At 36.0% G+C, this 72,089-nt stretch overlaps 1 protein-coding gene across 1 annotated transcript; it reads left to right on the top strand.

The window, feature by feature from the left end:
* The first annotated feature begins 42,895 nt into the window (after positions 1–42,895).
* LOC113306025 (indole-3-acetic acid-amido synthetase GH3.10) lies at positions 42,896–45,999 on the top strand. The gene is made up of 4 exons (XM_026555015.1): positions 42,896–43,575; positions 43,873–43,974; positions 44,237–45,072; positions 45,354–45,999. Exons 1-4 carry the CDS (start codon positions 43,247–43,249, stop codon positions 45,890–45,892), a joined length of 1,806 nt encoding a protein of 601 aa, XP_026410800.1. The 5' UTR covers positions 42,896–43,246; the 3' UTR covers positions 45,893–45,999.
* Positions 46,000–72,089: the final 26,090 nt, after the last annotated feature.

Raw genomic sequence — 72,089 nt, 5'->3', positions numbered from 1 at the left:
AGTCAAAAATATGATCATGTGAAAATCGCCTGGTAACATATTACATGATTTGTGTGAGACAGTCATTTGATGTAGACTCGGAATGTTTCGTATTGATCACTTGAAAATTGCTTTGAAGTTAATAGTTTGTGTGAGACAACTATTCCCGTCTTCTAAGAATGTTTCAATGATTAAAATGGAATTTAGAACAATTAAACATTGATTGGATATAACACAGTATGTGTACTTGTATGCTAACTGTTGCATGTTACTCCAAGTACGAGAACCGTAGTATGCATACCCGTATGCGTACTGGTTTAACATTTGAAGACAAGGAACTTTGTATGCATACCCGTATGCATACTGGCTTAACAGTTCAAGTCCAGGAATTTGATATGCGTACCCGTTTGCATACTAATTCAACTGAGTTCGGTCGTGAATGACAGTATGCGTACCCGTTTCGATACTGGCGGACAGACCAAGTCCGGAACTCTAAGTATACGTACCCGTTTGCATACTTGAGTGGGCTAAGTTCAAAAATCGGTTTATTCGTGAACAAATACATTTATATAATAAGGAATGCAATATTTTGCAAATCGTGGCTATAATGTTGATGAATTGATTCGAGTGAATCAAAATCGATTTTGCTTCAATTGTGTCTTGTATACTTTTATGAGAATACAAACAATTGAGCAACTCTATAACTAGTTTCATTGGGTCATTTGAACTAGTTGTGATAAAGATGAACAAGGTTGATATGAAAGTTTTCATATGGCTAACTTCGGTTAACTATTGTTGAGCTAACCAAGTGTACACGTTTAGGTACGGTTACCCATATCTAAATGAAGGAACATGTCATTTGTGTGTAACAAGCTAAGTTCAATATAATGGTTGAAAGACTATATAAGATAATCTAAGTTCATCTAACGGTGAATATTGAATGCTTTGTTACTAAGGTAACATTGATTGTGAACCCTGATTTGAAGACTATATAAGGGAGAACTCTAGCAACTGGAAAACCTAATCCACAAACCTCATGTGTGATACTAGTTGCGACTAGATTCGATTCTCCTTTAACCTATGTTTTTCTAAAACCATTATAGGTTAATGACTTAAAGACTTTATTGGGAATCTGAAGCCAGACCCAACTATTTTCTATGTAGTTGTGTTTTCTTATCTTACTTTGTTCCATCGTATTGAGTACTATCTTCTCCAAGATTTGCTCGAGATTTAATCTCCGATAGGTAAGATAAAAAGTAGTCACAAACATCTTCGTATCATCGTTTGTGCTTCCACAATATCTTGTTCCGCTACCATACAATTAGGATCATTGTGAGGATTGATATTACTAGGTTTTTCTTCGGGAATATAAGTCCGGTATATCAATTGGTTCCTGTTCACCTTGATTTATCAAAAGAAGGAACAAAAACTCATAGGTATTTCTGTGGGAGACAAATTATTTATTCAATAGACTTTTCTGTGTGAGACAAATTTGCTTATCAAGTCTTTGACTTTGGGTCGTAGCATTGTGGGTGAGATCAGCAAAGGTAATCAAGTGCGTAGATTCCTGTTGGGATTCAAAGGCGTAAGGAACGCATCTATACCTTAATCAGTGTGAGATTGGTTAGGGCTCAACTACATTCCAGTCCGAAGTTAACTTGTAGTAGGCTAGAGTCTGTAGCGGCTTAATACAGTGTGGTGTTCAAATCTGGACTAGGTCCTGGGGTTTTCTGCATTTTCGGTTTCCTCGTTAACAAAATTTCTGGCGTCCGTGTTATTTCTTTTCCGCATTATATTTTTATATAATTGAAATATCACAGGTTGTGCATAGTTCAATCAATTAGTGAATCCAACCTTTGGTTGTTGATTGAAATTGATTGACGCTTGGATATTGGTCTTTGGTACCATCCAAGTTATTTCTCATATTAATCTGGCTCACAGATTTCTATCTGTTCGATTGCAGATTGATTTGAGAAATTGAGATATAACTCTTGGATGTATTTTCCTTAATTGAGTCTGAATGTCTGGTTGATTCTCTTGGAAATATATTGGAGTTAGTCCATACAGATTGCCTAAACGAAATATTGGGTGTGGTTGTTAGACCCCTGCCTTTTCAATTTGGTATCAGATCCGGAAAACATGTTTAATACCTTATAAGTCTGTGTTTGTAGCAATCTGACTCTATGGACAGTAGTGTTATCTCTGAAAAATGCATCGCTAGAGAAAAAAGTTTTGTTTCTATGAAATCTATTAAAGAGAAAGACATGTCTACCTCACACATAGATGAACATTCAGTTCCTACGAAACAAACAAGTATTGATATGTGTTACCCTGATTATCTTATTGACAAATCTGATTTTGAAGTAGAAAGGGAAGCAGCCCGAGAGAGTGCAACGATTTTAAAACTTGTTGGAATCCAAGCAGTTGAAATCAATAGGCTGAAACACAAGGTCAATACAATGGTTGGTATGGTAAAAGATCGTGATTCCCAACTAAGGATTCTTCGTGAGGAAAATGTTGTAGTTGGTTCATCCCAGACCTTACTCGAGTCTAAACTCAAGGAAGATACCCGTGAAATTGAACGACCATTGAGTAATCTCTCTATTCAAGATAAAGGACGTTCTGGGGAGTGTCATACCAACTACTTCTGACTTTGTTGTGATATTAGAAAACGTGACTAATACTAATCATGTTTCTCTAATGAAAACAACTTCAGAAACTAAACTGCAAGCCCTTCCTATTGCTAAACAAGTGCTTGGTTCTTCCATTGATCATGGATTTACCACGTTTCATGGAAGGAAGAAATCTTCTAACGATGATGATAATGCTACACACTCTAATCACTCTGGTGATCAGAAAGTATGTCTCTTTTGTGATTCAAAAGGACATGTTCAACGGAAGAGCAAACTGGAGCTGGATGACAATTATTTTGGTCGACTTCAGCACACCTTAGATTTAATACTCAAAGGTGTAACTGACATTCGGATTCCTAAACCTATTGGTTTTAGTACTTTCCCTGTGAATCAAACCATTTAAACTCCTAAGCCATGCGTCACGCGGTGAGAATACCCACCCTTGGGTGAGCGTCCCCGCCCCCTCGAAAATCCTCCATTCCACTCAGTTCAATATGCTCATCGAACGTTCAAACCAATTGTAGCATTAATACAAATCATTCAAGGAGATTTCAAAAAGGTTCTTCTCAACCTAATGTGAAGAATAATGTTCAAGATATGAAAAAGGTACCAGTAGGTGGAAACAACAATGGAGATATGAAGGATAACCTTAATCTGATAATTGAAGGATACAAGGATCTTATCAACAGGTTATCAAAACCCTCCATGCAAACTTCTTCTGGTAAGGATTCGAACTTAGTCTCATACTTTGATGATAATAAGTTTTATGATACTTTTCACATCACAAAGGGTTTCCTCCAAAAATTAGAAGGAAAAAGAGGATCACCATGGATAATATTCATTTGATGAGCGTAAAGCTCATACTTGTGTTAATAATCACAAGGGTTGATTTCTTACTGTCAAAAATCCTGTTGAGTAAGATTTACTAATAATCAGGTATACTTATCGGTAAAATGCTTTCTGCTTAGTTGAGTTAATTTCTTATCGTCCATAGCTAAACTATTGTCTACAGATAAGCTTTGCCTAAGTATTGTTTGTGTCTCGAGAATCTCTTCGATTGCCTTTATTTTATTTTGAATTTTTTTTTTTGTTGCAACTAAGTTGCCTGCTACTCTTGTGCTCTAAATTTTTCTCTTTGTGGAAATATAAAATTTATTGACCCAAAAATAATGAAAGAAAATCTTCAAGTAGCAAAATTTTGTTGTATTCGTTTTACCTTGTAAAGGGGTACATTACGGTTTTAGTTTTGTTTCTCTTTTGGGTTCGAGTTCTATTCGTGCGGGTACCCATGGTTTACTTGTCACGAATTGTGACGAACCGGAAAATTACTCCTGGCGCGCAGGCCATAACTCCCTCTATGCGCCATGATGAAGCTACTGTCCGAGCCTTAGAGCTTGGCAAATGCACGTTCATTTGACCTTGCAAGCATGCTCGTGGAGCATGATGCAGCTAAATTAGCTTCCACACCGTTCCAATTTACCCTTGTTCCGCTAAAGGGTGTAAGGTCGAGGCCAATGCATATTGCATCCATCACTAGCTCTTCCTCAACGTAGGGAATTCATCATTGAATTTCCTATCTAGCTGAGTAACTGACATACTGCCGAGTCTTGTCCATGCATAAGGCATAAGCCTTAGACTTTGCATAGGCTGCTCCAATCCTATTACCATTTCCCTACCGTGCTTACCAACTCCGTGCAGCTTGATAGGAAGTATGAGCATCCCTTTGCTGGTATGCAACTAAGCCTCATCAAGCTTGACCGCAATCATTTCTTGCATCGAGCTACTGAGCTTAGATGATATGAGGGGCCAACGTGCTGGACCGGTAATGCTGCAACTCATTGCGGCTGCCTACGTACCCTTCCCTACTCTAAAGTGATCAAGCACAGACCGTAGTTCATCCTCGAAGGTACAAAAATTTAAGCCAAACTCGTTTTCAAGGCCGTGGCCTAGCAATAATGGTAATGCCCTAGTCCGTATAGGCCGTTTCGTCAAAATGCACAATGATTATGCATTATCAGGTCCGCGACATGGCATAGTGATGCCCAAGCATCAAATGCTCTCTTCGCAAGGAAACACAACTATAAATGAGGTTTACGCATCATTTATACTCTTTCGGCTAAGCTATGAATCTTACTTGGTGCATGGTCCGCATATGCACCTTCAACCCACTACCCGTCCCTATATATGTTAACTTACAATTTCTACAACTTTGGAAAATGGAGCATATTGACATGCTTGATTAACTATTTATGTACAATGATTACGCACAATGATTGCGTATAATGATTGCGCATAATGATTACGCAACATTCTCTGATCCTGCTCCGTCCTGATGCATAATGACTGTGCCATATTGGCTCTAGAACAATCGTCTGCATTATTCGCAATGATTGCGCTGCAACGCTCAAGGCCATCTACCCAACTGGCCTAATGCATCATGATGATGCAACCTTGGCTCTGGGCCAATATTCCTCTTAACGCGACAGAAACTTGAGATGATGCTTCATTTCATGCCATGACGCATCTTTTAGCATGCGCCATGCTAAAAACACGGGGTGTTACACGAACCTTTTTTTTAGAAACCCTAAAATTCACCGTCCCTAAGAAACCATTTAAATACCAAACCTATCGAGTCACGTGCACGTACTCTAGGTTATTTTCTTTTTGTCAAGAATGTTTTCACCTTCTCGCACTTGTGATTTTGCAAGAGGTTTTCTTGATAAAGGTATTGGTTTCGAGTCCGAAGGGAGGAAGAAAAGAACCCTAGTAGAAGTTGATTGTCAAAATACTGAGGCCTTATGCTACTATGCCTATTCTCATCAGGATGTTGAGAATGATGTGATGGTTTCGGCCGAAGTGGTTCATGATTTTCTTAAATACTTTGAGGAAGAAAAACTGCAGCTCGTTGATACTATGAAGGGTCTTGATGTGTTAAGAACTGAGTTGAAAACACATGTTAAAGATCTTCTGAATGAGGATACCTTCTCTGAAGATGCTGTCAATCACAAGCTCAAAGGTCTCAAGACTCGTGAAGGTTCCAAAAAAAACCCTTTGATTTCAGTTCATGATCGGTTTTGATGGTTTATGAGTCTTTTGATTTTTAGCTTGTTGGTTTTATTTTTGTCTAGGAAACCTCTTATGAGAATTTATTCTTGTGTTTTAAGAAGGATAACTAGGGTTTGGAATAGCCTATATTTTGATTACACATTGCTATTGCCAATGATTTTCATCTTGCAATGTTTTTAGATTTATTTATTTAAATTCTAAAGTTTATTTGGAAAATGATTTTGCAGTATTAATATTTATTGGTTTTATATATTGCAGATAATGTTATGGGATATGTGTGTTTGCGTCTGTGAACTATGATTGTCCGTACATGTCAAAAGTTAAGTCTATTATGTCATTATGCAAATATTGGTGGAGAATAGAATGAACTTTTGATGATAAAGATTAAGTCTATGGTATCATTATGCAAATATTGATGAAAAATAGAATGAATCTTTGTATATTCTGCATTATTGATCTTTCCCTAATCCACTTCTATGTGAAAGTACTGTATGGCTCTGTAAGTTCTCTTATGTTGAGCATTTCCGGTTAAATTAATCATGGGATATCTTGTGGTTAATTTAATTGAGTATTCTGGATAAAAATTCATGTTTCATGTAATTTGTTAATGTTCAAAGAAATCCTTATTTTATTGTAAAAGTAAGGTCGCTCTTGATGTCCTTTCGGGAGCGACATTTTATGGGGGAGACTTCTTAACTGAACTTGTGCTTAATTGCCAAATCTTTGTGGGGAGTGCGGATGTGGAATATTGTAGGAGTTTTCTTGTATCTTTATAAACACCTTGATGAATACACTAAGTTTCGACTATGTGAAATCATCGAAACAAAGTTGATATGTTCTCTTTTAGTCATGAAGTATCTCTTTGAGAATTTCATTATGATCCCGCTAGTTTTCGTACCTTTGCCAATTTATATTGACAAAAAGGGGGAGAATTATTGTGTAGTTCACACTACAAATACATACGGTTTACGGATCATTATGTAAGGGAGAGTGGTTTTCATTGTGAGATGAAGTATTGACTAAGGGGGAGTGATACATATCACCGTAGTATTATTGTCAAAGTTGTGATACAATTGAACTTTGATGCTGTATAATAATACTATGAAACTGTATAACAATAATTTAGAACAATTTTTTTCTTATTGTTATGGCTACAGATCTTCAACAACTATGATGCTGAGTTGAACACGTTCAGAATCACTGGAGTACTTGGAAGTGACGAAATTTCGAGTAATTTTGAAGAACCAAGGAAATCAAGCATTTAGATGAGAAGCTACAAAGTTTATTTATTTTGTAATCTGTATGTATTAATAGTATTGTCAAAATTGACAAAGGGGGAAATTGTTAGAGAACTGCTCGGTCGAACTCGCAAGCGTTGCTATCTAAAGCTTGTTTGTCAAGTTTAATTGCCAAAACTATAAGTCTTGATTTCTAGTCTACTTATAGCTATGTCTCGGATTAGGATAGAATGTGTAGTTGAGCTTTAGACTTCACGGCGTTCATTGATTGAAGACGAAGAACTACTAAGGGAAGCTTGTTGAACTTCATCAACAAAAGGTATGTGGAGACTTGAACTCATCTATCACTCATAAGTTTATTTCTATTTTATCTCCTATTGAGACAAAACTCGTATACTTATATAGACTTTACTTTATACACATTTGATATTTCTAGCTGAGTTTAACTCGCTTACATATTTCTCAAAATATATGTTGGTAAGCTTTCGCTTTAGCCAAGTTCATCTTTTTTTCTTGACTAAAGTCAAAAAGATGATCATATGAAAATCGCTTGGTAACATTTTACATGATTTGTGTGAGACAGTCATTTGATGTAGACTCGGAATGTTTCGTATTGATCTATTGATCACTTGAAAACTGCTCTGAAGATAATAGTTTGTGTCAGACAATATTCCCGTCTTCTAAGAATGTTTCAATGATTAAAATGGAGTTTGGAAAAATTAACCATTGATTGGATATAACACAATATGCGTACTTGTATGCTAACTGTTGCAAATTATTCCAAGTCCGAGAACCATAATATGCATACCTGTATGCGTACTGGTTTAACAGTTGAAATTTGGGAACTTTGTAAGCATACCCGTATGCGTACTGGCTTAATAGTTTAAGTCCGGGAATTTAGTATGCGTACCCATTTGCATACTAATTCAACCGAGTTCGGTCGTGAACAACAGTATGCATACCCGTTTGCATACTGGCGGACAGACCAAGTCCGAAACTCTAAGTATGTGTACCCGTTTGCGTACTTGAGTGGGTTAAGTTCTAATATCGGTTTATTCGTGGACAAATACATTTATATAATAAGGAATGCAATCTTTTGAAAACCGTGGCTATAATGTTCATGAATTGTGTTAGAGCATAGCTCGGTCGACCTCGCATGCGTTGCTATCTCAAGCATGTTTGTCAATGTTATTGATCAAAACTATAAATCTTGATTTCTAGCCTACATAGCTAAGTCTCGGACTAGGATAGAAAAGTGTAGTTGATCTCAAGGACTTCATGGCGATTCATCATACAACGACGAAGATCTATACAAGGAACCGTGGAACTTCATCAACAAAAAGGTATGTGGAGACTTGAACTTATCTATCACTCAAAAGTCTATCTACTCTATCTCCTACTTCTTATGAGACAAAAGTCGTATGTTATATAGACTAGATCATACACATTTGACATTTCGAGCTGAGCATTCATTGTTTATCTTTTATCTCGAAATCGTGTGTTGGTAAAGCATTTCGCTTTGATCAATTTTATCTTCACCTAGTGACGAAAGTCATGAAAAGTTTCAATCACTTTGAGAATTGCTTTGACGTGAATCGGTCTGTGAATAACGGCTACACAGCGTCCTCTGAGAATGTCTCAATAATTGAAATGGGAGTTTAGATTACATAACCATGTATTTCTTGAACCGAAGTTTTCGAACTTTGTTGATTAAGAGAAATAGGGAGGATTGTGGAATTGGCTTGCCAAGTCCGCGAACCCAGTACGCAGACTCAGTACGCGAACTGTCGGAAGTTCTCGACCGAGAATTTTTGCTGGATTTTTCAAAACTCGTTTGTGTGCTAAGTTCGCGAACTCAGTTCGCGAACCCAGTCCTTGAACTGGCGGAAGTTCTCTTTCCGATAATTTCTGCTGAGTTTGGAAAACTCAACCGATTAACTTAAGTCCGCGAACTTGTTTGTGAACTTAAGAGGTTATGATCTAAAGATGTGCTCTGAACATGAAACATTAAATTATTAAGGAATGTTTTATGCAAACCGTGGCTATAATGTTCATTAGCCGATTCAATTGAATCTAATCATCTTTGTTTCAATTGTGTCTTGTGTAGTTACATAAGATCTCATAGCAATTGAACAACTCTTTAACTTGTTCATTTGAGTCAATTGAACTAGTTATGGTGAAGAAGAACAAGGTTGATATGAAATGCTCATATGGTTAACCTTTTTGGGTTACTATGTTGAACCAACATACACGTACATATTTGAGAATGGTTTTCACAAACCCAGTAAACGTTTACCCAAGTGTGTGTGACAAGCTAAGTTTTCGATCTAACGGTTGAGAAATATTAGCTTGAATCTAAATCAGGTTTTCATCTAACGGTGAATAAGGGTTGCTTTGTACCTAAGGAAAAATCCTGATTTGAAGGCTATATAAAGGAGACATCTATCATTGTGCAAAACTAATCCCCACACGTCTGTGTGCTACTAGTGCGCCCACTAGAGTCGATCTCCATTAACCTTTGATTTTCTTCTCTAAAATCAGGTTAACGACTTAAAGACTTCATTGGGATTGTGAAGCCAGACCGATACTACTTTATCGTAGTTGTGTGATCTGATCTTGCATCTTCTATCGTACGAGTACAATTGATTGATTGGATTGAGATCGTGAGAGTTCTTCGATAAGCAAGATAAAGAAGTCACAAACATCTTCATCTCACTGTTTGTGATTCCTCGGCAAACCGCCTGTGTAGTCAGGAAGGATTGTAGAGAGGTGATTGATTAATCAAGGCTGTTCTTCGGGAATATAAGACCGGATTATCAATTGGTTCATGTTCACCTTGATTTTATATCTTAAGACGGAACAAAACCTAGGGTTTATCTGTGGGAGACAGATTTATCCTTTGATAGACTTTTATGTGTGAGACAGATCTGTTTATTATCAAGACTATGATTTTGGGTTGCAACAACTTTTGGTTGTGGGTGAGATCAACTAATAGAATCAAGTGCGTAGTATCCTGCTGGGATCAGAGGTGTAGGAGTACAACTGTACCTTGGATCGGTGGGAGACTTATTGGGGTTCAACTATAGTCCAGTCCGAAGTTAGTTTGCAGTAGGCTAGTGTCTGTAGCGGCTTAATACAGTGTATATTCAATCTGGACTAGGTCCCGGGGGTTTTCTGCATTTGCGGTTTCCTGGTTAACAAAATTTCTGGTATTTGTGTTATTTCTTTTCCGCATTATATTTTATATAATTGAAATAATACAGGTTGTGTGTTAAGATCATCAACTTCTCTAATCCAACTTTTGGTTGTTGATTGTAGTTGATTGATCCTTGGATATTGGTCTTTGGTACCGTCCAAGTTATCTCTCTTTGATAAAGACTCGCAGATTTCTATTTGCTTGAGTAAAGATCAAATCGAGAGATTGAGATATAAACTCTTTGATATATTGATAGGATATGGAGTACCCTATATGTAAAATAACCGCAATCGCACGACGTCCAACTAGTAGACAGAGGCAAGTACGGGTCGAACCCACAGGGAGCGGTGGAAATACTGAAATCAATATCTCTAATAAACTAACCAGAAATGATGTTTTTTTGGATTTTTAAAATGAGAAATGTAAAATGAAATAATAAAATTAAACTAAACTAATAAAAGAAATTCAATGGGAGAGTTGGTAACCAGGATTTTATTGATATCCACCACTATTTCCTTCAAATACTGAAATGAAACATAATTATGAATAAGTATTTATTGTGCGTTCTATTTCCATCACCTATTATAGAAATTAGAGTCGCAAAAATCACTGGTATACCCTAAGCATGGCACATCAAAAGACTAAATCCAAGCATGAACCATCAAATTGCATCAGCGAGAAAGTTGTACGAAACTAAATAAAGGTTCACAAATTCTATAAGGCTTTTCTAAAAATAACCCATCAAAGTTTTTAACGAAGCATGGGTTATCAAATAATAAGACATCTGTATTTGTAAAACTATCAATAAAGCACAAAGGTTTTTTAAAACCGGTGAAGCAACAACTTATGTTTTCGATCAACCAATAAACATTATTCAAAAATTAATCAATTCAAATCATATTGGTCTATTGCAAAATCATTTAATTTAGAGTTGCCTAATACCCAAAGTGGTTTCAATAATAAACCCTAGTGACGAAGAAATCTAACAATACATCAAAATGGATTTATCAAAACCCATAAAAATAATCAAGGAAAGATAGAGAGATTAAACCAAAAGAAATGTCGTCTCCTCTTCCCTTTGTTATGCGCAAACCTCCACGACGGCTCCAAGTTCCACCTCTCTGTCCACCGGCCTCCTCTCTCCAAAACAGAACTCTCCTCTCCCTCTCCTTTTCTGCTTCTGTTCAGTTATATAGGTGATGCCGTGACTCCAAAATAAGACCTAGCCATCTGCCAAGGACCAGTCCAACAAACACAACCCATTTTCCAAATTATTACCGAACTCCAACTGCAAACGCAAGTCTTCTGAATCACGACCACGACCAGCTTTAGTCGAGCCACTCGCACCTTCCTGTGTAACACACTCGAGCCAACACCAGCAAACCCAAGCTGCTCGCAATATGCAGTTTGTATTTCATCACCAATATCAATCTTTCACACTCTGTATCCATCACCTAGAGACCATGACGACGGAAAGAAGCATTTTGTTGCAGTTAAGGAACGTCTTCATTCTCCCTTCCGAGCCAAACTGCAGACTACGACTCTTCGTAGTTATCACAGCAAGCTCAACTTCAAACTCCTCTTCTTACTGAGCTCCAGCACCTTCGGTCACATACCCAAGGCATCAGTTCGATGCCATCAAACTCTCATTCTCTGACCCTCTAGCTATTTTCACTGATCCAACCCAGCCCAGGCATATTCCTGTATCATCTGAACATTACCTCCACTGGTAGCACAACCACCATTCTCTGTCCATCTCATCGTCTGTCATCACTCTGAGCACAGCCAACCACATCAAATTTAGACCATCCATTGCCATTCTTTCGCCGGCAGACACAGCTCAATCTGAACTCCACAATTCAAGTTCAAACTCTTGGCAGTATGAACCACAGTACCACTTAGAATTAGTCTTCATTCACATCTCCATTCGACAGTGACTGCTTTGCTTCATCAAATCACCACATTACTGCCAAGGACCCGTGGAAATCCTTTCTAACTCCCTGTACACAAACACCATTGTAACGACTCCAATCATCTTTTGTTGCTGTCATTAGGCACTACGGAGACCACCACTGCCTGCATTGTTGTAACAATGAATAAACTTTGTTCGTTGTCGATCCATTCTTCTGTCCATCTAATTTCAACCTCAATCGATCATGAGATGGAAGGAGATAACAACAACCCTGAATATCAGCCCCATTTATATGTTTAGATCCATGAACTCGCATCACAAATTCATCTCTGCTCGGACATTAATAAGAAAATGAGAATACTCTCATTGACAAAGAACATAATTTGCTATCCCTCAATAAATTCCACACAAAAATGTGGTGGAGTAAATGCCACGTGCCCTCTTTATCTCCATGAGGTATGTGAAGTGAACAATTAAGGTCACATCACACTAGTTGCTTCAGTTCCTTTGCATCACTGCCTTGATCCGTAGCCCTGAAATGGATTGGTTCTATAGTTGCAGGAAATCCTACAAGACACCCCTTGTATTATCATGACTATGATTTCTAAATCTAAACTTATTTGATATGAAAATAAAGATAAAGATAATGAAAATAGAAAATAAGACACAAGATTTACGTGGTTCGATCAATGTGATCTACATCCACGGGGTTAGGGATCTTCACTATGATTGTTTGTAATTACATATGGATTACAATTGAGACTTCATTATGAGTATTTGGAGCTCTTGGTTGAAGAAGGAAGAAGAAGATAATAATACAAATTCTGCTCTCTCTCTCTCTACAAATGTGTCCTCCCTAAAGTGTCTCTCATCCTAAAATGTGTATCCCCCTTTCTCTCTCCTGCTCTTCTTTTTATATAGGTGTTTACATAGTGGATGACTCATATTTCCCCTATTTTCGGATCTGACTTGCGGTATTTTCGCAAGCTTACAAATGTTAATTTCGCAAACATCCTAAATTTCGCACGATCATCATACTTTTCTCATGTTTAAGCTGATGTCATTTGTTATGTCATTTCTGAAATCATTCCGCGATGTCTTCGTGATGTATTGCTAGTAATTTCACAAGCGTGTCGTTGTTACGAGATTTTGATCCGACATCTTGCCTCTTTTTTCTTGAATATTTCTTGAAGAGCGATCTTCAGGAAAAAATCCATTGTTGTAGTTGTTGGAGCGAGATACGTGTTGTTGGAGCGAGATACGTGTTGTTGGAGTAGTCTTTGATCTTTTTTGATGAAGGAACGAGTGAAAGAATACTGGACTTGAAAAGTACGTACTTGCTTCTATTCTTTTGTGAAGTTCCGAAGCGTTGCGAAGTAAATAAGAAGTATCAACCCTTGAAGTATGCGAAGTATGAAGTATCCTTGAAGAAGTATAAGAAGTACTCAATCCTCGAAATATAAAAAGTATCCGTCCTTGAATGAGAATAACAAGTATTGCCTCTATTCGTGTGAAATTATCACTCCATTTTTGGTGAGGATTCTTGTTGTTCATTAGTGAACGTCCACTTTGGAAATGATTTTTGCCGAGGAGATAAAGAACATAAAATATTTTCTTGGTAATCCATAGTTGCCTCTGTGCTTTATCTATGAGGGTAGAATCCTTGAGAAAATTTTGAATGTACGAGTTGTTTCTTCATTCTTATCTTGACTCTATCTCATGTTTTGTGCTCATGCGATAGTATAATATCTTCAAGTTGCTTATAATTGTGCGAAATAATTGAGCGAGATAATCACATCATTCGGAAGAATCACATTCTGCGAAATTCTGACACATTCTACGAAATTTTGAATCATACAACACACCCCTTGTATTATCATGACTATGATTTCTAGATCTAAACTTATTTGATATGAAAATAAAGATAAAGATAATGAAAATAAAAAATAAGACACAAGATTTACGTGGTTCGATCAATGTGATCTACATCCACGGGGTTAGGGATCTTCACTATGATTGTTTGTAATTACATATGGATTACAATTGAGACTCCATTAATGAGTATTTGGAGCTCTTGGTTGAAGAAGGAAGAAGAAGATAATAATACAAATTCTGCTCTCTCTCTCTCTCTAAAAATGTGTCCTCCCTAAAGTGTCTCTCATCCTAAAATGTGTATCCCCCTTTCTCTCTCCTGCTCTTCTTTTTATATAGGTGTTTACATAGTGGATGACAGCTCATATTTCCCCTATTTTCGGATCTGGCTTGCGGTATTTTTGCAAGCTTACAAATGTTAATTTCGCAAACATCCTAAATTTCGTACGATCATCATACTTTTCTCATGTTTAAGCTGATGGCATCTGTTATGTCATTTCTGAAATCATTATGCGATGTCTTCGTGAAGTATTGCTAGTATTTTCGCAAGCGTGTCGTTGTTACGAGATTCTGATCCTACATCTAGGATGAGAGACACTTTAGGGAGGACACATTTGTAGAGATAGAGAGAGAGAGCGTAATTTGTATTATTATCTTCTTCTTCCTTCTTCAACCAAGAGCTCCAAATACTCATTTAATGGAGTCTCAATTGTAATCCATATGTAATTACAAACAATCATAGTGAAGATCCCTAACCCCGTGGATGTAAATCACATTGATCGAACCACGTAAATCTTGTGTCTTATTTTCTATTTTCATTATCTTTATCTTTATTTTCATATCAAATAAGTTTAGATCTAGAAATCATAGTCATGATAATACAAGGGGTGTGTTGTAGGATTTCCGGCAACTACATTTTGGCGCTAGAAACAGGGAGGAGTAAAGGATTTATCCCTCCTGTAGCTTGTTGGTTCAAGAAGTTTCCATGAAGATTAGCTATTGTTCATATTTTTCTAGATCTACAAAGTTTAGGTTCAAAAATGGAAATTTTATGGAAGAAATCACACTTTCAGGAAGTAAACATCATCAACAATTCAAAGACATGAAAAGAGGGAGAGAAAAAATTAGTTGTTGTGGTGAAATTTAAGGAAAAAATGGAAGTTTCAGTGGAAGATTTTCATGTTCAGGAGAAGAAGGCAAATATGAAAGAAGTTAAGGAAGGATGAAGAAAAGATAAGAGGCAGATGCTGCAATTTCTATCACAAACAGAAATTCGCACAGATGGTTCAAGGTTGAGCGAACAACAAATAGGTCACGGGTTCGAATTCGCAGAGACACATATTTTTCATTTTCTTCTCATTTGCATGGGAGAATAAAAGAATAAGGAAAAAAGTTATGCGTTAATTTCGCAGAGAGGTTCTTGCAAAATTGGTCCAGAGAGCAGTATGTGCGTTCGTGGTCGCAAGTTCGAATTCGCCTGCGAACATAGTTTTCTTCTTTTATACAGAGAGCGAAGAAATGAATAATTTCGCAATATTGTTTCATTATTTCGCAAACAAGAGGAAACAAAATTAGTCATCTGCGAAGTTAACGAGTTCATGGTCGTGTGATCAAGTCCCAACACCTGCGTATTTTTTTGCACATATATTTCTTTGATTATTTCGCACAGAAGAGAGTTGGTGATAATTTCGCAGAGATATTTTGCAAAGAAGAAGCTTGCACAGTTGGCAAGGAGGCATGAATGCAAGCAGCAGGTCGCGAGATCAATTCTTGCTTCTCGCATGTTTATTTTTGTTACGCGAAATTTATACAGAAGTGCCTCTCACACATTTGGAATTTGATTACTTCGCAAGAACTTTGATTACTTCGCAAGAGAGGCTTAGCACAGTTGGTATGGTGCGAGAAAATCCAAGAAGCATGTCAAGGGTTCAAGGCTCACTTCTCACACTTCTTTTTGCTGCGCGAAATTCATGCATTTCAAGGCATTTATTCACTTCTTTGACAACAACAGCGACTCACATGAAAGATAAGTGCCACTTCCTTGAACATTTTACTTTATACTAAGAACGAATAAAAATATTTTTGATTTGATTTACAAAAAGTTCAATCGCACGATTACAAAGATTTCAAGATTACAAAGACTTCAAAATTACAAAGATTGCGAGATTTCAAAATTACATAAAACTGAGAAAATTCAATTTATATGTTTCTCTAGAATATTTCTTTTGCAGAGAATAAAAAGATTTTTGATTTGATTTACAAAATGCGAAACAATCGCAGAATTACAAAGATTTCAAAATTACAAAGATTTCAGAATTATAATGTATTAGAATTTCTCTTGAATATTTACTTTGCTTCAAATGATATGATATTATGAGAATAAAATAATAGATGAAAGAAATGACAGAAATGAAAGAATGAATGAAAGAGTAAAGAAACGCGAAAATTTCGCAAGAGACAATCTAAGATCCATAAAAATCTAAGATTAGAATGGGGCGAACCTTTATGGCGTACACCCTAGTTCGCGAATAAAATTTCGCAAGAGGAAAATGTAAGACCTAAAGTACGTCATAGAAGGGGGTACCTGTTGCATGACTCAGCGAAAAGGTTACACCGCCCCTGGAACCTGAGTCATGGAGATTTGGGGTCAATAAATCCCATCCAGGAGAGGTACCTTGGATTTTCAACCTAAGATTTTGCTTTAGGTTGGACGACTAGGGGTCTCTTCTAAGGAGTGCAGAATCTGATCAAGGCACCGAGGTACACGGTTGAGTCAAGAGTGTCAGGGGCGTCTGGAGCGTACCTTGTCATTCTTGACAAGTTTTGGCTTATACTGCACTCGGCCCGAAGAAAACCCCACTTAGGGTGCAGTCTCGTAACTATTAGCCCTATAGGTAAAAGGGACAAGAGGCTGTGAAAACAACTAGTTGTTGTTAAGACCGGATGGGAGGAGCTAACCTTGTATGGTAGAAGTACGCCTCCTTCAAGGGGCAACCATGGGGGAGATAAGGGCGGCACCCTCCATTAGGGAGCTGATAAGTGTCTTAAGACGCAAATGTCATGAGGCTTTTTACTCGCAAGGGTACTAAGGCTTGTCATATTTGTGCAACAATCCTGAAGAGGAAATAATACTAGAGAAAAAGATAAGACGAGATCAATAGGTCATTACATGAAAGTGTGAAGACGTCCTGCGATTTCGTCGCAAGATGGCAATGTCATGGGGATTTATTTTTGCAAGAATATTTAGGCCCGTCATATTGTCACAACAATCCTGAAGAGGCAATAATACAAAAGAAAAAGTTAAGGCAAGATCAATGGGTTTTTGCATGAAAGTGCAAAAACGTCCTGTGATTTTGTCGCAATGACAAGAGGTGGCAAAATAAGACCTTTAACTAGGAAGGAAAAATAATACCACATAAGAAAATGAGTAAACAAGTAAGATTGCGAGAATGATTATATGTAAGCAAACAAGCTTGCGAATATGTACATGGAAATGAAACTGAGGCAGTGAAAATGCCGCAGACTTGATATATGATCATACTGTTATGAGATACTAATAGTGCAGGAAAGAGGGAAGATGAAACACAAGTAAGAACTTGTGAAGAACAATAACTACACGAAGAAGAATGCATACACTAAAGAAAAAGGCAGAGAAATGAAGAATGGAAGCAATTTAAAGCTACATCAATTTTAGACGACAAAATGAGCTAAGTAACACAAACCTTAACTATACATTCATTCTCATCATACTCGCATCATAAAAGCATTGCATAAGCATTTCATGGCATAAACATCGCATACACATTTCATAACATAATCATCACATAAGCATTATGTTCGCATAAGTACTTTACAAAACTGTACGGAATAATATTGCAGAATTTAGCAATAATATCGCAGAATTTAGCAGAATTATTCAGAATTTCAAAGGATTATTCAATAATTTCGCAAGATTATTCAGAACTTCACAGAATGATTCAGAATTTCGCAGAATGATTCAAAATTTCGCAGAATGTGTCAGAATTTCGCAGAATGTGATTCTTCCGAATGATGTGATTATCTCGCTCAATTATTTCGCACAATTATAAGCAACTTGAAGATATTATACTATCGCATGAGCACAAAACATGAGACAGAGGCAAGATAAGAATGAAGAAACAACTCGTACATTCAACATTTTCTCAAGGATTCAACCTTCATAGATAAAGCACGGAGGCAACTATGGATTACCAAGAAAATATTTTATGTTCTTTATCTCCTCGGCAAGAATCATTTCCAAAGTGGACGTTCACTAATGAACAACAAGAATCCTCACCAAAAATGGAGTGATAATTTCGCATGAATAGAGGCAATACTTGTTATTCTCATTCAAGGACGGATACTTCTTATATTTCGAGGATTGAGTACTTCTTATACTTCTTCAAGGATACTTTATACTTCGCATACTTCAAGGGTTGATACTTCTTATTTACTTTGCAACGCTTCGGAATTTCACAAAAGAATAGAGGCAAGTACGTACTTTTCAAGTCCAGTATTCTTTCACTCGTTCCTTCATCAACAAAGATCAAAGACTACTCAACAACACGTATCTCGCTCCAAAAACATGTATCTCGCTCCAACAACTACAACAACGGATTTTTTCCTGAAGATCGCTCTTCAAGCAATATTCAAGAAAAAAGAGGCAAGATGTAGGATCAGAATCTCGTAACAACGACACGCTTGCGAAATTACTAGAAATACATCACGAAGACATCGCAGAATGATTTCAGAAATGACATAACAGATGACATCAGCTTAAACATGAGAAAAGTATGATGATCGTGCGAAATTTAGGATGTTTGCGAAATTAACATTTGTAAGCTTGCGAAAATACCACAAGCCAGATCCGAAAATAGGGGAAATATGAGCTGTTATCCACTATGTAAACACCTATATAAAGAGAAGAGCAGGAGAGAGAAAGGGGGATACACATTTTAGGATGAGAGACACTTTAGGGAGGACACATTTGTAGAGAGAGAGCAGAATTTGTATTATTATCTTCTTCTTCCTTCTTCAACCAAGAGCTCCAAATACTCATTAATGGAGTCTCAATTGTAATCCATATGTAATTACAAACAATCATAGTGAAGATCCCTAACCCCGTGGATGTATATCACATTGATCGAACCACGTAAATCTTGTGTCTTATTTTCTATTTTCATTATCTTTATCTTTATTTTCATATCAAATAAGTTTAGATCTAGAAATCATAGTCATGATAATACAAGGGGTGTGTTGTAGGATTTCCTGCAACTACAGGTTCGGTTACCATAGAAAAATGGCAAACCATCATCTCCTGTGGATATCGGCCATTTCGTCGCAAACGCCAATTAACTCCATCTTTAGTTGTTTATTTTCTGGTGATTGGAAATATGTTTGTACTTTCTACAAAAGCACTAAAATAGTATCGTTAGACAAAATATCGAGTCCTAGCTAATATAAATATGGGTATAAATGTACATAAACGTGCTTATCAACACCCCCACACTTATATTTTTCTAGTCCTCAAGCAAAACAAATAGTTAACCCGCTACACATCTGATCATATCATAAGAGAGAGTTAGACCCGCTACACAGCTGGTCATAAAATGAAAATTCGAAATACCACACACAAGACCCGCTACACAGCTGGTCATGACAAATACCATACACAAGACTCGCTACACAGCTGGTCATAACCCTATATATATATTTTATTTTATTTTATTTTTGAAAATACTTAACGAAAGTGCCACTCCCCCACACTTAAACATTACATTGTCCTCAATATAATTGAGTCATCCAACGTAGAAATTAAGATGGGAGATTCAAGCAAACAGATAAAAGATGGACGAAAGAAAAAAAATCTGATGGGTTGACTCCCATGAAGCGAAATAGCATGAGTTGACTCCCATGAAGCAAAATCTTTGTATCCCTGCTTGTGCACATAAAGAACCTCAAACAAGGTGAGGTTGCACCAAGTTAAGCAGCAAAGCATATATGTAAAGTCTGAAAAGTTGGGGATCAGTCCAACGAATCAGGTCAGCTGTGAAATATGAACCTGCAAACACTATAAACCTCCAAAAAGATGTGTAAATCTATTCCCAACAGAAAACAGTCCTTAGTCAAGATAAATAAATCACTCACATGGACAACAAACATAGAATGTATCTTATTTTCTATTCGGGAAGCACACTCTATATCAGGTTCTAAATCAGCTGAAATACATCCGGTCGACACATTTTCTTCACTAGAAATCATAGGAAGCAATGTAATAACAATGCAAAAAGGTACCGGATTATCAAACTCAACACAATGGTTTAAACTTGTATCTAATGGTTCAAGTTTATCAAAATCTGCAACTCCTAAATCCGGTTCTAAGTCCGCGGAAATAACTTCCGTTGTTGAGTTACCTTGATTATCCGTTGGAGGTCGCAATGCATTGATAATATCAATAATCATAGGGTCGTCGGAATCAGAAAAGTGGGCTAAACAAACAGATAAAGGCTCAAAATCATCGACACAAGTTATCTGACCAATATCAATATGTTCAACATTCACATCAGCATTCAGAAAATCACTAGATGGATCAGAAAAATAAGAGCACAATGGAGCAACAATATCATGAATAATCGCCTCATCACTATCCGCAACTAAGTGACTTATAGGAAACTCATTATTTGAATGATTAGAAAATATCTCATTATGCACATCTACTGTCTCTAAGTCATCAGACTCAACAATAGTATCTTCTGTATAAACAGGTTCTTCTAATTCATCATTATCTGAATAAATGGCATCTCTAACACAACTCTCGTCCTTTTGAATAGACAAATAATCGGTTAGATCATGAGTTGTGTAAGATACAATAGATTCAGATATTGTATCGGTATCATAATTCCTAAAATCACTTCTAGTATCAAGTTCCTTTTCACCCTCATGGTATTGGGGTTGATACTCATATTGATAACCACCCATAACGAAATTACGTGGATTCCAAGTTCCATACCTGAGACGATTATAAGCAAGAACTTCCTTATACCATGACCCATACATGTATTCTCCAAGCGTCATAGCTGACGTCTCGCGCAAAGCACTCATCGTTCTCAAAAAAGCTCCTGAAATAAAATTCTGAAGCACAAAACAAGTCAAAAGGAAAAATAAATCCTTAAAAATAAAAAGATTATTGTACAAAAGAATAAAAATAAAAAGATATTTACAAAATCAAAAATACTAATCACAATATTCCACAACCGCTCCCCGGCAGAGACGCCAAAAATTGATAGGATATAGAATACCCTATATGTAAAATAACCGCAATCGCACGACGTCTCACTAGTAGACAGAGGCAAGTATGGGTCGAACCCACAAGGAGCGGTGGAAATACTGAAATCAATATCTCTAATAAACTAACCAGAAATGATGTTTTTTTGGATTTTTAGAATGAGAAATGTAAAATGAAATAATAAAATTAAACTAAACTAATAAAAAAAATTCAATGGGAGAGTTGGTAACCAGGATTTTATTGATATCCACAACTATTTCCTTCAAATACTGAAATGAAACATAATTATGAATAAGTGTTTATTGTTCGTTCTATTGCCATCACCTATTATAGAAATTAGAGTCGCAAAAATCACTGGTATACCCTAAGCATGGCACATCAAAAGACTAAATCCAAGCATGAACCATCAAATTGCATCAGCGAGAAAGTTGTACGAAACTAAATAAAGGTTCACAAATTCTATATGGCTTTTCTAAGAATAACCCATCAAAGTTTTCAACGAAGCATGGGTCTCAAATAATAAGACATTTGTATTTGTAAAACTAACAATAAAGCACAAAGGTTTTTTAAAACCGGTGAAACAACAACTTATGTTTTCGATCAACCAATAAACATTATTCAAAAATTAATCAATTCAAATCATATTGGTCTATTGCAAAATCATTCAATTTAGAGTTGCCTAATACCCAAAGTGGTTTCAATAATAAACCCTAGTTACGAAGAAATCTAGCAATACATCAAAATGGATTTATCAAAACCCATAAAAATAATCAAGGAAAGATAGAGATATTAAACCAAAAGAAATGTCGTCTCCTCTTCCCTTTGTTATGCACAAACCTCCACGACGGCTCCAAGTTCCACCTCTCTGTCCACCGGCCTCCTCTCTCCAAAACAGAACTCTCCTCTCCCTCTCCTTTTCTGCTTCTGTTCAGTTATATAGGTGATGCCGTGACTCCAAAATAAGACCTAGCCATCTGCCAAGGACCAGTCCAACAAACACAACCCATTTTCCAAATTATTATCGAACTCCAACTGCAAACGCAAGTCTTCTGAATCACGACCACGACCATCTTTAGTCGAGCTCACTCGCACCTTCCTGTGTAACACACTCGAGCCAACACCAGCAAACCCAAGCTGCCCGCAATATGCAGTTTGTATTTCATCACCAATCCCAATATTTCACACTTTGTATCCATCACCTAGATACCATGACGACGGCAATAAGCATTTTGTTGCAGTTAAGGAACGTCTTCATTCTCCCTTATGAGCCAAACTGCAGACTACGACTCTTCTTAGTTATCACAGCAAGCTCAACTTCAAACTCCTCTTCTTACTGAGCTCCAGCACCTTCGACCACATACCCAAGGCATCAGTTCGATGCCATCAAACTCTCATTCTATGACCCTCTAGCTACCTTCACCGATCGAACCCAGCCCAGGCATATTCCCGGATCATCTGAACATTACCTCCACTGGTAGCACAACTAACATTCTCTGTCCATATCATCGTCTGTCAGCACTCTGAGCACATCCAACCACATAAAATTCAGACCATCCATTGTCATTCTTTCGCCGGTAGACACAACTCAACCTGAACTCCACAATTCAAGTTCAAACTCTTGGCAATATGAACCACGGTACCACTTAGAATTAGTCTTCATTCACATGTCCATTCGACAGTGGCTGCTTTGCTCCATCGAATCACCACATTGCTGCCAAGGACCCGTGGAAATCCTTTCTAACTCCCTGTACACAAACACCATTGTAATGACTCCAATCATCTTTTGTTGTTGTCATTAGGCACTACGGAGACCACCACTGCCTGCATTGTTATAACAATGAATAAACTTTGTTCGTTGCCGATCCATTCTTCTGTCCATCTAATTTCAACCTTAATCGATCATGAGATAGAAGGAGAGAAAAACAGCCTGAATATCAGCCCCATTTATATGTTTAGATCCATGAACTCGCAGCACAAATTCATCTCTGCTCGGACATTGATAAGAAAATGAGAATACTCTCATTGACAAAGAATAGAATTTGCTCTCCCTCAATAAATTCCACACAAAAATATGGTGGAGTAAGTGCCACGTGCCCTCTTTATCTTCATGAGGTATGTGAAGTGAACAATTAAGGTCACATCACACTAGTTGCTTCAGTTCCTTTGCATCAATGCCTTGATCCGTAGTCCTGAAATGGCTTGGTTCGGTTACCATAGAAAAATGGCAAACCATCATCTCCTGTGGATATCGGCCATTTCGTCGCAAACGCCAATTAACTCCATCTTTAGTTGTTTATTTTCTGGTGATTAGAAATATGTTTGTACTTTCTACAAAAGCACTAAAATAGTATCGCTAGCCAAAATATCGAGTCCTAGCTAATATAAATATGGGTATAAAATGTAACATAAACGTGTTTATCATATATCTTTTTATTGATTGAGTCTGAGTGTCTATTTGATTCTCATAAAAAGTATATTGGAGTTTGTCCATACAGATTGCTAAGCGAAATATTGGGTGGTGTTGTTAGACCCCCATTTTTTCAATTGGTATCAGAGCAGGCAAACACGTTTAAGACCTCATCAGTCTGTGTTTGTAGCGATCTGACTCTATGGACAGAGGTGTTATCTCTAATAACGTACTAGTTCAGAAATTACCAGATGATTCTAAAAGCTTGGATTCACCTGAGAGAACTGTCACATCTAAGTCAATGTCCAAACATTATATTGATGTAAAAACTGTTGATTGGGATACTCTCCTAGAAGATCAGTTGGATGAACTATCTGATGAAGGTGATTCAGATATTGATAGAGATGTTGATGAGGAAGCCTCAGAGTATGTTAAGTTTTTGGATTCGTGGAATATGAAGAAGATTACAACTTCTCATGTCACACCTCTTCTGACTCCTCTCTGTCGAGAAAACAAGAAATTGAGAAGATGTTATGCAGGTGTTTGTTTTTCGAATCGTTCTACCGAATCGATCCTCAAGGACTCTGAGGAAAACCTACGTATGAAGTCACTTGAATGTGATAATCTTTATCAAAAGTACTTTTTGTTGGAAGAGAAACTTGCAGAATCTGAAGCAAGGTTTAACTTCCAGCAAACAAGTTTTGACGATAGAGAAAGCGCTTATCTTACTCGAGAAAAATGTCTTGAGGATGATTTAGCTGCTGCTCTTGATAAAATCAAGATGTTGGAAGATGACTTGAAAAGGTTCAATACTAGTTCAAGCAAATTAACCACTATGCCAGGAGCAAGTAAAAATCATCGTGATACACGAGGATTGGGATATAAGGGAATAGATGCTCCAAGTACTAGCAAAGAGGTAAAATTTGTCAAGGCAAGTGATTCTTCTCAACAAAAGGTATCCACTGATGGAAAAATTGAAATACCTTCACCGGCAGTTAAGGTTCGAAAGAGAAAAGTATATCAACCTCCAAAGTCAGCACATACATATCGAGGTAAGAACATTCCTTATGTTTGCCACTATTGCGGAAATAAAGGTCACCTGGAAAGGAGATGTCGTTTCCGTATAAGGAATGAGAAACTTCATGATGTTCTTGTTTGGGCATCACAAGAAGTTTTGAAACCAAGATCATACGTTAAGACTGATCCTCTTAACATTACAGGTTGTAACTGTCCAACCCTTAGGCAAAGGAATCAGTGTTGTGATAAGCCTAGATTTCCCTATAAACGTCATACGAATCCTTTTCACAATCGTAATGGTTATCAAAAGGATAACTTCGTAAAGACGAAGACAAGATCTGATGCTCCCAATTGGAGAAAGACTAACTTGCAAAAGAATTGTCAATCCAATTCTCTTCCGGAAAATCTTGAAGAGAGTAATGTGAAGAAGGTTTCGGTCGTTCCTAAACACACTCAAAAATGGATACCAAAGAAAGACAATGATGTTTTGATTGTGAAAAGGAATGATCTTCCAGAAAACTCCATGACTATGGAAAAGGCAATATCCATGATGCTGGAACTTAACAAGTTTTTTGGAAAAATGGAATTGGATGTGAAAGGTTCTAAAAGTGATATCTTTCATGATAATCCAAAGGTCACTTGTGGTGAGCAAGACTTTGTTCACCCCAACGCAACTTGATTGTGTTGGAAGTGCATCCTCACCAAGGAATGCCCTGCTTTGTATACGGTGAGGAAAGCACAAGAATTGGGGCACACAGATTATGTTCGGTAAGGTGGTAGAATTCGACTGAATTCATCTAAAAAGGTATGCCTATAAACTTGAGCAAGATTTGTACTTTTATTTGCGTAGAATACTTATAATAATCTTGCTTATCGTTCATTTCTACCTAACTTGACCTGTGTTTAAGGTTCTTAAATGTTTAGGTTTGAAAATAATAGTTCGGGATGTTTGGACTACATGGTACACATACCAAGTATGCATAACATCATTCAAAATCAAAATCCAGGGGTTTAAGTTCGCAAACCCGTATGCATACTTGACGTCGGTATTCGGTAAATTTGTTTTGGCCGTAACTTCTTCGTCCGAACTCGGATTTACCTCATTCTTTTTGCATTCTCTTCCTTATTGAATTACCTTTAAAATGGAGATGAGAATTGTTAAATTTGGATGAGTTAATATTGGTCTTTGTCCCGTCTCTTGTTTTTCAGTGTTTGCTCCGTTTCGTTGCACTTGTTCTATTCTCTTGGACTTGGGCACTGGGATTCTTGGAGAAATCCTATTCTAAGCTATTTTATGTCTGTTACAAGAGTGATGTTGGTGAATCACAAAGAAGGAAGTTCGAGAATGGGTAGTAGTTCACATTGTTATATATTCTTGAGTGTTCACAATCATCTCATGTGAACTATGGTGCATAGTCGTCGATGACTTTGTATGTTCTTCTTTGTTAAGGAAATCTTTTTATACGCTTTTGGTAACCACTCTTGGTATAAATCCGTGCGAAAAAGATTGATTCAACCTTCTAAGGGCAAAGATTGTTATTGCAGTATTAATCTTTATGATTTTTTGAAATTGCAATATTTTTATGGGATATGTATTGTTTGCGTCCGTGAACTTGAAGGTCACATATTTCGTCAAAAGTAAAGTCGTTCATGAATTGGTTTTCGTATTGATGAAAGGACGAATGGACTTTTGACAGATACAAAATTTATGCCTATGCAGTCATTTATTTGATGGAAAATAGGATAAAATATTTTGTTTGACAAGGATAAAGTCTATTATGTCGTTATGCAAATAGTGATGGAAAATAGAATAGATCCTTGTATGTTATCCACGGTATTTATCTTCATTGATCCATTTTGTTATGTTTTACCGTGAAGGCTCCATTGTGTATCTTATGTTGAGCACCTTACAACTATGTCGATTAATATTGGCCTTGTTGGTTGTTCCGTGAGATGTTATATGTTGAGCATTTTTGAACTAAATTAATCATCTTGATTGGTTATTTAGTTATTTGCTCCGAAAGTCTTCTTTTGTCGAGCAAAATCTTTTGACAATTAAATTGATTGTTTCGGTGATTAGTTTGGTTGTGTATTCCAATTAGATTAATTATAGGTTCTCTTGTAATTAATCTAGTTAAGTTGTTCATATATTCCACAAGTTCTTGTGTTGACTATATGAACGACTATACTAATCATGTTATATTGGTTGATGTAGTCTTATATTCCGTAAGGGTTTCCTTATGTTGAGTATTTGAACAATTAAGGTAGTCATCTCTGTGTGGTTATCTTAGTCGTAGCTCCGTGTTGTATGTTGAGCACAATCAATTAAATTGATCACTTTTGTGGTTTGATTTAGTTGTGTATTCCGATTAAATTAATCATGAGTTTACCTGTGATTAATTTGGTTGAGTTTTGGATATAGAAAATCATTTCCATGGTATTTGGTGTCCAATTAAAAAATCCTTCTTTTCTTTCAAAATTAAGGTCGCTCTTGTTGTTCTTTCGGGAATGACATCAAATGGGGGAGAGTTCTTTTGAACTTGTGCTTAATGGTAATATCTTGCGGGGTGTGCGGCTGTGGAATTTTATAGGGGTTATCTTGTATCTTAAAACTCCTTGATGAATGCATTTAGCTTCGGCTTTATGATTGCATCTAAATTAAGTTGGTATGTATTTTTCTTTTAGTCTATGAAATGTCTCTTGTGGAAATTTCATTATGATTCCTTTCTTTTACCTTTGCCAATTTTATTGACAAAAAGGGGGAGAATAATGTATTTCACACTACAAATACATATGGTTTTCGGGTCATTGTGTAAGGGGGAGTGGTTTCAATGATCGAGATGGAGTATTGACTAAAAGGGAGTGATACATATCACCGTAGTATTATTGTTAAAGTCGTGATACAATTGGACTTTGATATTACAAATAATACTATGACACTGTATAATAATGATCGAGAATATCGATTTCTCTCATTGTTATAGCTATGGATCTTCAAAAACGGTGATGCTAAACTTACAACCTTTGGGATCATTGGAGTACTTGGAAGGACAAAGATTTCAGGGAACATTGAAGATTAGACTATGGAATAGCAGCCACTAAAGTTTATATTTTTTGTATTCCATATGTATTAATAGTTTTGTCACTAAAATTGACAAAGGGGGAGATTGTTAGAGCATAGCTCGGTCGACCTCGCATGCGTTGCTATCTCAAGCATGTTTGTCAATGTTAGTGATCAAAACTATAAGTCTTGATTTCTAGCCTACATAGCTAAGTCTCGGACTAGGATAGAAAAGTGTAGTTGAGCTCAAGGACTTCATGGCGATTCATCATACAACGACGAAGATCTATACAAGGAACCGTGGAACTTCATCAACAAAAAGGTATGTGGAGACTTGAACTTATCTATCACTCAAAAGTCTATATATTCTATCTCATACTTCTTATGAGACAAAAGTCGTATGCTATATAGACTAGATCATACACATTTGACATTTCGAGCTGAGCATTCATTGCTTATCTTTTATCTCGAAATCTTGTGTTGGTAAAGCGTTTCGCTTTGATCAAGTTTATCTTCACCTAGTGACGAAAGTCATGAAAAGTTTCAATCACTTTGAGAATTGCTTTGACGTGAATCGGTCTGTGAATAACGTCTACACAGCGTCCTCTGAGAATGTCTCAATGATTGAAATGAGAGTTTAGATTACATAACCATGTATTTCTTGAACCGAAGTTTTCGAACTTTGTTGATCAAGAGAATCGGGAGGATTGTGGAATTGGCTTGCCAAGTCCGCGAACCCAGTCCGCGAACTGTCGGAAGTTCTCGACCGAGAATTTTTGCTGGATTTTCTAAAACTCGTTTGTGTGCTAAGTTCGCGAACTCAGTCCGCGAACCCAGTCCTTGAACTGGCGAAAGTTCTCTTTCCGAGAATTTCTGCTGAATTTGGAAAACTCAACCGATTAACTTAAGTCTGGGAAATTGTTTGTGAACTTAAGAGGTTATGATCTAAAGAGGTGCTCTGAACATGAAACATTAAATTACTAAGGAATGCTTTATGCAAACCGTGGCTATAATGTTCATGAGACGATTCAATTGAATCGAATCATCTTTGTTTCAATTGTGTCTTGTGTAGTTACATAAGATCTCATAGCAATTGAACAACTCTTTAACTAGTTCATTTGAGTCAATTAAACTAGTTATGGTGAAGAAGAACAAGGTTGATATGAAATGCTCATATGGTTAACCTTTTTGGGTTACTATGTTGAACCAACATACCCGTACACGTTTGGGCATGGTTTTCACAAACCCAGTAAACGTTTACCCAAGGGTGTGTGACAAGCTAAGTTTTCGATCTAACGGTTGAGAAATATTAACTTGAATCTAAATCAGGTTTTTATCTAACGGTGAATAAAGATTGCTTTGTACCTAAGGCAAAACCCTGATTTGAAGGCTATATAAAGGAGACATCTAGCATTGTGCAAAACTAATCCCCACACGTATGTGTGCTACTAGTGCGCCCGCTAGAGTCGATCTCCATTAATCTTTGATTTTCTTCTCTAAAATCAGGTTAACGACTTAAAGACTTCATTGGGATTGTTAAGCCAGACCGATACTACTTTATCGTAGCTGTGTGATCTGATCTTGCATCTTTTATTGTACGAGTACAATCGATTGATTGGATTGAGATCGTGAGAGTTCTCCGATAGGCAAGATAAAGACGTCACAAACATCTTCGTCTCACTGTTTGTGATTCCTCGACAAACCGCCTGTGTAGTCAGGAAGGATTGTATAGAGGTGATTGATTAATCTAGGTTGTTCTTCGGGAATATAAGACCGGATTATAAATTGGTTCATGTTCACCTTGATTTTATATCTTAAGACGGAACAAAACCTAGGGTTTATCTGTGGGAGACAGATTTATCCTTTGATAGACTTTTCTGTGTGAGACAGATCTGTTTATTATCAAGTCTGTGATTTTGGGTTGCAGCAAATCTTGGTTGTGGGTGATATCAGCTAAGGGAATCAAGTGCGTAGTATCCTGCTCGGATCAGAGGCGTAAGAGTACAACTGTACCTTGGATTGGTGGGAGACTGATTGGGCTATAGTCCAGTCTGAAGTTAGTTTGCAGTAGGCTAGTGTCTGTAGCGGTTTAATACAGTGTGTATTCAATCTGGACTACGTCCCGGGGGTTTTCTGCATTTGCGGTTTCCTTGTTAACAAAATTTATGGTGTTTGTGTTATTTCTTTTCCGCATTATATTTTATACAATTGAAATATACAGGTTGTGCGTTAAGATCATCCACTTCTCTAATCCAACTTTTGGTTGTTGATTGTAGTTGATTGATCCTTGGATATTGGTCTTTGGTACCGTCCAAGTTATCTCTATTTGGTAAAGACTCGCAGATTTCTATTTGCTTGAGTAAAGATCAAATCGAGAGATTGAGATATAAACTCTTTGATATATCTTTTTATTGATTGAGTCTGACTGTCTAGTTGATTCTCATAAAAAGTATATTGGAGTTTGTCCATACAGATTGCTAAGCGAAATATTGGGTGGTGTTGTTAGACCCCCGTTTTTCAAATTGATTCGAGTGAATCAAAATAAATTTTGCTTCAATTTTGTCTTGTATACTTCTATGAGAATATAAACAATTGAAAAACTCTATAACTAGTTTCATTTGAGTCATTTGAACGAGTTGTGATAAAGATGAACAAGGTTGATATGAAAGTGTTCATATGGATAACTTCGGTTAACTATTGTTGAGCCAACCAAGTGTACACGTTTAGGTACGGTTACCCATATCTAAATGAAGGCACATTTCATTTGTGTGTAACAAGCTAAGTTCAATCTAACGGTTGAAAGATATTATCTTGAATCTAATCAGATTTTCATCTAACGGTGGATATTGAATGCTTTGTTACCAAGGTAGCATTGATTGCAAACCCTGATTTGAAGACTATATAAGGGATAACTCTAGCAATTGTGAAACCTAATCCCCACACCTGCTGTGTGATACTAGTTGCGACTAGATTCGATTCTCCTTTAACCCAGGTTTTTCTAAAACCATTATACGTTAACGACTTAAAGACTTCACTGGGATTCTGAAGCCAGACCCAACTATTTTCTCTGTAGTTGCGTGTTCTGATCTTACTTTATTATATCGTATTGAGTACTATCTTCTCTAAGATTTTCTCGAGATTCGATCTCCGATAGGGAAGATAAAAAGTAGTCACAAACATCTTCGTCTCATCGTTTGTGATTACATAATATGTTGTTCCGCTACTATACGTTTAAGATCATTGTGAGTTGATTGATATTACTAGGCTGTTCTTCGAGAATATAAGTCTGGTGTATCAATTGGTTCATGTTCACCTTGATTTATCAAAAGACAGAACAAAAACTCATAGGTATTTCTGTGGGAGACAAATTTATCTATTCAATAGACTTTTCTGTGTTAGACGGATTTGTTTATCAAGTCTTCGACTTTGGGTCGTAACAACTCTTAGTTGTGAGTGAGATCAGCTATGGGAATCAAGTGCATAGAGTCCTGCTGGGATTCAGAGGCGTAAGGAACGCAATAGTACCTTAATCTGTGTGAGATTGGTTAGGGCTCAACTACATTCTAGTCCGAAGTTAAATTGTAGTAAGCTAGAGTCTGTAGCGGCTTAATACAGTGCAGTATTCAAATCTGGACTAGATCCCGGGGGTTTTATGCATTTGCGGTTTCCTCGTTAACAAAATTTCTGGTGTCTGTGTTATTTCTTTTCCGTATTATATTTTTATATAATCGAAGTATCATAGGTTGTGCATAGTTCAATCAATTGGTGAATCCAACCTTTGGTTGTTGATTGAAATTGATTGACGCTTGGATATTGGTCTTTGGTAGCATCCAAGTTATTTCTCATATTAATCTGGCTCACAGATTTCTATCTGTTCGATTGCATATTGATTTGAGAAATTGAGATATAACTCTTGGATGTATTTTCCTTGATTGAGTCTGACTGTCTAGTTGATTCTCTTGGAAATATATTGGAGTTAGTCCATACAGATTGCCTAAACGAAGTATTGGGAGTGGTTGTTAGACCCCCGCTTTTTCATCTTCAACTCCTTGAAGATTGCCTCTATACTATCTAAGAAAGGGGATTGGAGCAACCCCGGAGTATAATAAGCTGGGATGGGAATGCTACAGCTACATCCGTAGTCGAAAAGACAGAGCAGTTCTAAGGCTTCTATCCTCCTTCTTGAAATGAGCTCGGGCATCGAGACTCTCAATCAAGGTAATACAGAGGGAAGAGAAAGACCAGTTCACCCTTAATTTAGCTAGGGCAATTCCACACCTTTGCTTTCAGGGAAGATAAGGTTTTGAAAGATCTCTTCATAATTTCAAGCTGCAATGATCCTGAACATGTTCAACTCAGCATTGTTGTTGTTGAAGAACATATTCCGTAGGATATCAACTTTTGAAAACAAATATTCTCAATCGTCGTTGTACAGAAACATAGTGTTATTCTTTTCTTCTAAGTTCAATTGTATCTCAAATATGATGTAATACTACGATGATATGTTTCTCCATGTTAATTAATACTTACATCTTTTGCATAATAGGTAAAACCTATAGACTATTGATTCATAATGGTCCGTAAACCGTATGTAGTGGTATGAAACTACAAAATAATGCTCCCCTTTTTGTCAATAAAATTAACAAAGGCATGAAAATTGCGGGATCATAATGAATACAATCAAAAGGAAGTTTTGAGATTCCACATTTTAACATAGTTAAAATGCTACTCCTCATATCAACTTTTTTAGATGATCTCACATAGTAACTAGTACAACCGTTGCCACGGTGAGAGGGCCGACCGAAGAAACATCTGATTCTAAAGATGGGGTTTGTCTGCGACTATTTTCGACCTGTTTCAGAAAAAGTGATACTTTTGCCTTGTTTCAAAAAAATGATACTTTCGCTCCGTTTCAGAAAAAGTGATACTTTCGTCCCGTTTCAGAAAAAATGATACTTTCGCCCCGTTTTAGAAACGACGCGAAAGTATCACTTTTTCTGAAACGGAGCAAAAGTATCACCTTTTCTGAAACAGCGCGAAAGTATCATTTTATCTGAAACGGGACGAAAGTATCACTTTTCCTAAAACGCAATGTGAAAGTATCACTTTTTCATAAACGAAAAATTAGTCGATCCATATACCAAAATCTGGTTACATGATGTGTTATGCATCCTTTGTGTTGGTTTGCGTAATAGTAATGCATTCAATTTTCGAGAATTGTGCCTAAAATGAAAGTATCACTTTTCTTGAAGCGGAAAGAGTACATCATTTTATTAGTTATAACGGAAAATTAGTTGATGGATAAACCAAAATATGGCTACATAAAATATTATGTATCCTTTCTTTGCATAAGATATAGTATATTAGTGATATACATCTAATTTTGTACTTAAAATGATATATACCTCCGAATTTTTCGTAAAAACTCAAAATTTGATATTGTTGTTTGTATTCATTGCGTAGATTTTTTTATAACCTTTCCAACGAGATGAAATTTGTGAAATTTCAAGGCACGAATTTTTAGATATGTTATATTAAAGTTTGGTTGCCAATTATACCCCTGAAAAAATAGGATACATAAGAAATTATGATACAATTTGACACTTATATCTATTTACCATTCTTCTTTAGTTTATTTACGAAAATGTCTAATACCTATTGCCCTTCCTTTTTGGTTTATTTACGCAAATGCCTAATACATATTGCCCTTCCTCTTCGGTTTATTTACGAGAATGTCTAAAGGAAAAAAAGAACAATATGATTTAGAGGGTCATTTTTATTTTTTCGGCCCTAACCATTTCCAATCTTTTTGTGTCAATTGATCACTTAGATTTTACAAACAAGTGGTCATATAAGGTCCTCCCTCGCTTCGCTCAGTCGGCCCAATAAATACTTAGCATTCATCTGGGAGATTAAAAAGATACAAGCATCCCCTTTCAAATTCCACAGCCACACTCCCCACAAAGATATATCAATTAAGCACAAGGTCATTCAAGAACTCTCCCCCATTTGATGTCATTTCCAAGGGAACAACGTGAGTGACATTTCTTTAAAAAAAGAAGGATTGTTTTGGACATTAACAAAAGCACATGGATTTGTATCCGAAAATCGAATTAAAATAATCTCTACGCCAGTTATGGACAAAAACATAATTTTTGATCGATATGACTCAACATAAGAAAATGTTATGTAGTGTGTCAAGCAGTAACAAACACAAGAGTGTGATTATAAAAAGATCAATAATGTGAGAAAATTCTCAAAGAGTTTGTTTTATTCCCCGTTTATTAAAAAAACATAATAGATTTAACTTCTAAGCATATACGAAATATTAGCTAATTCACGAAAACGTAAAAGCACAAATATTTCATAAGACTTTTGCAATAATAAAGCCAATAATGATTACATAATGCAAGTCCATCTTCCATTTAAAAAAAAATAAATCTAAAAACATGCAAGATGAAAAATGTTGGAAATAGCTTTGTGTAATCACAATATTTACTATACCAAATCCTAGTTATCCTTCTCAAAAATAAGAATAAATTCTTACAAGAAGTTTCCTTGATAAATAAATAAAAAAATGAAATCATATGTAGTCTGCGACTTGCGTTTTGAGAGAGCCGAGCTCACCAAAGGCTTTTCCCAGTTCCGAATTGAGAAGATTGAGATCCCTTTTGGCAGCAAACAATTGTTCGAACACAACTTTGATGTCGCTCATAATATTTCCAACCAAATCTCGGGACACCTGAATCAGTCTTGACCTTGAATATTCTTTAGTAAAGTAACATGATATGGTGACAGGATTATCATAAAATTCAACAATACCTGTGAAACCATCATCCTCCTTCTTCTGGACATCTTCCTTTATACTGTTTGAAAATTTAGAAGCATTAATGGTTCGTAAATGTTCGTGAGTTATTCTAGCACTTTTGTATACAAGGTGAGCGAACCTTATAAATAATATGTCACAGTTTCTAGGTTAAGAAACTTGAGGGGAGAGAGATTCTTTTTAGAATCTTCTTGAGGAGGCTTTGACTCAAGGTTCGGGCCAATTTCGGAACTTAACGCACATGGGTCTGCGAGTACAAGAATTGTGTTCGGACTCATTTAACCATACAATTGTAATCAACCTTATTCTTAGCTCAACAGATAAAAAGCTAGAGCAGAAGAGATGGTTGAGATGACAAAAACAAAGATGAAAAACTACTATTGAAATTCAAAACAGAGTATATGGCACATAATACCAAACCATCATATGTCAAGAAGAATATCATTCTTGAACATATTGTGCTTCCTCCTTTCCATGATCCAGAAGGAAGCACGATTTACCATAATCAAATTACGTTATGGTAGGCATCTGTCAAATTCCTATCATGAACAAAAAGATTCTTTGGTAAGCTCTCATGATTTGTACATGTTTTAGTAAATAAACAGTGTTTATCTTTAAGGGAAGAGGATGTAGAATTCTTACCTGTATTTGGAATTCTCCCAACCCTCCTTAAGTTCTTGAATTTTCTAATCCGTTTTCGGAGATCAAAAATTGTATGTTCAACCCTTGTGTGAAGGTTCAAAACAGTATTATTACGAGTTTCTGAGACAGATTCCTTCAGTATTCTTTTCTTCCCGTTAATTTTTTCAACACTTCCTGGAGAAGTATTTGGATGACAATTCAAGTTAAACTTTATCCATCTGGGAACATCGGATTTTGTCTTTGTCTCTACAAATTTAACCTTTTGAAAATCATTACAATTGTGAAAAGGCTTCGTAGAACATTTATAGGCAAAACTTGGTTTATCACAACATTGATTCCTTTGCCTAAAGGTTGAATGTTGACATCCTATAGTGTCAAAAGTATTAGTCTTAACATATGATTTAGTTTTGATCACTTCTTGAGATGCCCAAACAAGTATATCATGAAGTTTTTCATCTCTTATGCGAAAACGACATTCCTTTAACAGGTGACCGTTTTTACTGCAATAATAGCACTGTATGAAAAGTGTTATCATCTGGATCCTCGTGTGTTGTTCTTGGAGGTTGATATTTGTTATTTCGAACTTCAACTGCTGACTTAGGTATTTCACATTTAGTGGGAACCTTTGGTTGAAAGGAAGCACTAGTTTTGACAAATGTTAACTCTTTGATACTTGGAACATTTATTCCCTTATAAACCAATCCTCGAGTATCACGATGAGTTTTACTTGTTCCTAGCACAATGGATGATTCGTTTCAACTAGCATTGAACTTTTTCAAGTTTTCTTCTAACAACTTGATATTATGATTAGCAGCAGTTAAATCATCCCCAATATGTCTTTCTCGGGTGAGAAAAACACTTTTTTTGTCTTCAAAACTAATTTGTTGAGAATTAAACATTACAAATTTTCTTGCGAGTTTTTCTTCCAACATTATGAGATTTTTACGAAGTCTTTCACATTCAAAGTTCTTTGAATGTACTTCTTCTTTGCTATCTTTCAGAAGATATTGTAATAAACGATAATCACAATCATAACCTTTAAATATCTTGGGTTATTTTGTGTTTGGTACTCAGGTTTTGTCCAACTTTTGAGTTTGGTCTAACATTTGTCCAGCTTGATATTTGGTACTTGGAAAAAACGTTGATTCGCATTGACCGTTTATCACCAAATTTTAATTATTTTTATAAATTAAAAATACCCAGTTAACAATTATATCTTTGAAGGGGGCATAGAATCCAACGGTTTTAATATAATGCTATCAATCGTACGGTTTTAAAGAAATCATATTACCATCAACCAACCCTAAATCCTAATTCTTTTATCTTCTTCCGCCTCCGATATCAAGTAGGAGCAGTCCATCTCTGGGTTTATTTTCCATTTCTATGTTGGAGCATAAATGCGATTCATGTGCGAGATCCAGGTTTTGCAGAGAGGTATTGATGAGATTTTTTTTCTTTTTAATAGAGATGGTTTGAGTGGAAGAATGAAGATTGCTGCCCAATTCTTAAAGTAATTCCTGGATTATTTTTCACTCTCTCAGTTGATGGAATTCCAAATCTTCTTCAAAAATCAGCAACACCAGTACTTGGAGATATGAATTTAAGTTAATGGTTAGAATAGATGTCGATAGTGATAGGTTCCATGTAAAATTAATCAATCGTATAAGGATTACTGATTTCAAATGCTACAAATGTGTCCTGCAAGAACAACAACAATTGAGTCGTTTATATATATGTGATTTTAAAATTGGATAGTTGGGGTGACATATTTAGTGGAGCTGCTTGGGTAAGCGGTGAATCTGGTGATGTTGTATTGTGAACTTTTCATGTCTTTGGTTAATAAGTAGAAGCAAAACGAAATTAGCTAGGGTTCCCTTGGTTTAATACTTATTGGAGTTCGGATAAGGATGGGTAATGAGGAGACAAAGAAAGAGAAAGTGATAATGGTGGTTGCGGCCATAAGAGACCGAGAAGATGTATTCCCAAACTTATTACGTCAATATTAGTAAAGTAAAAGGGCGTAATTATAAACTCATCTAAAAATTAAATTTTATATAATTCTTTTTTTTTAATTAACAGAAGTCAAAATCTAACTGAGTCAACACGGGTCAACGTCATTTCCAAGTACCAAACACCAAGATGGACAAATGTTAGTCCAAACTCAAAAGTTGGACAAAACGTGAGTACCAAAAACAAAATAACCCAAATATCTTTCTCAAATTCTTATTTTCTTGACAGAGAGGAGTCAGAAACGAAGTCAGACAAGATGTTGGCCTTTTTCCTTTTAAAAGATGGTCAAACAACTTAATATATTGTGAAACTTTCTTACCAACATCTGTATCAATATCAGAATCACTTTCCTCAGAAAGTTCATCCAACAGTTTTTCTAGGCGTTTCTCCTAGTTATTCACAGTTTTAGATGATGTAATAGATGTGACAGTTTTCTCATGTGAGCTAAACTCTTGAGTCTTGTCTAAACGATTCCGAACTGATGATACATTTTTGAGATTTCGTCTCTGTCTATAAAATCAGACTGCTTCAAACACATACTTGTTAGGTTTTAACGTGTTTGCCTGCTTTGGTACCAATTGAAAACGCGGGGTTACCAAAATAGACCACCACTTTTTTCTTAGGCAATATGTATGAAAAAACTCAATAAAACTCCGAGAGACAAACTCAATGAAGAATAGTATCTAGAGTTATATCTCTTTCTCTTGCGATTAGAACGTTTACAGAAACAAGTCCGTGAACCTAATCACAAAAAAAATACTTGGACGGGTACCAAAGACCAGTTGTCCAAAAATTAATCTAGTCGTATCCAACAAACTAGGCCGGATGTATCTACTAAAATTGATCAATGTACAACCTGTGATATTTCATTTATAAAGATAAACAATATAATGCGTACAAAGAAATAATACATACACCAGAAGTTTTGTTAGCGAGGAAACCACAAATGCAGAAAACCCCCAAGACCTTTGAACACCAAACTGTATTAAGCCGCTACATACATTAGCCTACCACCAATTAACTTCGGACTGAAATGTAGTTGATCCCTAAAAGGTATCCCACCGATTAAGGTACGGTCGCGCTCCTTACGCCTCTTGAACCCTAGCAGGACTCTGCGCAATTGATTCCTTTAGATGACGTCATACCAACTAAGAGTTGCTTCAACTCAATTGAAGACTTTAAATCAAATCTGTCTCCCATAAATTAAGCCTATATAATTGATTTCCTGGTTACGATCGAAACAGATGATCAAAATCAAATGTATGATCAAGGTGATGGAAATCGATAGCAATTTAACAAAAGTCTAGCTATCCTAAATATCCGAACTTATGTAACCCGAAGTGCATCCTAGATTATTATTCACCTCACAAGTATAAAACTTGTGGAATCAATAAAGTTTGAGACGAAGAGAACTTTGATGATTTCTATCTATCTTGATCGATGGAGCAAGCTCTACAAACAATCAAGATCAGGATACTCAAGTTATCAAGGAAAGATAACTGGACCTGGCTTCACGAATCCCTATAAAGTCTTTATAGTCGCTAATCCCTAAAAGGGTTAGGAAGAGGACGACTCTCGATACAACTAGGACACAACAAAAAGTAGTGTCGGGATTCAAATATCCAAGTTGCTTGAAGTTCCTCTTTTATAGACATTCAAAGCATAAGTTGCTTTATGTTTAAGCTAAGATAGCTTTGGAACCAATCAAACAATACCCACCGTTAGATGAATCTTTGAAAATGATTTACATAAGAAAGATATACACTCTGGTGAGGTGAAACCGTAACCGAACCGTGTACAAAGACTATGTTCAACATAGTTAGCCGAAACTAGCCGGTTTGAACTTAAAAGATTAATCTTCATTTAAATGAACACATAAAACATTAACTTTGAGTCGCAAACATGTGACCAATTAAGTCTAATGTTTATAGAGATTTAATCAAATGTTAATTATCTCGAAGAAATAATCTAAACACACTTGAAAATATAATCGACATGGTTAGTAGGTATACAAGGTACAAATATCATTATCTTTCGTGAGTCGATTTAGTCACAGTACGTATACCGGTTTGGAAACTTTAAACCAAAACCGAGTTGCGGAGTTCACAGAACTTTTTAGGTTTGCGTACCAGTTTGCAAACTTTCCAACAAACCAAAGTTCCGGAGTTTTTAGAACTTTTTCAGTTTGCGTACCGGTTTGGAAACTTAAGACTGTCGCTGGTTCCGGAGTTCACAGAACTAAATCTCTTTACGTACCGGTTTGGAAACGCTACCGAGTTCAGGAACACAGAACTATTTTAGTTCGCATACCGGTTTGGATACTCACCCCCAGTTCCGTAACCAATGTTCAAGAATGGTTTGCATACGAGTATGCATACCGATCCAGTTCACGAGTTAAACAGATTTTCATATGATGTGCATAAGAATATGTGTATCACAAATATGTAAGTCGATATGTATAGATACTCCGCTACGTGTACAAGTACATGTAATACGGGTTCATACGTATAACAGTTGCCACTGTCTTGTATCTGAATCTATAATAGTTCTATATATATTATTATCTAAATCGATTCAAAACATTCCTGAATAACATCAATGACACATATCATTTTTTCAGGCTATTTTCGAATGATGAAACTTGAATCATGATTTTGATCCCGAAAAATAAATTGTCTTTAAACGAAATTCATCAAGTATGAAAAAATGTTCATTGAACTTAGTCATTATATTTCGAGAAATTATCAAGATAAACTTGATTCAAAATTCTTGTCTGTGCATACTAGTCTAATTAGTTATGTGACATCATCTCAGATGATAGAAAAGTGAATATAACTTGAGATATAGGTGGTTCAGTCTTTACTTACCCTTTGTTGATGAAGTTCTCCAAAATCTTCGGTTGATCTTCGCCTTCAAACAATAGAACGTAATGATGACTGCTGTAATCCTCTGTTTCTCAACTATATTGTTATCCTAGTCCGAGACTTAACTAATTATAGACTAAAAATCAAGATATAATTTTGACAACTAAATTTGACAACAAGCTTGAGATGGCAACACTTTTGAGTTCGACCAAGCAATGCTCTAACACTTGCAATGCGCAATATTTCGAGAGAGGCAATTATCTGGTTGTACATGTCGTAAGGAAAAACCAAAGACCACTATTATATATAACATAAGAGCAAAAGACCGATCCTGGTGAGATAGCTAGCTGACACTAATACCAACCCTAAAAGCTCCAGACCACGAACCACATAACATAAAAAGGTATCTTCACCAGGTAAGCTCGAAAGAAGAACTGTCAAGCACCACTTTTAGAGATAAAGATGAAATTCCATCTGAATGATAATATCCACTAACTTTACATTAAAAATTAGAGATAAGAAGACTAAGCAAACTATCTGAATATTTAGTTTTGGGAACCTATGGAATGTGAGCGTTCACATTTTTTGGACAATTTATAATACTACCCTAGTTAAGCAGTTGTCTAATTTACATGTCATTTGCATTGTCTGGAAAAGCATTATGACATCCAAGTTAGCGGCGACATGCACAAAGAAAGGATCTCTTTTTATTACTCCTAAAAGATTTTAATCCAAGTTATAAGGGCAAGCCTCATCCCAACTCTTTGATGGTCCACAAAAAGTGGACATAAAAGTATCAGTGTGACAAACACGAACATCCACATATCGGTAAAGTCTATAAAATACCTTATAATTTGAGGAAGTCGCTCTAGAAAGTTTTTTTTTTTTATTATTGGTATTTTTATCCGGAAAACCTTTGATCGGATGGATAAGGATGAACACAATTTACATTTTTTTAATTTTTTTGTTCGATCACCGAACAACCAAATGAAAACTTTGTTAGTTTTTTTTAAAAGTAAAAAACCCATATTAATATTTGTGGAGGTTTTAGTGGATTTCTATGACCGGTCAGACTAGTGAAGGGACAAGATGGCGTGTTACAGCATTGTCGGCCTAGTAAGTGAACGACAAGATGGCACTATAGTATACAGACTGTTAAGCGCTAAGATAGAGGGACCTTGCAGGGCCAGTGATGTGCATAGATGGCGCTACACTATAGTCATTGGCTAAGTGATGAAGCTTGTTGGATGACAAAATAAAGCTTTGTTGAGGGAAGGAAATACAAAACCAAAGTAACAAATGCAACATGTGATGTCAGCATTGAGGCATATCCATGGAACTCAGTATGATGCGAGAATATAGAATAAGACAAGAGTTGGCCTATGCATTAAGTCAAGATTGGCCAAAGCTTAGACAACACAAGCAAGTTACTAATGCAAGAGTAGACATTGCTAATGCCGAGAAAATTGGCTAAGTGAAGCATATGATGCATGAATAACCAGAATGAGCTAAGGAAATGGCCAAGAGAATTGAAGCGAAATGTTGGTCGTACGTTGGATTAGGCTAAGAAGTTTACAGGGCCATGTTGGCTGAGTATTGAAGGAAGGCCAAGTTCAGTAATACGCAAAGTTGGTATATTATGGCTCAGGTGACAATTATAAGTTGGTTATTAGCTTTACAAGCGTGCCAAAGGTGTGAGACAAGGGAGAACGGTTATAGAGGAGGTTTATAGCCTAAAAGGTGTGTCCATAACTGTCTTGGTGTAGAAGGCTGGCTCGAGTTAGAGAAAAAATTGGCCAGTAGGCAGCAATTATTGGCGGTTATGGATCTGCCTTATGGGACAGATGGCTGTCCCATGCATGTACAAGTGTTGTGCACGGTTATTGGCCATTGTAACCACTGCATAAATAATGCAAAGGCATTAGAAAATTGGTAGGCTTAAATAAGAGATTGCAAGACTCAAATTGAGACAGTTTTGGTAAGGTTAAGGCTTGGTTCAAGAGGAACAAGTCTGTGTAAGTCCCTAAGTGGACAAGTTTTGTATGTCTTCCCTTTGATGCAATAAAATGGGCTAATTGTGTCATGTTCTAAGTGATCTTGGTTGACTGATTGTGTTAATGAATGTGTGGCAATGTTGAATGCTTTATGGTAAGCATTTGAGAAGAAGAAAAAAGTGAAAAAAGGCTAAAAACTTCCATTGCAGAACTGTGTAGTGTTGTTGTTTGTATTGGTGCAAACTTATAAAGCTGAAGTAATCGTAGATGAAACTTGATTCGCTGAACTACATTGTTGCGGAGCACATCTGTGCCAGAAATTTACAAAGTACATTTCTGGGTGTCAGAGTTCCCATGATGAAAAAAAAAGCCCCACAAGTATTTGATAATCCTTACGATGCGGAAGTTTTAACATCCATGCCATAAAACTTACCCTAAATGTAATGGAAAAAAGTGCAGCTCCCGCTTTGGCTCCAAGGGGGCATTGCTTACAAAAGGTAATGGGATGGTATAATGGAATCTCATAAACTAGTCGGCCCAAACTTTTTGTCGGGGTTTCAATGCAACCAAACAGCTACATGACATGACAGTTGCCAACGTTTCCGGTGCAAATGGGGGTATTCAAGAATTAATTGATATGCCTACCACCATGCTCCACCAAAATCTATTTGAGTAATATTTGCTGACAGAAAGTAAGAGAAAATAATGGGAAGTTATTGGGAACCAATCACTTTCGGCCACTTGGTGTAATTATGATAAAAGGTATAAATTGCAGCAATTGCCTGAATGTGATTGAATATAACTAGCCAACCGCAGAAATGGTTGGTGTCATTGTGAGAACTTCAAAATATGTCCAGCCAGCCTACAAATTAGAAAGAGACGGACTTTCCCGGAAGATGTGGCCATCACATTTACCTTACATTCATGAATAATCACCGTCTCTTCTTCCAAAGATTCTTCTCTCCTCTTTCTTTTTATCTGTAAGTATGATAACACTGTCGTGTGGTCTACATTCCATCGTACCGAGTCTCTTAAGATAAACATTAATGTTTCTGGAGATCAGGCCACCGGAGAGAGAGATGCATGTGTCTATGACAGAGAAATGTAGGAGTATATTTTAGTAGTTAATACTAAATTTACGATATATATATTCTGTCTATATATATTTTCATCAAGAACGGATAGAGTTCTAGCTACCAGCAGTTCCATATCAATATTACTATAATATGGAAGCAGTAGTAAATAACAAAATTATATCAAATGATGATTATGAAATTATCAAATGGTTTGAAGATATCTCAGAGAACGCTGGATTAGTTCAGACAGAAACTCTTCGACGTATTATCGAGATGAATTTTGAAACGGAATATCTCAAGAAATGGCTTGGAAACGATTTGAATATTCAAGAAATGGATTCCAGTTCAATTGAATCACTCTATACTTCTTTAGTTCCTCTTGTTTCTCATGCAGATTTAGAACCATATATTCTAAGGATTAAGGATGGAGATTTAACACCTGTTCTCATTCAAGAAGCTATTACTACTCTTTCTTTAAGGTAAGGACATTAACGCCGCAACTACTAACCAGTATGCTCCTAGCGTCTCACGTAGATGAGGTTGAATTCTTGATACCTTGTTGAATTCTGGAACTTCATGATGATGAGCATTTACTCTTTTTCTTATTATTTTATCTTATAACGAGATTGAGTGAAAACCTATTTTGTTCCGAAGAAAAATGAACAAGATGGAGTGATTTGACGTGATAGGAAAAACAGTGAATTTTCTTGTGATCTTTTTGAATTTGAATTTGTTTGTCGCTTGATTTACTTTTTTTACTGTTTTGTGATTTTCAGTTCAGGAACAACAGAAGGAAGACAAAAGTACGTTCCTTTCACTCGTCATAGTTCACAAACAACACTTCAGATGTTTAGATTGGCTGCTGCTTACAGATCAAGGTCCCAACTTTATATCATCAAAACTAGCTTCTTTTGTTCTCCTTTTTTTTCTTTTCTTTTGATGAGATGTTCCCTCTTTTTTCTAACTTTTTTCATTCATATAATTCACATTTATCCCCAAAGCAAAAGGGGTACGTTCAAATTTTTACAATGTGCACGGGTTGTTTCAAGAACCCATGCAACAAGAATCCAAAATGTGCCTATAATTGAGCTACCATTAATTGCTCAGTGACCTCTGACTCTTGTTTATCTCATATTATAGGGTTTTTCCAATAAGGGAAGGAGGAAGGATACTTGAGTTCATTTACAGTAGTGCACAGTCAAAAACAAAAGGAGGAATAGCAGTAGGAACAGCAACAAGTCATTATTACGCGAGTGAAGAGTTCAAAATCAAACAAACGAAAACGAAATCATTTACTTGTAGTCCACAAGAAGTAATTTCAGGTGGAGATTATAAAGAATCAACATATTGTCATCTTTTACTTGGTCTTATTTTCTGTGATCAAGTTGAATTCATCACTTCCACATTTGCTTATAGTATAGTACAAGCTTTCACAACATTTGAGGAAGTTTGGGAATGTATCGTCCAAGATATAAGAGAAGGGACTTTGAATTCGGTAAAAGTCACTTCAAATAAGATGAGAGAAGCCGTTCTGGATATCATATCTCCAAACCCGTGTTTAGCTTCAAGGATTGAAGAGAAATGCAAAGAATTAGATGTGACGGATTGGTTTTCGGTAATACCGAAACTATGGCCTAACGCCAAGTACGTCTACTCAATAATGACAGGATCAATGCAACCTTATTTGAAAAAACTGAGACATTATTCAGGAAGTTTGCCAATTGTTTGTGCCGATTATGGATCGACAGAAAGTTGGATTGGTGTCAATATTGAACCCTGTTGTCCACCTGAAGATGTCAGTTTTACTATTGTACCCACATTTTCTTACTTTGAGTTTATACCTCTTCATAGAGATAAAAAAGGTTACATCAGTACCTCCTCAGCAGCTATTGATGACTTTATAGAAGATGAACCCGTACCACTTTCTAAAGTTAAGATTGGTCAAGAATACGAGCTGGTTCTTACAACTTTCACAGGTTGGTCTCTCCATCCCATCGCTATATCCTCCGTCTCTCTCGGCATTAATTTTGTTTATACGTAATTTACAACTATTGGTTCATTATTTCCATTAATAACATTAACAACAAAAGTACTCTAACTAATTAACAAGTAACTGTGACTTAGATTTTAGGGAATAGTTATGTCTGGCCTTTTTGGGGCTCATTTTATTTTGATGGTGAGACTTCTCCCAACTAAACAAAATAATTAGCAAAATATCTTTGCTTCATTAATTTTATTGTTGATGTTTCTCTTTCAGGGCTTTACAGGTATAGATTAGGAGATGTGGTTGAAGTTGCTGGTTTCTACAAAGGAACCCCGAAACTGAATTTTATTTGCAGAAGAAAACTAATTTTGACAGTAAATATCGACAAAAATACAGAGAAAGACCTTCAGTTTGTGGTAGAGAGAGGATCACAAATTTTAAGCAGAGAGAAAGCTGAAATAGTAGACTTCACGAGCCACGCCAACGTTATGAAACAGCCGGGTAATTATGTAATTTATTGGGAGATTAAGGGTGAAGTCAAGGAAGGAACTCTCAGCGAGTGCTGCAGGGAAATGGACGAGTCTTTCGTAGATTATGGATACGTCGTTTCAAGGAAATCCAAATCTATTGGACCGTTGGAACTATGCATTGTAGAGAAAGGAACATTTAAGAGAATTCTGGATTATTTTGTAGGGAATGGAGCAGCTATGAGCCAGTTTAAGACGCCCAGGTGTACTAGTAACCAAGTTATATTAAGGATTCTAAATGTTTACACAGTGAAAAGGGTTCATAGTACTGCTTATGGGGGGTGATAATAATGGTGACACGATTGTAAATTCATCTGATCTCATTTAAGTTTTAAAAAGACTTGTTTGTACTGTAACTATTTAAGAATAAAATGATGGATTTCTTGATCTAATGTTACTGTTGCTGCATAATGAGCAAAAACAAAATCCTATATTGTTTTGCTAAATCATGCAAAATTTTATTACCAAAGTTTCCAAATTTTCAACTACACATTACAACCAAAAGTCATTGTTACAAGTATGCCAATATTATAAATTCTCAACCAAATCTAAAGTAGGTTGCAGTTGACCACTCTAACCTAGATGGATAGGAAAGGAGGTCTAGAATAATACTTAACAATTTGACCCCTTCCTAGAATCACACTTTTTTTTTTTTTTTTGCTAAGTTATCTGACGAAAAATTGATCTCTCGAAATCCATATAGAAAAATTAGACCTTTTAATATGTTTTAAATTTTGGACCAGCAAGTAAAAATTATTCAAGGAAGTAACTCTGATTTGAACACCCTAATAACTGTTCTAGAATCCTATTGAATGAAAATTCAGAAAACAAAGGTGTTTAGTTATCTCTGAAATGTTATATGTGTGGGAATGATGAAGATACTTTAGATCATTTATTGTGGTATTGTAACATCAGCCAGTTATCTTGGGATTGGCTGGGTGGGATTTCTAGCTTATTGAATCCTATTTTTTTCCCTGACATACTTTTCTTCAAAGTCCTATTGTTAAGCAGATTTGGGGAGTAGCAGCTTCAACATAATGATAGTCCATACTCTCTAGTTACTAGTCCATACTCTCTAGTTACAAGCAACATGATGATAGTCCATACTCTCTAGTTACTAGTAGCTTCAACAGTTAAGATTCCTCTCTAGTTACTAGTCCATACTCTTCTATCCCTCCTTTATGTAAAGACAAGCAAGTCACTCACTGATATAAAATCAAAAATTTCTCCAGGTATACACCATTGTCTATTATGAATAAACTCATTCACCTTCATCTTTATATTCTTATTAACATACTCATTTTCAGTCTCCACCAAATCAATAACAGCAGTGTCATTAAGCCATTTCTCATACCAAACAGAGACATTATTCCCATTGTTAATAATCCACTTGGTATCTTCATCAAGTTCTTTTCAAAATTAGTTTGAGTCATGGCCATATAAAGGATTGTTTGTAGTAACTAATCCACCTTCCTTTAGTATCTTTACATTATGCATTGAAAATCTAGCCCCTTTATCTTTATATTTTGCATTGAAAAAATCTAACATTCATCATCTTCATTTTGAATCTTCCATAGCAGCTTCATCAATAATGCTTTGTTAATATTTTCAAGTTTTTTAATACCCAAACCTCCTTCAACGGTTGGAGTACATACATCATTCCAATTCAGTTTAATGGATTTTCTCACTTCATAATCCTCATACCATAGAGAATTTCTAATAACTTTTTCACATTCTACAATGATGCTTTTAGGCCACTTGTATACAAACATATTAAAAATAGGAATACTCATCATATGTTTAATCAACACCATTCTTAAATGAAAATTCAGCAAGTTGCCTTTCCTATAGCTAACTTATTTTGTGTCATCTCAACAAAAGCTTGAACCTGGAAAGACTTGACTCTACGTGGCATAAGAACAACACCAAGATACTTATTTGGGAAGTTAGATAATTAAATTTGTGTATTTCCAGCATTAGTTCTTCTTCTACAATTACGAACAATACCTATAAAACATTTTTTTTATTTTGTGTACCATTTTTCCAGAGGATGCTTGATAATCTACCATCAAATTATCTAGTTTTGAAGCCAAAAGAATGTTTTTATGTGAAAACGCGGGGGTACCAAAATACAACACCACTTTTTTCTTAGGAAATATGTATGGACAAACTCAATACAACTCCGAGAGTTAAACTCAATCAAGTAATAATATCTAGAGTCACATCTCTCTCTCTCTCTCTCTTGTGATTAGAACATTTATAGAAACAAGTCCGTGAACCTAATCACGAAGAGATTGCTTGGACGATACCAAAGACTAATTGTCCAAGAATCAATCTAGTCGTATCCAACAAACTAGGTAGAATGTATCTACTAAGATTGATCGACGTACAACCTGTGATATTTCAATTATAATGATAAACAATATAATACGGAAAAAGAAATAACACACACAGTCCAGATTGAACACCAAACTGTATTAAGCCGCTACAAACACTAGCCTACAACCAATTAACTTCGGACTGGAATGTAGTTGAGACCTAAAAGGTATCCCACCAATTAAGGTACAGTCGCACTCCTTACACCTCTTGAATCCTAGCAGGACTCCGCGTAATTAATTTCCTTAGATGAAGTCACACCAACTAAGAGTTACTTCAACTCAATTGAAGACTTTAAACAAAATTTGTCTCCCACAAATTAAACCTATATAATTGATTTCCTGATTACGATCGAAACGAATGATCAAAATCAAACGTATGATCAAGGTGATGAAAATCGATAGCAATTTGACAAAAGTCCAGCTATCCTCAAAATCCGTACTTATACAACCCGAAGTGCATCCTAGATTATTATTCGCCTCACAAGCAAAAACTTGTGGAATCAACAAAGTTTGAGACGAAGACAACTTTGATGATTTCTATCTATCTTGATCGATGGAGAAAGCTCTACAAATAATCAAGATCAGGATACTCTAGTTATCAAGGAAAGATAATTGTACCTGCCTTCAAGAAACCCTATGAAGTCTTTATAGTCGCTAAACCCTAAAAGTGTTAGGAAGAGGATGAATCTAGATACAACTCGGAAACACCAAAAATTAGTGTCAGGATTCAAAGATCCCATTTGCTTAAAGTTACCCTTTTATAGACATTCAAAACATAGATAACTTTAGGTTTAAGCTAAGATAGTTTTGTAACCAAGCAAACAATATCCAATGTTAGAATAATCTTTGAATCTGATTTACATAAGTAAGATATACACTCTGGTTAGGTGAAACCGTAATTGAACCGTGTACAAAGACTATGTTCAACATGGTTAGACGAAACTAGCCGGTTTGAACTTCAAAGCTTAACCTTCATTTTCATGAACGCATAAGATATTAATTCTGAGTCACAAACATGTGATCACGTAAGTCGTGTTTATAGAGAATTAATCAAATGCTAATTATCGCGTAGAAATAATTTAAACATACTTGAAAATATTATCGTTATGGTTAGTAGGTGAACAAGGTACAAATACCATTGTCGTTCGTGAGTCAGTTCAGTCCAGTATGCATATCGGTTTGGAAACTTTAAACCAAAACCAAGTTCCGGAATTCACATAACTTTTTAGGTTTGCGTACGAGTTTGTAAATTTTCCACCAAACCAATGTTCCGGAGTTCACATAACTTTTTAAGTTTGCGTACCGGTTTGGAAACGTTAAGACTGACACCGGTTCTGGAGTTCATAGAACTAAATAGGCTCGCATACCGATTTGGAAACACTACCGAGTTCAGTCGCAGTACGGATACCGGGTTGGATACTCACCCCCGGTTCCGTAACCACGGTTCAAGAATGGTTTGCATACGAGTATGCATATCGATCCGGCTCACGAGTTAAATATATTTTCATATGATGTGCATAAAAATATGCATATCACAAATATGTAAGTCGATATGTATAGCTACTCCGCTACGTGTACAAGTACATGTAATACGGGTTCAGACATATAACAGTTTTTCCAGTTTGTAAGACTTATACCACTGTCTTGTATCTGAATCTATACTAGTTATATATTTTTCTCTAAATCGATTTGAAACATTCCTGAATAACATCAATGACACATTTCACTGTTCCAGGTTATTTTCGAATGATAAAACGTGAATCATGATTTTGATTCGAACAATAAATTGTCCTTGACCGAAATTCATCAAGCATGCACAAATGTTCATTAATCTTAGTCATTATATTTCGAAAAATAATCAAGATAAACTCGACTCGAAATACTTGTCTATGCATACTAGTCTAATTAGTTATGCGACATCGTCTCGGATGATAGAAAGGTGAATATAACTTGAGATATAGGTGGTTCAGTCTCCACTTACCTTTTGTTTATGAAGTTCTCCAAAAGATTCGGTTAATCTTCTTCTTCAAATGATAAAACGCAATGATGACTGTTGTGATCCTATGTTTCTCAACTACATTTCTATCCTATTCTGAGATTTAACTAATTGTAGACTATAAATCAAGATATAGTTTTGACAACGTAATTTGACAATAATCTTGAGATAGCAACACTTGTGAGTTCGACCGAGCAATGCTCTAACAATCTCCCCCTTTGTTCATTTTAGTGACAAAACTACCAATACATATGGATAAAAATAAAGCTTCGACAACTTCTTGAATCCAACATGTCTTGATTTCCTTGGCCTCTTCAACTCCTTGAAATCTTCGTAATTTCAAGCTGCAATGATTTCGAACGTGTTCAACTCAGCATCGTTGTTGTTGAAGAACCGGTTTCATAGCCATAACAACTTTTGAAAACAAATATTCTCAATTGTCGTTATACGAAACATAGTATTATTCCTTTCTCCAAAGTTCAATTGTATCTCAAACCTGAAGTAATACTACGGTGATATGTTTCTCCCCTTAATCAATACTTACATCTTTTGCATAATAGGTAAAACCTATAGATTATTGATTCACTCCCTATTACATAATGAGCCGTAAACCATATGCATGTAGTATGAAACTACTAAATAATTCTCCCCCTTTTTGTCAGTGAAATTAATAAATGTACGAAAATCGCGGGATCGTAATGAATACAGTCAAAAGATATGTCAAGTCTTGAGGAAGTTTTGAGATTCCATATTATAACATAGATAAAATGCAACTCCTCATATCAACTATTTTATATGATCTCACACGGTAATAAATACTTAGCGATAATCTAGGATATTAAAAAGATATAAGCATCCCCTTTCAAATTCCAATGCCACACTCCCCACGAAGATATAACATTTAAGCACAATTTCATATAAGATTTCTTCCTCATTTGATGTCATTCCTAGGAAAACAACATGAGTGACCTTTCTTTATAAAAAGAAGGATTTTTTTGGATATTAACAAATCACATGGAATTGTATCCGAAAATCGAATTAAAAATAATCTTTACTCCAGTTACAGACAAAAAGATAATTTTTGATCGACATTACTCAACATAAGAAAATCTTATGGAGTGTGTTAAGCAGTAACAAACACAAAAGTGTGATCACAAGAAGATCAATACTGCGAGAAAATTCTCAAAGAGTTTTTTCTATTCTCCGTTTATAAAAAAACGTGATAGATTTAACTTCTGAGCATATATGAAATATCAATCAATTCACGAAAACGTAAAAGCACAAATATTTCATAAAACTTTTGTAATAATTAAACCAATAATGATTACATACTACAAGCTCATCTTCCAACACCTCTAGAATTTAAATAAATAAATCTATAAACATGCAAGATGCAAAATGTTGGAAATAGCTTGTGTAATCACAATTTTTGCTATACCAAAACCTAGTTATCCTTATCAAAATAAGAATAAATTCTTACAAGAAGTTTCCTAGAAATGCATCAGGCTTTTAATACCCTGAGCAGAGAATTCCTTCTTATTAAAAACTCATTGATCATAGGATCATTTAGTTTTTATAGGTCTTTAGAGATGTCCGTTAACTCACTAAGTTATATCCTGTGTTTAGTTAGAGTATTTTTTGACTGAGCCAAACGAGTGTTCATAGTAAATTATCTCATCTAGGGAGCGATTGATTTGATACTTCAAATTGTTCCTCTTATATACGAAGTTCTTCACTTTAGCCCTAAAATCAGTATCTTGGTGGCAAATAGATAAAAGACAAGTTTAGGAAGAACATTTTTCATATCCGGTAGATATTTTCTTTTGGTTCCTTGATGATTTGATTCCTTCATAAGGTAAACATTAACAGCTTTTATGGCATCCTTCTTGGTGATACCTCTTGTTACAGGAGCCATGAAACCCAAGTTTTTCTTAAGAGGACAAGAGTATACAGTTAACCCTAAATAAAGAAAATGATTTTCTCCATCACGGTCTGTGAACTAGTGGACATATCATAGACAATGCAGTCCGTGAGCCCAAATGATAATACATAAAATTTGACTGATTTAGTAAGTATGCAACCTGTGGTTACTCGTTCTCATGGATTTAATCATATATTATCACATAAGATTGGAACATCATCTTAGCTCGAATAACAGAGGTTAGAGCACAAGAGACAGTTCGAAAATACTTAAGGACCATTGAGTGGTTATGGAACACAATTATGTATTCTGGATCTTGGATCTAGCTCGACAAAACACTCATACCAATAGTTCTATGATATTAATACGAGACGAGTTACACAATAATTATTAAAGCACTACTCGTTCGAACTCGCAAGCGTTGCTATCTCAAGCTTGTTTTTCAAGTTTAGTTGCAAAAACTATAAGTCTTGATTTCTAGTTTACTTATAGCTAAATATCGTATTAGGATAGTAAGTGTAGTTGAGCTTTAGACTCCACGGCGTTCATCGAATGGAGACGAATAACTACTCAAGGGAACTTTTGGAACTTCATCGACAAAAAGTATGTGGAGACTTGAACTTATCTATCACTCAAAAGTTTATCTATTTTATCTCCTATTTGAGACAAAAGTCGTATTGCTATATATACATCAATTATACACATTTGCTATTTTGAGCTGAGTTTAACTCACTTACCTATTTCTCGAAATATGTGTTGGTAAGATTTCGCTTTAACCAAGTTCATCTTTACTCTTGACGAAAGTCATATTGATTATTTCAATAACTTGAAAATCGCTTAGATGCTAATAGTTTGTGTGGATAACAACTACTGTCATCCTCTAAGAAAGTTTCAATGATTGAAATGAGAGTTTAGAGCAAGTAACCATGTTTGGATATAAACATAGTGTGTATTCACATTTGTGTAAAATCCAAACTCGGGAACCTAAGTATGCGTACCCGTACGTGTACTGGTTGGTTATTGGAAGTCCGGAACCTAGGCATGCGTACCCGTACGCGTACTGGCGGAAGTTTGGGTTCCGTGAATTTCTGCTGGAGTTTGGAAGTGTGAATTGGTATGCGTACACGTACGCGTACTGGCGTAATCAAACTCGGTCCAGCTACTTAGGTATGCGTACCCGTTTGCATACTTAAGTAGGTTACTTTCTAAAATCGGTTTGTTCATGAACTAAAACATTTATATAATAAGGAATGCAATATTTTGCAAACCGTGGCTATGATGTTCATAAATTTATTCGAGTGAATCAAAATCGATTTTGCTTCAATTGTGTCTTATATACTTCTATGAGATCTAAGCAATTGAACAACTCTTTAACTAGTTTCATTTGAGTCATTTGAACTAGTTATGTTAAAGATAAATAAGGTTGATATGAAAGTGCTCATATGGATAACCATTGGTTAACTATTGTTGAACCGACTAAGTGTAAACGAAGGTACATTTCATTTATAACCGACTAGCTATGTTTAGGTACGGTTACTCAAACCTAAATGAAGGTACATTTCATTTGTGTATAACAAGATAAGTTCGATCTAACGGTTGAAAGATATTAGCTTGAATTTAATCAGGTTTTCATCTAAAGGTGAATACTGATTACTTCTTTACCAAGGTAACTTAGATTGCAAACCATGATTTGAAATCTATTTAAAGGAGAATTCTAGCAACTGGAAACCTAATCCCCAAACCTCTTGTGTGATACTAGTTGTATAAGCTAGAGTCAATTCTCCTTTAACCTTAGGTTTTTCACGAAACCATGTAGGTTAACGACTTAAAGACTTCATTGGGATTGTGAAGCCAAACCCAACTATTTTCTCTGTAATTGCGTGTTCTGATCTTGTTGTTTTCTATTGTGATTGAGTACTATCTTCTTTAAGATTTGCTCGAGATTTATCTCCGACAGGCAAGATTGAAAAGTAGTCACAAACATCTTCATCTCATCGTTTGTGATTCCACAATATCTTGTTTCGTTAATCGATTAAGATTACTGTGAGGTGATTGATAATACTAGGTTGTTCTTCGGGAATATAAGTCCGGTTTATCAATTGGTTCATTTCACCTTGATTTATCAAAAGATGGAACACAAACTCGTAGGTATTTCTGTGGGAGATATATTTATTTATTCAATAGACTTTTCTGTGTGATGTAGATTTGTTTATCAAGTTTTCGACTTTGAGTCGTAGGAACTCTTAGTTGTGGGTGAGATCAGCTAAGGGAATCAAGTGCGCATAATTCGGCGTGGTTCTCGAGGCATAAGGAACACAACTGTACCTTGATCAGTGTGAGATTGATTAGGGTCAACTACATTCTAGTCCGAAGTTAACTTGGAGTAGGCTAGTGTCTGTAGTGGCTTAATATAGTTTGGTGTTCAAATCTGGACTAGGTCCCGGGGTTTTTCTGCATTTGCGGTTTCCTCATTAACAAAACTTCTGGTGTTTATGTTATTTCTTTTCCGCATTATATTTTGTTATATAATTGAAATATCACAGGTTGTGCGTTGAATCGATCAACTGGTAAATCCAACCTTTAGTTCTTGATTGAAATTGATTGATCCCTGAACATTGATCTTTGGTACCGTTCAAGTTATTTCTCTTGTATTCAATCAGGCTCGCAAATTTCTATTTGTTTGATTGCGGATTGAATTGAGAAATTGAGATATAACTCTTTGATATACTTTTTCTTAAGATTGAGTCTAACTGTCTAGTTGATTCTCTTGAAAGTATATTGGAGTTAGTCCATACAGATTGCTAAGAGAAATATTGGGTGAGGTTGTTAGACCCCCGCTTTTTCAACTGGTATCAGAGCAGGCAAACACGTTTAAGACCTCATAAGTCTGTGTTTGAAGCAATCTGATTATTATGGTCGAGTCAATCTCTAATAACATACCAGTTCATAAATTACCAGATGTTTTTCAAAGCTTAGATTCACCTAAGAGAACTGTCATATCTAAGTCAATATATAAACATTCTCTTGATGTATAAATTGTTGATTACTGGGAAACACGCCTATAAGAACAGTTGGATGAACTTTCTGACGAAGGTGACTCCTATATTGATAGAGATGTTGATGAGGAAGTCTCAGAGTATGTTAAGTTATTGGATTCGTTGAAAATCAAGAAGATAACAACTTCTCAGGTCACATGTCTTCCGACTCATATCTGTCGAGAAACACAAGAAATTGAGAAGATGTTACGCAGGTGTTTATGTTTCGAATCGTTCTAACGAATCGATCCTCAAGGATTCTGAGGAAAACCTACGTATAAAGTCACTTGAATGTGATAATCTTTATGAAAAGTATTTTTGTTGGAAGAAAAACTTGAGAATCTGAAGCAAGGATTAACTCCCAGCAAACAAGTTTTGATGACAGAGAAAGTGCTTATCACTAAAATTGACAAAGGGGGAGACTGTTCGGTCGAACTCGCAAGCGTTGCTATCTCAAGCTTGTTTGTCAAGTTTAGTTTCCAAAACTATAAGTCTTTATTTCTAGTCTACTTATAGCTAAGTCTCGGATTAGGAAAGTAAGTGTAGTTGAGCTTTAGACTCCACGGCGTTCATCGAATGAAGATGAAGAACTACTCAAGGGAACTTGTGGAACTCATCAACAAAAGGTATGTGGAGACTTGAACTTATCTATAACTCAAAAGTCTATCTATTATATCTCCTATTTGAGACAAAAGTCGTATTGCTATATAGACTTCAATTATACACATTTGCAATTCCGAGTTGAGTTTAACTCACTTATTTATTTCTCGAAATATGTGTTGGTAAGCTTTCACTTTAATCAAGTTCATCTTTACTCTTGACGAAAGTCATATTGATTATTTCAATATCTTGATAATCGCTTTGATACTAATAGTTTGTGGATTACAACTATTGTCATCCTCTAAGAAAGTTTCAATGATTGAAATGAGAGTTTAGAACAAGTAACCATGTTTGGATATAAACATAGTGTGTATTCACATTTGTGTAAAATCCAAAACCGGGAACCTAAGTATGCGTACCCGTACGCGTACTGGTTAGTTATTGGAAGTTCGGATCCTAGGTATGCGTACCCGTACGCGTACTAGCGGAAGTTTGGGTTCCGTGAAATTCTGCTGGAGTTTGGAAGTGTGAATTGGTATGCATACCCGTACGCATACTGGCGTAACCAAACTCGGCCTGGCTACTTAAGTATGCGTACCTGTTTTCATATTTAAGTAGGTTACTTTCTGAAATCGGCTTGTTCATGAACTAAAGCATTTATATAATAAGGAATGCAATCTTTTGCAAACCGTGGCTATAATGTTCATGAATTGATTCGAGTGAATCAAAATCGATTTTGATTCAATTGTGTCTTATATACTTCTATGAGATCTAAGCAATTGAACAACTCTCTAACTAGTTTCATTTGAGTCATTTGAACTTGTTATGTTAAAGATGAATAAGGTTGATATGAAAGTGCTCATATGGCTAACCATTGGTTAACTTGTTGATGGTGGTTTTTAGCTTAGGGCGAAAACTGAAAAAGTCTGTCTACCTGACCCGACATCAGAAATAGTAGACCTTGATATATCTATATTCCGCAGGGAATTTGGACAATATATCAGAATCTGATGAGTGCATATGTCTCTCTTCATATTATATTGAAACTCAAGATCCTAGATGAATTGTTCACTAGTATAGAGCCTAATGAGTGTTTAAGCTCCTAGCTGCATTACTCACTAATGCCGGAGCCCGCCTAGTATTTTCGTATGCTATATTCCCCAGCTGAACTCTCAATGTTGGCATGACATGACGATTAACGTTCACTCGCAGCAGAGTAGCACGAATCTCCCGAAGTGTCAGTATTGAGATCTGCATGAAAGTACTCACACAGGATGCGCCATTCTCTGATAAAGAGATTTTTCGTGTCAACACGCTTTTTAATTAAAAGTTAGCACGATCGATACACTTAAATTCCTTAAGGAAAACCTAGACTGTCCATGTCAGTCTTAAAGAGCAATCACGGCCACACGATTTGGCCAGACAATTTGACAAGCCTAACCTACTCCAAGCGGAACTAGGCAATCACCGTGACGACCACCGGCGGGCCCACTAGCATCCCAGATGGTCGGATTCCCTTCAGTTCACCCGACTCCTTTGAATGTTGGCCATAACATGGGTGATCGCGTTGTTGAAAAATGAGCTTAAACGAGGTAAGACCGGCAAAAACGGTCTCAAAAACATCACAACCGCCCAACTTAACTAGCCTAGTTGGACGGATTAGATCTTCTTTCGAATGATGAAAAGGGTACTGGCGTGTTCACCGACGACCCAACTCCGTCCTTGGTCGGTCGACTTGCTCATAGCAAGCCAAGAGCGCATTGAATCTCTTTCCCAAAGTAGGTTGAACGCGCTGTTTTGGAAACCCTAAGTTGTGTAGCGGCAACACGCTACTGTCGCAAACCGATCACAACCATCCATCTTCGCCGGACAAATCGAGTGGCTTAGATTCAATTTCAGGTGGCCTCGAAGGTATTAGCGTGCTCACTGGCAACCCACCTTTGCACATGGCCGATCGGCCTGCTCAAACTAACGCTCAGTGCCTTAAGTCGTTCGTCCAAAAGAGGGTTGGCCGCACGGCTCATAAACCCTAAATTACATCAACGACAATATGCAACTGCCGCAAATCATCTCGTCCATCCAACTTCGCTAGCATGGTTGGATGGTTTAGATTTGTTTTCAGGAGGCCAACAGGGTAACGCTGTGATCATCGGCCATCCCTCCTCCATCGGGAGCGATCGACCAAGTGCTACTCACCCATAGGGTTCTCAAACGATCACCCAAAGGTGGCCGGTCATGCTACCTTTATAAGATGCTCAATTCGCGACTGATTCGAACGAGCTCTAAAAAAACGATGCTTCCTGCACATCGAATATTTTTAGCTGCTTGTTTAAAAGTGATGCTTTATATACATCGATTATAAGAGATGTTTTATAAATATTGATTTCACTAATAATTTATTATTTGACCTAAAAAGCACTATGTGCTTCTTTTAGCGGCGAGTCTCACGACTTGACCCATTCACTCGAGACATCAAACATGTCACAAACTTGGGGTTGCTCACTGGGGTATTGGTCTGGCGGTTTACAGCGTGCGGCGTGCAACGCGCCCATTACGAGAAAATGTCAGGAAAGGACGGACGGTTAACAATAATGAGAGTAGTAGGTGAAAGTGTGACCAGTTCTTCCTCGTAATGGAAACATGGTGATCACCACTTTGTACACAACCCCACTTCTCCACTGCTTAAACACCTCCACTTCCTACGAGATCAGGGCGTGCTCGAACATGACTTGTATAAATAGGATTTCAACCTATTTTGAGAACACAAGTGTTATCAAAACAGGTATCCAGAAACCATATTCTGATACAAGTCATTAAACAGCCACACCTTCATAATTAAACATTCTGATCTCAAACACCTTCTTTGTTTCCCTCCCGAAGATCAACCCCCTCCTTCACTTTGTGACCGAATTGAATCTGGAACGACCATTTCTTGGTTTAGGCCAGAGTCTTATAGATTAATCTCTCGAATCTAATAGTACTCTCGTGCAGTGCATTTGTTTAGGGTTTGAATTTGTTTCTCATCAACACACATAAATTTACCAAAAACATCAGAATCAATTTTTACCCCAAAACATAACTATTGTTGAACCAACTAAGTATACACGTTTAGGTACGGTTACTCAAACCTAAATGAAGGTACATTTCATTTATGTATAACAAGCTAAGTTCGATCTAACGGTTGAAAGATATCAGCTTGAATTTAATTAGGTTTTCATCTAACGGTGAATATTGAATGCTTTGTTACCAAAGTAACTTAGATTGCTAACCCTGATTTGAAATCTATATAAAGGAGAACTCTGGCAACTGGGAAACCTAATCCCCGTACCTCATGTAAGATACTAGTTGCGACTAAAGTCGATTCTCCTATAAACTTAGGTTTTTCACGAAACCCTATAGGTTAACGACTTAAAGACTTCATTGGGATTATGAAGCCATACCCAACTATTTTCTCTGTAGTTGCGTGTTCTGATCTTGATGTTTTCTATTGTGATTGAGTATTATCTTCTTTAAGATTTGCTCGAGATTTTATTTCCGACAGGCAAGATTGAAAAATAGTCACAAACATCTTCATCTCATCGTTTGTGATTCCACAATATCTTGTTTCATTAATCGATTAAGATTATTGTGAGGTGATTGATAATACTAGGCTGTTCTTCGGGAATATAAGTCCGGTTTATTAATTGGTTCTTGTTCACCTTGATTTATCAAAAGACGGAACAAAAACTCGTAGGTATTTCTGTGGGAGACATATTTATTTATTCAATAGAATTTTCTGTGTGATATAGATTTTTTTATCAAGTTTTCGACTTTGGGTCGTAGGAACTCTTAGTTGTGGGTGAGATTAGCTAAGGGAATCAAGTGCGCAGAATCCGGCGTGGTTCTTGAGGCGTAAGGAACACAATTGTACCTTGATCAGTGTGAGATTTATTAGGGTCAACTACATTCCAGTCCGAAGTTAACTTGGAGTAGGCTAGTGTCTGTAGCGGCTTAATACAGTGTGGTGTTCAAATCTGGACTAGGTCCCGGGGGTTTTCTGCATTTGCGGTTTCCTCGTTAACAAAACTTCTGGTGTCTGTGTTATTTCTTTTCCGCATTATATTTTGTTATATAATTGAAATATCACAGGCTGTGCGTTGAATCGATCTATTGGTAAATCCAACGTTTGGTTGTTGATTGAAATTGATTGATCCTTGACATTGGTCTTTGGTACCGTTCAAGTTATTTCTCTTGTATTCAATCAGGCTCGCAAATTCTTATTTGTTTGATTGTGGATTGAATTGAGAAATTGAGATATAACTCTTCGATATACTTTTTCTTAAGATTGAGTCTAACTGTCTAGTTGATTCTCTTGAAAGTATATTGGATTTAGTCCATACAGATTTCCAAGCGAAATATTGGGTGAGGTTGTTAGACCCCCGCTTTTTCAATAATGATTAAATGAAAACAATACTCAAATCATACTTGAGAATCCTTATCATCACATGGGTAATGTGATGAGTTTTTGTACAACCTCATTTCTCAAGCTAAAATATTGAGGCTGCACACACATTACTACAACTAAGTAGTGATGGGGTTAGTAGAACACTTACCGCTTTCGTCACTAGGTGACATTTCAAGGCCCTTTGTGCATTCAGAATTTTTACCTTTTCTGGTTCTTTTACTCTGTTGTCTCCTCGGTTTTGACGTCCTCGAGTTACCCTTCAAAAGTCGACTCATTTTATGCATGTCATTCTGAAGCTTAACTATTCTTGAGTTATTCTTCTTGAATTTCTGATATTTTTCTTGAACATGTCCCTTACATCCACAAAAAGAGCAACGCATTGAGAGCTCAACTTTAGAAGGTTCGGTTACCTCTTTGTCACGACCAACTATTTTCTCTTTAAATGAGCCGGCAAGAATAAAATAGTTGTTGGTAATAAAGGTCTTGTTGGAGAACCCAATACCAATAGTATTACCAAAGGAATTTTTCCCAAACAATATAGCTGAGAGCCTTTTTATATCACACTGGAGAGTATCAATCTTATTTTCGTTTACAAACAAAGTTTCAGTGAATTTCTCAGTAAGTTTCTCTAACTCAAGATTTTTCACTTTAAGAGATGATTCGAGTTTTTCCACAATTTTGTTCAAACTAGGTTTTCTCGATGAATTTCTTCCTTTTATTCAAGAATTCTAAAAACTCCTTTTCTGACTCAGAATCCAAAGTTGAATCAGATCAACAAATATTTTTGCACGAGGGACATAATTTTCTATCTGATATTCAGAAGCAAGCTCATCAGAGATATCAAGTAACACAATGAGAGCATTATTTCCTTGAAAAAAACTTTCATCTTGAATAATTGAATCATCTTGAAACTTGGTTCGTAAGCATTGCTTCCCAGTTTTTCTGTATTTTCTCGGGATTTTTCCGACTTGTTGTGTAATCATAGACAAGTTTTCTTCATCATGATCAACACAACACTCATCATCCCAAGATAAGTTTCCCTTCGAAGAAGTCATACTTGCATTGGTTGTGGCTTTAAGTGCAGAAGTGCTATCTTTATCCACACTATGCTCATGATCAAAGATCTTTAACTTTCCAACGAGACTGTTTCTGGAAAGATTTTCAAGGTTATTCCCTTCCATGACGGCGTGTTTCTTAGACTCGTATCTTGCTGGTAGAGAACGAATAATTTTCATCACAATGTCCTTTTGGGGAATAGTCTTCCCTAATGCAAAACATGCATTAAAAATTCAAGACACTTTTTGATTATATTCATCAAACGATTTTTCATCAGCCATACAAAGTTTTTCCTAGTCAGAATTTAGGTTTTGAAGCCTAGCTTCTTTCTCCGAGGTATCTCCTTCAAATACGGTTTTTAAGATATCCCAAGCATCTTTAGACTTAGTGCACGAGGTCACATGGTGCTGAAGATCTGGGCTTATGGCGTGGATTATAGCGTTTAACCCGTCAGAATTATGCTTTGCAATACTTATCTCGGTTTCACTATATTATCCTAATGGCTTCGCAACAATATTTCCGTCTTTGATAACTGTCAGCACATTATATCCAATAACTACAAGTTTTCATGTCTCAAAGTTACGGGCTTGTAAAAAGGAACGCATAGCAATTTACTACCATAAGTAATTTAAGCCATCAAATGTTGGTAGTACGTTTATCGAGGTTGCATTCCTCTCAATATAGTCAGACTTCTTCAAACACAAACTTATTAGGTCTTAGCGTGTTTGCATACTGTGATACCAATTGAAAACGTGGAGGTAACAAAATACACCACCACTTATTTCTTAGTCAATCTGTATGGACAAACTCAATACAACTACGAGAGTTAAATTCAGTCAAGGAATAGTGTCTGGAGTCATATATATCTCTCTTGTGATTAGAACATTTACAGAAACAAGTCCGTGAACCAAATCACAAAGAGATTGCTTGGATGGTATCAAAGACCAATTTCCCAAGAATCAATCTGGTCATATCCAAAAAACTAGGTAGGATGTATCTACTAAGATTGATCAACGTACAATCTGTGATATTTCAATTATAATGATAAACAATATAATACGGAAAAAGAAATAACACAGACAGTCCAGATTGAACACCAAACTGTATTAAACCTTTACAGACACTAGCCTACTACCAATTAACTTCGGACTGGAACGTAGTTGAGCCCTAAAAGGTATCCCACCGATTAAGGTACAGTCGCGCTCCTTACGCCTCTTGAATCCTAGCAGGACTCCGCGTAATTGATTCCCTTAGATGGCGTCACACCAACTAAGAGTTGCTTCAACTCAATTGAAGACTTTAAACCAAATTTGTCTTCCACAAATTAAGCTTATATAATTGATTTCATGATTACTATCGAAGCGGATGATCAAAATCAAACGTATGATCAAGGTGATAGAAATCAATAGCAATTTGACAAAAGTCTAGCTATCCTCAAAATCCGGACTTATGCAACCCGAAGTGCAGCCTAGATTATTATTCACCTCACAAGCATAAAACTTGTGGAATCAAAAAAATTTGAGACAAAGAGAAATTTGATGATTTCTATCTATCTTGATCGATGGAGCAAGCTCTACAAATAATTAAGATCAGTATACTCTAGTTATTAAGGAAATATAACTGTACCTGGCTTCACGAAACCCTATGAAGTCTTTATAGTCGCTAGAACCTAAAAGTGTTAGGAAGAGGACGACTCTAGATATAACTAGGAAATACCAAAAGGTAGTGTCGGGATTCAAAGATCGCAGTTGCTTGAAGTTCCCCTTTTATAGACATTCAAAACACAGGTTGCTTTAGGTTTAAGCTAAGATAGCTTTGGAACCAACCAAACAATATCCAACGTTAGAAGAATCTTTGAATCTGATTTACATAAACAAGATATACACTCTGGTTAGGTGAAACCGTAACTGAACCGTGTAGAAAGACTATGTTCAACATGGTTAGACGAAACTAGCCGGTTTGAACTTAAAAGCTTAACCTTCATTTTCATGAACACATAAGACATTAATTCTGAGTCACAAACATGTGATCAATTAAGTCTAGTGTTTATAGAAAATTCATCGAATGCTAATTATCTCATATAAATAATTTAAACATACTTGAAAATATAATCGTCATGGTTAGTAGGTGTACAAGGTACAAATACCATTGTCATTCGTGAATCGGTTCAGTCACAGTATGCATACCGATTTGGAAACTTTAAACCAAAACCAAGTTCCGGAGTTCACAGAACTTTTTAGGTTTGCGTACGAATTTGTAAAATTTCCACCAAACCAAAGTTCAGAACTTTTTAAGTTTGCATACCGATTTGGAAACATTAAGACTGATACCGGCTCTGGAGTTCACTGGACTAAATCGGTTCGCCTACCAATTTGGAAACACTACCGATTTCAGTCACAGTACGCATACCGGGTTGGATACTTACCCCCGGTTCCGTAATCAGGGTTCAAGAATGGTTTGCATACGAGTATGCATACTGATTCGGCTCACGAGTATGCATACCGATCCGGCTCACGAGTTAAACAAATTTTCATATAATGTGCATAAAAATATGCGTATCACAAATATGTAAGTCGATATGTATATCTACTCAGCTATATGTACAAGTACATGTAATACGGGTTCAGACATATAACATTTTTTCCAGTTTGTAAGACTGATACCACTGTCTTGTATTTGAATCTATAGTAGTTCTATATTTTTCTCTAAATCGATTCGAAACATTCCTGAATAACATCAATGACACATTTCACTGTTCCAGGATATTTTCGAATGATAAAACTTGAATCATGATTTTGATTCCGAATAATAAATTTTCCTTAACCGAAATTCATCAAGCATGGACAAATTTTCATTAATCTTAGTCATTATATTTCCAAAAATAATCAAGATAAACTTGACTCGAAATTCTTGTCTATGCATATTAGTCTAATTAGTTATGCGACATCGTCTCGGATGATAGAAAAGTGAATATAACTTGATATATAGGTGGTTCAATCTCCACTTACCTTTTGTTTATGAAGTTCTCCAAAAGCTTCGGTTAATCTTCGCCTTCAAACGGTAGAACGCAATGATGACTGCTGTGATCCTATGTTTCTCAACTATATTTTTATCATAGTACGAGACTTAACTAATTGTAGACTATAAATCAAGATATATTTTGGACAACTAAATTTGACAACAATCTTGAGATAGCAATATTTGTTAGCTCGGCCGAGCAATGCTCTAACAATCCCCCCCTTTGTTAATTTTAGTGACAAAACTACCAATACATATGGATAAAAAATAAAGCTTCGACAACTTCTTGAATCCAACATGTCTTGATTTCCTTGGCATCTTCAACTCTTTGAACTCTTCGTCATTTCAAGTTGCAATGATTCTGAACGTGTTCATCTCAGCATCGTTGTTGTTAAAGAACCGGTTTCATAGCGATAACAACTTTTGAAAACAAATATTCTCAATCGTCGTTATACGGAAACATAATATTATTCCTTTCTCCAAAGTTCAATTGTATCTCAAACCTGAAGTAATACTACGGTGATAAGTTTCTCCTCCTTAATCAATACTTACATCATTTGATTTATAGGTAAAACCTATAGATTATTGATTCACTCCCTATTACATAATGATTTGTAAACCATATGTATGTAGTATGAAACTACTAAATAATTCTCTCCCTTTTTGTCAATAAAATTAACAAATGTACGAAAACTTCGGGATCGTAAAGAAGACAATCAAAAGATATGTCAAGTCTTAAGGAAGTTTTTTAGATTCCACATTATAACATAGTTAAAATGCAACTCCTCATATCAACTTTTTTATATGATCTCACATAGTAATAAATACTTAGCGTTCATCTAGGATATTAAAAAGATACAAGCATCCCCTTTCAAATTCCACATCCACACTCCCCACAAAGATATAACATTTAAGCGCAAGTTCATTTAAGAACTCTCACATGGATTTGAATCCGAAAATCAAATTAAAAATAATCTTTACTCCAGTTACAGACAAAAAGATAATTTTTGATCGATATTACTCAACATAAGAAAATCTTATGGAGTGTGTCAAGCAGTAAAAAACACAAAAGTGTGATCATAAGAAGATCAATACTGAGAGAAAATTCTCAAAGAGTTTTTTCTGTTCTCCGTTTATAAAAAAACGTAATAGATTTAACTTCTGAGCATATATGAAATAACAATTAATTCACGAAAAAACGTAAAATCACAAATATTTCATAAAACTTTTGCAATAATTAAACCAATAATGATTACATACTACAAGTTCATCTTTCAGCACCTCTAGAATTTAAATAAATAAATTTATAAACATGCAAGATGAAAAGTGTTGGAAATAGCTTGTGTAATCACAATTTTTGCTATACCAAAATCTATTTATCCTTATCAAAATAAGAATAAATTCTTACAAGAAGTTTCCTAGAAATGCATCAGGTTTTTAATACCCTGAGCAGAGAATTCCTTCTCATTATTGAAAAACTCATTGATGATAGGATCATTTAGTTTTTCTAGGTCTTTAGAGATGTTCGTTAACTCACTAAGTTCTATCCTCAGTTTAGTCAGAGTATTTTTGACTGATCCAACGAGTGTTCATAGTAAGTTATCTCATCTAGGGAGCGATTGATTCGATACTTCAAATTGTTCCTCTTATATACGAAGTTCTTCACTTTAGCCCTAAAATCATTATCTTGCTGACAAATAGATAAAAGACAAGTTTAGGAATAACCTTTTTCATCTCCGGTTAATATCTTCTTTTGGTTCCTTGATGATTTGATTCCTCCACACAGGTAAACATTGACCGCTTTTACGGCATCCTTCTTGGTGATACCTCTTGTTACAGGAGCCATGGAACCAAAGTTTTCCTTAAGATGAAAAGAGTATATAGTTAACCCTAAATAAAGAAAATGATTTTCTCCGTCACGGTCTGTGAACCAGTGGACATATCATAGATAATGCAGTCCGTGATCCCAAATGATAATACACAAAATTTGACTGATTTTATAAGTATGCAACCTATGGTTAATCGTTCTCATGGGGTTTAATTATAGCTTATCACATAAGATTGGAACATCATCTTAGCTCGAATAAACAGAGGTTAGAGCATAAGAGACCGTTCAACAATATTTAAGGACCATTGATTGGTTATGGAACACAATTATGTATTCTGGATCTTGGAGCTAGCTCGACAAAAACACTCATACCAATAGTTCTATGAGATTAATATGAGATGAGTTACACAATAATGATAAATTCAAACAATAGTCAAAACTTACTTGAGCAGCCTTATTATCACATGGTTAATGTGATGAGTTTTTGTACAACCTCATTTCTCAAGCTAAAATATTGAGGCTGCACACATATTACCACAACTAAGAAGTGATGGGGTGAGTAGAACACTTACCACTTGTGTCACTAGGTGACATTTCAAGGCCTTTTTTGCATTCAAGATTTTTACTTTTTCTGGTTCTTTTACTCCGTTGTCTCCTCGGTTTTGACGTCCTCGGGTTACCCTTCAAAAGTATTATTCTCAACCTCATTTGAAGAACCGATTCCATAGCGATAACAACTTTCGAAAACAAATATTCTCAATCATCATTATACGGAAACATAGTATTATTCTTGAAAAGACGAGGGTACCCATATATACCACAATCTTTAAGTTATCCACCTATAAGTCCTCTTACGGAAAGTGATTTTCTATGGACAAAGTCGAGACAATACGACAAATCGGTATTCACACTTTGTGTGATCGTCTATGGATACAAGATCGAGACAATACAACAATCAAAGTGTGATTACTTTATAATAGGTTCGGACTTAACCAAACTATATAGGACCACTATCAAGTAATACAAAGTTAACGTCTGTGTGATTTACTTTAAATTATAATAATAACAATTATAATTTCGGAAAAGAAAAGTAAATGACACAACAAGATTTTGTTAACAAGGAAACCGCAAATGCAGAAAAACCCCGGGACCAAGTCCAATCTGAATTCTCTCAGAATTAAGACGCTATACAAAATCTAAACCAAACTTCGTAAAGTTGAGACCAAGCCACTAAACCTAGTTCACTTAGTTTCTTCAGTATCCCTGCGCTTCCGACATTCAATAAGTGCACGCACTGGAATAATTCCTTTGCATCGTATTCCAAACAGTAAAGGAACGACATATCTGTTTGGTAACAAATCTACTGATTCTTTCCAGATAAAGATATATATCAAGTCATATGAAAAGGCTCTTCCGTTTAAACTAATAAACTCCTTTGCCTGTTTAGATCAATCTAATCTTTATTACCTAAGTAATAAGATTCGGATTTGTAACAATCAAAATAGATCTCAAGAGAACTATTAGGTGTTACCGATATCACACAACTAATCAATCGAATAAATATGATTCTAGTTCGATCCCAGCCGATCCAGGTTTGTGCTACACAAAGATATGAGAAACCAATAAGAAATCTTCTTCGTCTTCAAATCTTCTTTAATATTCAATCACACAGAACATAGTCTGTTAACAATGGATTATCACAACATGTCTTTAGATCTACAAACAGTTCTAAAGATCCCATCGACACTTCGATCTAGTTTGAGTGAATCTTATATCAGAAGAGAAGATTCTCAAGAATAAACAAACTAGGTGCAACCAAAGTTCAACAACCGTTAGTCAATCAAATCAATCGAAAACTAATAGACCGTAATTATCTAGTTTCCCACCAACGTTACTCGTAGAGATTCATGATCCCACATGTTATAGCATTGCTCGGTGGAACTCGCAAGTGTTGCTATCTCAAGCTTGTTTGTCAAATTTAGTTGTCAAAACTATGTGTCTTGAGTTCTAGTCTACTTATAGCTAAGTCTCGGACTAGGATAGTTAAGTGTAGTTGAGCTCCAGACTCCACCGCGATCATCTTACGAAGACGAAGAACTACTCGAGGAACCAGTGGAACTTCATCCGACTAAAAGGTATGTGGAGACTTGAACTTATATATCACTCAAAAGTCTATCTACTCTATCTCCTACTCTTGAGACAAAAGTCGTATAAGTATGATAGTTTTCATACATACACATTTGTTATTTCGAGCCGAGTTTATCTCGCCTATCTATTTATCGAAATACGTGTTGGTAAGCTTTCGTTTTAACCATTTTCATCTTTACCCGTGACGAAAGTCATGATGACGTTTCAATCTCTTGAAAATTGCTTTGATGACGATAGTTGTGAATAACGACTATTATAACATTATAGAAGAATGTTTCAATGATTGAAATGTAGAGTTGAGATTAGGTAACCATCTATGAATATAAGCATATATAGTGTGTTCGCACATTAGTATATAAATCCATGTATCGGAAACCAAGTGTGTGCATTTGTGTGCATACGGAATTGGTAAAGGAGACAGGCTGGGTACGCGTACTGGCGGAACTTTTCCTCCCGGAAAATTCTGTTGAGTTTGTAGTTACAAACTAGTAAACCAGTCACCATAGATACGCGTACCCGTACGCGTACTAGCGTAACTTTTCTACTCGAAAAATTCTTCTGAGTTTGGAAACCAAAACCAACTCAATCCGGTTGCTAAGGTACGCATACCCAAGCTGGTTATTTTCTCAAATCGGTAGTTCATGAACTTAAACAATAAATTATAAGGAATGCAATCTTTGCAAACCATGGCTATATTGCTCATGAATTGATTCAAATTAATCAAACCGATTTTGTTTCAATTGTGTCTATGTATAAAGACCTAAGCAATTGAACAACTCTTCAACTAGTTCTTTTGAAGTCATTTGTAATATTTATGAAGAAGATGAATACGGTTAATATGAAAGTAATCATATGGCTAACCATTGGTTAACTATTTGTGAACCAAATAAGTGTACACTTTTAGGTACGGTTACTCAAACCTAAATGAAATACATTTCATTTGTGTATGACAAGCTAAGTTTCGATCCAACGGTTGAAAGATATTAGCTTGTATCTAATCATGTTTTCATATAACGGTGAATAGTGAATGCTTTGTTACTAAGCTAACATTGATTGCAAACCCTGATTTGAAAACTATATAAAGGAGAACTCTAGCAACTGGAAAAACTAATCCTTACACCTCCTGTGTGATACTAGTTGGTTTATCTAGAGTCGATTCTCCTTTAACCTTAGGTTTCTTCTCGAGACCCTATAGGTTAGCGACTTAAAGACTTCATTGGGATTGTGAAGCCGGACGAAACTACTTCTCTTGTAGTTGAGCGATCTGATCTTGCCATTTTCTATCGTATGAGTTCAATTGAAAGAATTGAATTGAGATTATATCTCTGATAAGGCAAGATAAAACATCTTCGTCTCATCGTTTGTGATTCCACAATATCTTGTTTCGCTACCATACAATTAAGATTATTGTGAGGTGATTGATAATTCTAGGTTGTTCTTCGGGAATATAAGTCCGAGTTATCGATTGGTTCTTGTTCATCTTGATTTTATCAAAAGATGGAACAAAACTTGTAGGTTTATCCGTGGGAGACAGATTTATCTATTATTGTATACTTTTCTGTGTGATACAGATTTGTTTTTTCAAGTCTTCGTCTTTGGGTCGTAGCAACTCTTGGTTGTGGGTGAGATCAACTAAGGGAATCAAGTGCGTAGCATCCTGTTGGGATCAGAGACGTAAGGAGCGCAACTGTACCTTGAATCAGTGTGAGATTGATTGGGGTTCAACTACAGTCCAGACCGAAGTTAATTTGTAGTATGTTAGTGTCTGTCGCGGCTTAATACAGTGTGGTGTTCAATCTGGACTAAGTCCTGGGGTTTTTCTGTATTTGCGGTTTCCCCGTTAACAAAACTTCTGGTGTCTGTGTTATTTCTATTTCACATTATATTTTTTTATATAATTGAAATATCACAGGTTGTGCGTTGTATCGATCAATTGTGAAATCCAACCTTTGGTTGTTGATTGGAAAGTGATTGATCCTTGGATATTGGTCTTTGGTACCATCCAAGTTTATATCTCTTGTATTTAATAAAGACTCGCAGATTTCTATTTGCTTGAGTATAGACTAAGTCAAGAGATCGAGATATTAACTTTTTGATATACTTTTTATTAAGATTGAGTCTGACTGTCTAGTTGATTCTCTTAAAATTATATTAGAATTAGTCCATACAGATTTCTAATCGAAATATTGGGTGAGGTTGTTAGACCCCCCCGCATTTTCACCACAGAAGTCTTTAAACGATCGGTCGTAAGAGATTTCGTCTAATTAGGGTATTTTCCTCTCCGGACAGACAGATCCACCCGAAACAACAAAAATATGAAGTTTGCCTGGATCTCAGGATAGTTTGCTAGAAATACAAACTTAGGTATTTATATCCCAAGGATGTTTGGACACCAAGGAATTTCTAAAACCGAAATATTCTCAAGATATGCAATAAATGCCCAAATCGGTTTTTATAATTCCTGGAAATGCTTTGTCCAATATATTTTCGGAATCTCTCAATAGAAACCTCCAATTAGTAAATGCACATTACTATTTTACTCTCTAGAGATATGCATTTAATTGCTGGTAATTAAAGCATATAAAACTAACAACCTTAATTAAAAGATTCTTAATTTATTTCGGACACGGATCTCCTTGAGTAATTAAGGAATAACTTTGAACAACAAAAGATAAGATTTATTGTTCGTGTTCAAAGTATGTTGACATATTTTCTTTATAAATCATCTTTCATATTTACAATCTTGGAATCGATTATACCACACTTCCAAACAAGTTTAGAATTGGTTCATCTGTATTCCAAGACAACTATGTGATTGATCAAATATCAGATCACAATCATGGGTTCAATCGGTTCTACCAATCACTAGGATCGGTTATACCTTAATATGGATTACTTGAGATCGGACACACAAGTTACCAGGACCGGTTACATTAGTTACCCGGATCGGTTACGTCAATTACCAGGACCGGTTACCATATACTCGTAATATTTATTATGATCGGTTATGTTAGAGCATAGCTCGGTTAACCTCGCATGTGTTGCTATCTCAAGCATGTTTGTCAATGTTAGTGATCAAAACTATAAGTCTTGACTTCTATCCTACATAACTAAGTCTCGGACTAGGATAGAAAAGTGTAGTTGAGCTCAAGGACTTCATGGCGATTCATCATACAACGACGAAGATCTATACAAGGAACCGTGGAACTTCATCAACAAAAAGGTATGTGGAGACTTGAACTTATCTATCACTCAAAAGTCTATCTCTTCTATCTCCTACTTCTTATGAGACAAAAGTCGTATGCTATATAGACTAGATCATACACATTTAACATTTCGAGCTGACCATTCATTGTTTATCTTTTATCTCGAAATCTTGTGTTGGTAAAGCGTTTCGCTTTGATCAAGTTTATCTTCACCTAGTGACGAAAGTCATGAAAAGTTTCAATCACTTTGAGAATTGCTCTGACGTGAATCGGTCTGTGAATAACGGCTACATAGCATCCTCTGAGAATGTCTCAATGATTGAAATGAGAGTTTAGATTACATAACCATGTGTTCCTTGAACCGAATTTTTCGAACTTTGTTGATCAAGAGAAATCGGGAGGATTGTGGAATTGGCTTGCCTAGTCCGCGAACCTAGTTCGCAGACTCAGTCCGCGAACTGTCGGAACTTCTCGACCGAGAATTTCTGCTGGGATTTTCCAAAACTCGTTTGTGTGCTAAGTTCGCGAACTCAGTCCGCGAACTGGAGGAAGTTCTCATCCCGAGAATTTCTGCTGAATTTGGAAAACTCAACCGATTAACTTAAGTCCGCGAACTTGTTTGTGAACTTAAGAGGTTATGATCTAAAGATGTGCTCTGAACATGAAACATTAAATTACTAAGGAATGCTTTATGAAAACCGTGGCTATAATGTTCATGAGCCGATTCAATTGAATCGAATCATCTTTGTTTCAATTGTGTCTTGCGTAGTTACATAAGATCTCATAGCAATTGATCAACTCTGTAACTAGTTAATTTGAGTCAATTGAACTAGTTATGGTGAAGAAGAACAA

This window comes from Papaver somniferum, chromosome 1 (assembly GCF_003573695.1).
Source record: "Papaver somniferum cultivar HN1 chromosome 1, ASM357369v1, whole genome shotgun sequence".
Lineage (NCBI taxonomy): Eukaryota > Viridiplantae > Streptophyta > Magnoliopsida > Ranunculales > Papaveraceae > Papaver > Papaver somniferum.
Note: the sequence above shows the minus strand (reverse complement) of the source record. Positions and strands in the feature narration are given on the sequence as shown.

Excerpts from the sequence above, each read along its gene's own strand:
- LOC113306025 (XM_026555015.1), top strand. The coding sequence starts at position 43,247 with ATGGAAGCAGTAGTAAATAACAAAATTATATCAAATGATGATTATGAA. Across the intron at positions 43,576-43,872 it reads ATTACTACTCTTTCTTTAAG|TTCAGGAACAACAGAAGGAA; the intron begins GTAAGGACATTA and ends TGTGATTTTCAG. Across the intron at positions 45,073-45,353 it reads GGTTCTTACAACTTTCACAG|GGCTTTACAGGTATAGATTA; the intron begins GTTGGTCTCTCC and ends TTTCTCTTTCAG.